The 72,089-nt window shown below is 44.1% G+C and overlaps 2 protein-coding genes across 8 annotated transcripts in view; one reads left to right on the top strand and one right to left on the bottom strand.

The window, feature by feature from the left end:
• The window catches only part of ugcg (UDP-glucose ceramide glucosyltransferase), a 24,956-nt gene extending 17,903 nt beyond the window's left edge, over positions 1 to 7,053 (top strand). The window contains exons 6-10 of one of the 2 annotated variants that reach the window (XR_014118660.1): positions 1,274 to 1,452; positions 1,996 to 2,082; positions 2,940 to 3,126; positions 3,521 to 3,831; positions 3,964 to 7,053. Coding sequence is in view for 1 of the 2 variants with exons in the window: in XM_027007723.3 (XP_026863524.1) it covers positions 1,274 to 1,452; positions 1,996 to 2,082; positions 2,940 to 3,126; positions 3,521 to 3,691 (624 nt within the window). In the remaining variant the exon portion in view is untranslated. Of the gene's footprint in view, positions 1 to 1,273; positions 1,453 to 1,995; positions 2,083 to 2,939; positions 3,127 to 3,520 lie in introns of both variants that reach the window. The other variant, XM_027007723.3, reaches the window with a different exon arrangement.
• Positions 7,054 to 15,920: 8,867 nt separating this feature from the next.
• Positions 15,921 to 67,266, bottom strand: ptbp3 (polypyrimidine tract binding protein 3). 6 transcript variants are annotated; one of them, XM_081702416.1, is made up of 15 exons: positions 67,099 to 67,235; positions 60,501 to 60,650; positions 43,718 to 43,793; positions 37,283 to 37,452; positions 36,497 to 36,643; positions 35,089 to 35,250; positions 34,523 to 34,633; positions 30,303 to 30,477; positions 27,996 to 28,073; positions 25,945 to 26,129; positions 25,612 to 25,645; positions 25,003 to 25,095; positions 24,250 to 24,466; positions 23,368 to 23,445; positions 15,921 to 22,024 (listed from the first exon to the last, which is right to left on the bottom strand). In XM_081702416.1, the coding sequence occupies exons 2-15, from the start codon at positions 60,561 to 60,563 to the stop codon at positions 21,892 to 21,894; spliced, it is 1,722 nt and encodes a 573-aa protein (XP_081558542.1). In that variant the 5' UTR covers positions 60,564 to 60,650; positions 67,099 to 67,235; the 3' UTR covers positions 15,921 to 21,891. The 6 variants fall into 6 exon arrangements, with proteins under 6 accessions (XP_081558542.1, XP_081558543.1, XP_081558548.1 ...); XM_081702417.1 differs by having other exon boundaries at positions 25,945 to 26,084; XM_081702422.1 differs by lacking the exon at positions 60,501 to 60,650 and having other exon boundaries at positions 67,099 to 67,266.
• Between the last annotated feature and the right edge of the window lie 4,823 nt (positions 67,267 to 72,089).

Here is a 72,089-nt window from a genome sequence, read left to right as displayed (position 1 = left end):
TGCACCGCTCCAAGTCTTGAAAATGGCTTTCACACTTGACCAAAAGTACCGAACTCACAGAGCAAGCAGAAAAAGGCTCTAGTGTGAAAACACCCTTAAAAACACCTGTGTCTGAGTTTCTGAACACAGACTGGAAGGTTATTCCAAGACTGTGTACATTTAATATGTAAATGATCTCCCCCTTCTGTAACTTTCTTATTTCTAGGTACTAACAGATAACCAGTACCTTGTGATCCAAGCAGGCACGATCGTTCGTAACAAAATAAGTTCACTTGGCTACTGAGGATCAAAGCCATGTAGAGCTCTGTGTCAGTAATAGACGTCTGGCATCAGTATGGGATATGACTGGCACCCAGTGCAGTGTCGACAACATAGGGGTGATGTGATCTAAACAAAGTGCGGCAGTTGGAGTATAAGAACCGTAAAGTTTGAACATTTGAGTTGGTAAGGCGTTAAAATATCCCAATCCTGAGATATCTGGGCCAGAGAAGCGTAGAGAGCATGAGGAACATGTGTTGCTCCACCAGACACATCTGTTACAAGCTGGATTTTCTAGTTGAGCAGATTCCAAGGAGCCTGGAAGTGCTGTAATGTCAACAAGAACATATGGTAGTCTTATTCTTGTCCCCACCCAGACCTGAAGATCCTCTGTGCTGGCTGGCGTTGCCCTTCACTGTGCTCACCATGCGCTCGATACGCCTTGATGAAAAACCGCATGAGAACATGCGACATGCATCCAGGCCACGCTGAGGCACCGCCCATAAGTCCGGGCTGCACCCAGCCCGGGGCATGACACTGGTACTGAGTAAACACCATGTCGAGTTTCGAGTGGAAACATTCCAGCCTGCAGGTGAAAGAAGTCTTCCTCATTGGGCTGTGGTGCTCATCTGGCAAATGAGTAATGTATTGTTTGATGAGGTGTCCCACTCCTGTTTGGTGGTGTTATTGTTTGTTACTTGGTTGGTGTGGGTGGGTGGCGTTTTGTTCCTAGACTAAACGTTTTAAAGCAAAACCTGTTCATTAAATAATAGTCCAAACAGGCCTTCTCAGGTTAACTTCTCGCTGTTGCGCATCTCTGTCATGTTTCAGACTGAAAGGTACTGGTTTAACTGCAGGAGCTGCTTTGAACTGTGGGTTAATCGTGACTTCCTCATTAAACAGCCTGTTTTAATTGGTTCGTTTCAGATACAAAAGCTTTGACCATGAATCTGTCTTTCAGGAAGTTTATGATGAGTAATCCCGCTGGTGTTGCTCTGCCCTCGTGATTCCGCAGGTGTATTTTGGAACGTCACACCCTCGCTCGTACATATCGGCCAATGTGACGGGGATCAAGTGTGTGACTGGAATGTCATGCCTGATGAGGAAGGAAGTCTTGGACCAAGCTGGAGGGCTCATCGCTTTTGCCCAGTACATAGCTGAGGATTACTTCATGGCCAAGGCTATTGCAGACAGGTGCGGCCTGACCCCCAGTGAAGCAGAATGTCTGTCCCTATTTATCCCTAAATGGAGAGAATATCACATAATACACATTTAAGATGTGAAGGCTAAACTGTACACTCTGTCCCCCCCCCCCCCCCTCAAAAAATGTCACTGACCATTAAATTTTCCATGTAATAGACACTTTGCCCTGAATTAGTCAATTTTGAATTTTATCCCTTCAGGCATTATTTTTTAAATTATACCTGTTTCCCCTTGGATTTACTGTTTGGACCATAGTGTAAAGGTTTGAGAGTGTTTTATCAAGTCCTCCTATTAACATGACTGCCCTTCAGAATGAATAATGGCTTTATTACTGCTGCCAGCTCGTCCTTCATATTTAATAACATCTTTATTACTGCTGCTGCCTCGTCCTAATTTAGCTGCCTACTGGGCGTTTTTCCTTAGGGGCAGGAGAGGAGTTTGCCTTCGTGGAGACCGCTGCTTTTACTGAGTGCGTCAGTGCAACAGTCATGTGCTCACCTGGGTGGGAATTAACCTCTTCCTTTGTCTTTACAGAGGGTGGAAATTCTCCATGGCAACGCAGGTTGCCATGCAGAACTCGGGCTCCTACTCCATTGCACAGTTCCAGTCTCGCATGATCAGGTATTGTACAGTATCATGCATGATCAGGTGTTGTACAGTATCGTGCATGATCGGGTGTCATACAGTATCGTGCATGATCGGGTGCCTTGTCAGCGCTAACAGGCCACGTGCCGCACTACCCTGATGTTCAGTCTGTCGGGCTTTCTTGGATTTGTTTATTTATTTAGATCTTTAGTGACACTTCATATTATTCGCTGCTGTTGTACCGCAACATGTTGGAGTCAGTCAATCAAGCACATCTTTGAGGCGCAAGTGACGAGACAAAATAATTTATTTTTAGAAATGTTTACTGAAGGAAAAAGAAAAACGTTTACATTAAAATGCCTAGTGCACAGTCGAAAAACTTCCAGAAACATCAAATTACATCCAATCAGAAACCAATGAAGTATTGACATCACACTTGACAGTCCAGAGAACCAAAAAGAGAAGTCTTCCTTCACTCAAGCCGGACCAACCTCTGCATTCAATGAAATATAAATGAATAATACAAATCAAATGCAATGAAATTATCATAATCAATCTCCTATTTTTTTTTTTTGACTAACACTAAACAGTTCCCTAGATCTTAATTGGCTCTTACAAGGTCTGTGTTGCCATTCCAGTCTTTGTATTATGTCATTTTAGTTAGTGTCTAAATGTTTCCAACATTTAATGAAAGTGTGTGCATTAATAGAGAATCTACTGATGGTTCTGATACAGGCTTCTGTACAATGCAAGCCCTTTTTTAACAAATTGGTTTCAGTTTTGGGAAGATTTTTTTGTTTTGTTGTGGGATTTTTTTTAATTATTTTTTTTCTTTTTAAAAAGTTTTGTTGTTTTTGTTATTTGGGTCATCCTCTCTTGTCTCCTTAAACCAGGTGGGCCAAGTTGCGCATCAACATGCTGCCAGCCACCATCATGGAGCCCATCTCTGAGTGCTTTGTGGCCAGCCTCATCATTGGCTGGGCCGCGCACCACGTCTTCCACTGGGACATCATGGTGTTCTTCATGTGCCACTGTCTGGCCTGGTTCATCTCTGACTACATCCAGCTCCGTGGAGTCCAGGTCACACCACACCTTAGCACCACTTTTTTTTCTTTTTTTTTTAAACACACAAATTGTGCACCGAATTGCCTAAATACCTGAATGTCAGTGAAAACAACAGTTTTACTTGAAATGTATTGGAATTGTTGTGCTTGATTTATACAATATGTGTTCTATAAGCTGAGGAGCGGCAGTTACTTTGGTACCTGCTACTCACTGGCAGTCCTTGCTCTCAGGGGCTCTGACACTCAGTGCTCCCAGCTGCCAAACGATTCTGGCAAATGAACCAAGTGGGTTTGTGTCTTGCCGTTCGGCTAATTCCTCGCAAGCTTCATCTGCCGTCCCCTAATCTCTTTGTGGAGCGTTCCCTCAACGCCTGACCTTTCTAACGCCCATGTTTCTCGTGTCCCTTCAGGGCGGCCCAATGTGCTTCTCCAAGCTGGACTACGCTGTAGCCTGGTTCATCAGGGAGTCCATGACCATCCAGATCTTCCTCTCAGCCCTGTGGGACCCCACCATCAGCTGGAGAACGGGTCGCTACCGGTTACGCTGTGGAGGCACGGCTGAGGAAATACTGGACGTATAAAAACTAAAACGCAAAAGGGGGCAGGGAGAAGAGAAGAGCCGTCGGCTGGCGGCTCGGGACACGCCCACAAGGAAGGAGAGACGGACGCTTGCACAACACGCAGAACGAACTGCAACAGCTTCCTTGGGTTTAGATTTTGTGTGAGTTTTAAGAAGTGACATTTTTTTAAAAAAAAATAGTTTTTTAAAAACCTGTGGCGTGCGGGAGGTCTTGTACAGTGTATTTATGTTCTTGGTGCTTTTTTCGGGACTCGCTGTGGTCTTCTGGAACAGTCCAAGACCTTGAGTTCCCAAACGAGCCAGTTGTGACGGAGCAGTGAAGGGGGGAAAAAGGCGGAGTTGCAGGGCACAGTGAAGGAAAACGAGGGCGGAGTTACATGGAACATGTCCAGGAAGGAGGAATGAACCAGGGCCACAGGGCCAAACAATGTCTGGAACCTAAGAGGTATACTTTTTTTTTTTTTTTTATGTGCTGGTAAACATGTTCTGTGTTATGAACAGCACTGCTGCATGCAGACATATACATTTTAAGAATCACTTTGAATAGTGGTTATGATTTTACTATTATGGTAATCATTTTATGCAAATGTTAGCATGCCAAACGGGTTGAACTGCCATTGTTTAGTGTTCAGCGGGGCATTTCAGCAGTGGGATTATTCACCTAAAGCATGGTCACACTCCACTGAAACCCCACTGGTTTCACTGGTACTTCTGAAGCAGATGCCCTCGTCTCTGCGACGTGGTTCCTGGCCAGCAAGCAGCCACGCAGCATTTCACCGGCCCCCCCCCAAGCTGCCACACCGTGGCCGAAACATGGTTCTCCGCACAGGGTTCCACAGTGCTGGGGTGTGCTGCGAAGCCGTAGGCCACGGTTCCACCTCTCGCCTGCAGGTGGTCCACGTCGGGCAGGTCCACACGCACTGTTCTGGACACCACGCCTGACTGTGTGCCCTGTCCACACCTGGTCAGCCTCTTCTTCCTGCTCTGCAGGCCAGCCTTGGTGCCTCCACATGCCTGCTGTCGCCCTCGATAACCTACTCCAGGCCAAGGGGCCGGCAGTCTGAACGGAGGAGGTTTCTGATTACGCCCAAAGACTTTGCTGTCTCAATGTAATAACACATTCCTGCACCAATGTGTATGAAGTGCACAGATACACTGAGGACATGGCCCTGTCCACCAAACCGCTCCCCCCACTGCACCCTGCTATCCCACCTCAAAACAGTTGTCACTGTTTACTCCTGTTTGATGTTTACTCTGAGAATGGTGGTGTGTGCACATATTTACTTGAGGGGTGATCTCCAAATTATACAATTATACTTGTATCTTCTTTAATCCTGTTGCATTTCAACATGTCCAGTAAATCTTGAGCCAGTCTACCAATGTGGACCACTGAACGGTCTTTTTTGGTTTCTGCAATAAACCCCACGGCTTTGTTAAGCGACACAATGGCTTCATTTCCCCTTGATTCATTTCAGATACCTGTCAGCTGGATTGCTTCGTGTTTAGAACGCCCTCTCCAAATGTGCGGATCAAAGCTCTCCCAGTGTCAAAAATGGCAGCGTTTTGGTTGAGTCCACGATTTCCTTTTGCACAATCTCCGTGCAACGTCCTCTTTCCACCCTTGCTTGCGCACCCAGCCTTGCTCTTACCGTATTCTGGTCATACACCCACCCCAGTCAGGGCTTTACACTGAGCTGACACCAAGTTGGACAGTATTATGTAGGAGTGTAACCCTCCGTCCCAACAGCTTTGCCTTTTGTTGTGGCTCTGTTAAAGGGACAAATGGCGGGGTCCTTGGTTTCGTTTCTGCAGTAGCTTTGACCCCGCTTTCTGTGCAGAGGTAGCAGCAGGTGCTGTTGTCCAGTGTAGTACAATGCCAACGCATCGCTTCTTCCGACCTGTCAGCTGTCCCTCATCCACACCGTTCTGCCAGTTAGGCTGATGACTTCAAGTGAACACTTCATGCTAATGATGGTGGCAGGCCGGGAAACACTGACTCTTATCTCAACCCAGGCCGGCAAAGTCTGAAAAGTTGCTCGTAGATTAGTTAGCAATAAGTTTAAGTCATCCTCTACTTAGTCTGTGAAACAAACCGATTGCACCAGTCATACAATATATCTCTATATTAAACTTTACACAGTATAATGACCATTTCAAGTAATTGTTCATTCAGAAGCAATGTAGTATAGTTGAGCAGCACAGTGAAGTACCTGAATGTATTGTTGCATGTAAATAAGTGTAAATTGTTCTTTCTGTGCAGTAAATCTGGTGTTGCCCCAGAAGGTGCAATAGTAGTTGACAGTTAGGGTACAGATTCAAACTGGACGGTTTCTGCTTTCAGCAAGTAAGCTGTTCTTGCCTTCTTTGTCTGATCAAGCAGAGCCACTTGAATTAATTCCAGCTCATTTGCAGCGGTTATTCAACACATGGTCAAATTCTTTTGCTTATAGTTCTCCTTTTGAGAATGCGTATAAATGTGCGTGCACCTGTGTACGCGTCTTAGGGTTCATATGTGTGATCTGTTGACAGTCTTTTACCATATTGCTGTTGGCAATGATTTTGTATTATTGTATGTGGGGAACTGGATTTTTTTTTTTTTCCCATCTTAGTTCACTATGTTTGAATCATTAGTGTGACTTATTGTATGTGAATCCACAATGTGTGAGTGAAAGAGAGAGCAAGAGAAGATTCCTGTGCTTTGTTGAATGCTAGTGGCATTGACCATATTGTGAACCCCAGAAGTCTCCTGTGTTGGTAATTAAACATGCTTACTGTGGTTAACTCCAAAAAGGTGACTAGTGAACCAAATCCTGATGTGCAGCTGTTCTCGGGGCACAGTAAACCCTCATGTATCCTGAGCAGAAACCTAATGTGAACTAGGCAGTCTTTCTGATTTTGAAAATGCACTTGCCCCACATGAAAGAAGCAATTCCGACTCTCAGCTGCTGCTGTCTAGACGTGAGGAAGAGCAAGGGCTAGTTTTGTAGGAGCCACGTGAGGCATTGTCAGATACTGTTTTCAACAGCTAGCATAAAACTTTGTCATGCTTATTAGCTTCTGACTATACACTGGGGCAGTTTGCTCCCATGTGCCACCAGTCACACTTGGGAAGAAAAATATCTAGTTGTGATCCACTGTATATTTTTATTTGCTGAAAGAAAAAAAAAACTTGCCTCTGTGTTGTTTTTTTTTTAAATGTGTATAGTGTATTTATGGAGTTCAGTACATGTTAATTGCTCTGCTTCAGGAGGCCTAATTTATTCTTGAGCTGGACTTTTTTTTTTGCCTTCAGATTTTGTATATCCTTTCATCTGTCTGTAGTGAAGAACTATGGCTGAAATAAACTATTGTTTTTGAAGTCCCCTTTTGTATGTAGGTTGATTTTTTTTGTTCTGTATTGTGTTCAGAAAACGAACTTTTAATTCACAGCGGCCGACGGTGACATTCCGAGTAAATGGAAGCTTTATCACACCAACGTTTGCGTTTACAGTGGAGCTGATTATGGCTTGGAAGGAGTTTCAGTAACGGTTCTTTTGTCTCGCTGCTGGCAGTACACCCAACGCAGCGACGCCTTGCAGGTGTAGACTACACCTCAGCACCACCACTCACGTAGACACCAGCCTGAGGCGTTGGCACGGTGGCTCAGGACCAGCCTTGCCACGGCTTGGCCAACTCGGAGTAAATCTGCCTGTTTATTGTTTTAGTCTGTAGGTGTGTTCTCACTGGCCAAACCTCCACTCTGTATTGCACATAGTGTTTCGCTGATGCACTACTGAATAGTACGCACTAGGATACGTCACTGGTTTCTGTTAACCTTTATGACTGTGACACAACGTGATTACCTAGAGATTAATGTTCATATAGTCATTATACTCCTGACATATGATGTGTTTGTGTAACTGGGCATCTACTGAAGCCAGGCCGAATTGCTTTTTGTGTTTCGTTAATCTTTGGTGGGTGGGAGTCAGGGATTCAATCCCTGCGCAGAATGTGTGCTGTGAATCTTTGTAGGGGGCAAAGCCCTTTCACAGTCACATGATGCTAGCCGGATACTTTCACAGTCACATGATGCTAGGCTACTTTTGCATGCCCACTGCAGACAAGCTTTGGGTTTATTCTCGCACTGTGTTTGCTCTAAGTATCCCTTACAGAAAGTCGGTGTGTCCCTTTTAATCTGAATCGTCTATCGGAAATATGATTCTTATGACAATCTTTTTACGATTAGCCCCAGTTGTCAGAAATAAATGTACTAGTATTCAAGATCATGGTATTAAATGTATTTTAAAAATGTAGATGGTGTGTTTTACACGCATATAAACATTGTATCAAGGTTTCTCTTGTCACTGCAAATTTATGTTAAGAATTCGCAGCGCAGTACATATCCGCCTTCCGACATCAGGCAGAAAATTCCGTAGACCTAATATACATATAGTTGACGTATGTTCACATTAAACGTATTACTCACTCCCTCACTGGCAATAATGGCAAGAACTGAGTTGACAGTCAAACGTTTAGACATCTGTACGTCCAACACTGTCCCAAAGTAAAATTAAGTTCCAGCATTAAGCAGGGCTGCCATAGAATTATTGGTTAGACACAGTGTAACGGGAATCTAGTGGGTTAAATCCTCACATTTTGTTGCATTTTTGTGAACACGTTTCGTTTTTCTAACGTTTTTCTTCACATATTCTTATTACCTAAACAACAACAACAAAAAAAAAAACTAAAATGTCTTCTGATCAGGAGTCAGTATCTTACACTTGTATCAGACGAGTGGAACTGAAAGGAAGTGCTACGGGCTTTTTTACACGGGTGTGGGCCTGACCACTGTTTACTCAGAAGCGCTGCCTCTTCTGCCCACATAGCTGCCGGCAGAGAAACACACTGATACAAATACTTTCAATTATGCACTTTAAGACAAGGAAGCGCAACTAAAAGGTCAAGAATTCCCACGCCAACCCGCAATAGTGGAACGTCCTTTGGGTCCCCATGCCAGGTTACGGCGCATGTGAGCGCTGTTCACAGCTTCTGCACCAGCGGCACGGAGAAGGAACGGCGCATCTCCGGCTGTCGGCACGCTGATCGGCGTGTGTTTCCCCTCACTCGTCGTGCTGATCTAAAACATTACCCCGTTCAGTAGTTCAAGTACCCCCTCGCTGCAGAACGAAACGCACAGACACAGCTCTCGGTGGGTTAAGCTACGTCCATCCGCCCGAGGCTCTCCAACAGGCGTGGGTCTCATTTCAAACGGACCATTCACGCCAGCCTGCGAAACACGCAAGTTAATTAGCTGCGGAGCATGAGTCGCACGTTAGTGTAATGTAGGTGTCCGCAGAAGCTCTCCAAATTCCGGGATGAGTCGCCTCAGAGAGATGGAATGGTTTGGGGAGTAGGTAGGTGAATAACGACAATTATTTCGTGAATATAAAAACTTACGTATACTACCTAGAGTCTTAGGTAGGCTTACACACCAACACGCAACAAAATGCTGTATTGGAGGCAGACCCGTAAATCCTGCGCTATAGGTTACACACACCGAACTATATTGTTGGTGCGTTTGTTTTCCACCTGCTGACATGCATCATTTAAAACGGCGTCCTGTTCTCTAATAGGGGCTTTAAAAGGCTTACCCAAGATGCGAGATTAAACGTTCTTGGGGATCTGTTTGGTTAGATGACAGGAGTAGGTGAATTATAAAACCGTGCGGTATGTGATGACCCAACGTGGGATGTTGAGTTTCATTGATTAGCTTTCTCATGGACATGGGAGTCAAACACGGCAGGAATTTATTACCGTCAGGACAAACAGACTTTTTCATTTACTCGGTTATTTTGTACCTTACGGGATTTGCCTTATTTTGTTCCGTCTTTATGCTAAATTTAACCATGCACTTGTATGATTTAGTATTAGACACACGAACAACAGAAAATAGATTTTGCCTTCTTTAATAATAGAAAATCATTTATTACCACTCGAGCAGCTTTTCTCTATAGAAAATAACAAAAACAAACCTAAATTTCCCTTTAGTACAATTGCACATCTAACTAGGAATAAAACTGACACCAATGCTCAGATTACATCACATAGTAGTAATGAGTTAATATTTTTTTTCAATGAGAAAATTAAGCACATTAGAGATAACATTCAGAGTACTAATGCAACATCAGGACTTAGAGATCAGAACAACCAAGCCAAAAAAAGACTCTAAATTCCTTTACTCTGAACTTACATCTCTGATCTCACACTCAAAATCTTCCACTTGCATACTAGATTCGCTGCCCACACAATTTGTTAAGGAAATTCTACCTGAAGTAATTGAAGTAAATGTTATAAACCCCTTGTACCTAAATCATTCAAATTAGCAGTAATCAGACCACATATCAAAATGTTTTACCTCAGCCCATGTCAACTGCCAAATCACAAGCCAATCTCAAATCATCCATTTATTTCCAAGATCCTAGAAAAAGCTGTAGCTAAGCAGCTAAATTCATACCTGAATCAGAACCAGATACATGAAGTCTTTCAGTCAGGGTTTAGGCCTCATCACAATACAGAGACAGTGCTGATTAAAGTAGTTAATGACCTGTTGGTGGCTTCTTGTCCAGGGTTACGTCTCTTTGCTTATATTGTGCAATCTGAGCATTTCACACCATAAATCACAACATTTTACTAGATAGACTTGAAAATGGTCAAGGCTTCATTTTGCTTCATTGTGTTCATCTTACATACCATCTCATCCCTATGCTATACTACACCAAAATACTGCACCAAAATACAGCAGCAGCATGTTGGCTCGAAAATCCAGCACAGAATATTGCATTGCAGCTACATGCAAAGCATTCTATGAATAATAAATGCATCTCAAATGCACTATTTCCATACACTATCCCCCTACCATTATCAGCCAGCCAGATCCCTCCTTCCCCATCATAGCGTCTTGATTGATAGTGAATGTGTCTCTGTCACACGGTGGATTTGCATGCTGAAGCAGATGTTTTTGATTGGTTTATCTGCTTGCATCATGGACAGGCGTGAGTCACAGCTGCAGACTGCAGGGATAGAAGCTCCTGCTGCACCCCCTAAGTCTATATCTGTGTCGGTGTGCAGGTTTCTCTCACATACAAGCATAATCGTGCAAGTACAGGAAAAGCACCACAGCAGGTACAGAGAAGATGGTGAGAGATAGCATAACTACTTCCTGTGTTCCTCTGCTGACTCAGGCCAAGCCCAGTGCCCATTTATGGCATCTGCTGTACACTTTAGCAGTACATCAGTTACTGCAGATTCAATACCAGCAGTGTGCCACAACACGTTCTTTAGCGACTGGTGTTCTGCTGAACAGGAGGGACCAGGTAAAGGACGTAGCTCTGGAGAAGCTCTGATATGCCTGCTGTTCTTCATCCTCATCCTCATCATCTCTATCTGGAAGAAGTAATGTAGGAGTAAAAGGCTACATTTCAACTGTACCGTTCTAGCAAATGTAACTTCCCAGGAACTAGACAAAACCCTTCCAATGGATCCCTCTTCTAGACAGCTACAGATATAGAGCATCTATTAGGGAGAATTATTATTATTATTATTATTATTATTATTATTATTATTATTACTTTTTTAATACAAGTTATTGTACAGATTTATTTTGTACCCTCTAGCTAGGATTATTTTGCTAAAATGTGGCTGTAAAATGGGAATAATTCATGATCTTAAAAGGAGCTAATTTGAGTGGCATTTTTGTTTAACATTTTTCTGTAGTATTTTGGTGTAGTATAGCATAGGGGTGATATGGTCTCTAAGATCCAAGCACAATGAAGCCTTGAGCTGTTGAAGAGGAAGCCATGTTGTGCTCAGTGTCACTGAAGAGGCACTGAGTGGATTTGTCCAAGTTGCCGTGAATGTGCGCTGTGTTGGACACATGAATGCAGCGTGTGAGCCGAGGCAGACCATGTCAGTCCTCTGCTCAACAGCTGCACGTGTCTGGGCAGAGCCAGCACTCGCGCTGGATCTCGCAAGGGGTCTGGGCAGAGCCAGCACTCGCGCGGGCTCTCACTGGGGGTCTGGGCAGAGCCAGCACTCGCGCTGGATCTCGCAAGGGGTCTGGGCAGAGCCAGCACTCGCGCTGGATCTCGCAAGGGGTCTGGGCAGAGCCAGCACTCGCGCGGGCTCTCACTGGGGGTCTGGCTCACTCTGGCAAGAGCTCTACTGTCCACAGCATCCTTGCAGTGGAGCAGAGAGACTGACTTTTCAATATGTCTTTAACGAAATGTTCATAGAGGTTTTCTTTAAATAGATAAGTCATGTTAGGGTGATGCATAAATGACTGAATAAGCAAACTAATATTAAAATCAATAAATATTCTCAGGCCTGCAAGTGAGTGCTGTGGTTGTTTACTTGTTCTGTGGTTCTGGCCTTCTGTCTATTTTCTCTTTTAGTCTCCGGTTCTGCAAATTCTCATATTCTGATTCTGTTCACTTTTTTTCTATTTAAAACACACACACACCCACACCCACACCCACACCCACACACCCACCCGACATTTCTCACAGAGGTCCTTCATCAGCTGTGCAGGACTTTTGTTTGAAACATCATTTCTTGGGAAACATTGTATACTTCATTATGGTTTTGAACATCAGTTACTACACAACTGGAATCTTCTATGGATTTATATAAGTGGAAAATAAATGTTATGAATATAGTCTGCAACTGTGGCTCTAGATTCATCTTCATTATTTCATAATCTCTACTGCCCTCTTGTGCTAACTTTTAGAACTGCAATGTATATTTTTGTTTTTATTTTAACTTTTAAAGCAACGCTTACTTTGCAAAACAAAAACAAAAACAAAACAAAAACATGAAAATTTAATTTTACTACTGCACGAGATAACTGACTGTAACATGTTTATTAACACTAAGGGGTTTTAACCTGCTTCTCTTTTGTTGGCTTTCATTCTACGCCTCACTGTTATGTCCAGTTGTTCTGAGCTCAGAGAATGCTTGCCTGCATACCCTCAGTCTGCCGTGCACTCAGCAGTATCACTCACTAGCGTTGCCTCTGTAAACCAGCCCCTGTTCCCTGGACATGACAGGTGGGATGAACTCCAGGAGCTTAAACTCCAATTCCAAATTATGACAGTTACTTTTATATACTTTAATATTGCTATTTCTTTTCATCACATTTACCTTCCCTCTTTATAGTTGTTATTAATGACATGGCACAGCATGACACAAATCTCCCCCTTTTTGAGAACAAAACTGTATAACTATAAACACAAAACTGTTTCAGCCAAATCAAGTCAAATTTATTTATGTAGCACTTTTTAGAACAAGCTCTCAAAAAGCAGCTTTAGATGTTTGGGTCCAGATCCCTAATGAGCAAACCAGAGATGGAATTAATGAAGAAACCTTGACAGGACCAAGACTCAAAAGGGAACCCGTTCAGCACTGGGCAGCCCAGCTAATAAACAGTTCCTGCTTTATTATGTTTAATCCAAGTAGCCACTTCAGTGTAGATGTGGGAGTCTCAGCTACTCTGGAGGGTCAAGGGCTGTGAGCTGCTTCTGCATCCATTGGAGTAGCCACTATTTAACCAATATATAAGACCAAACATGAATTTAGCTTTTTTTTAATGCACTTCTGAATGAGTCTGTGATGCATCTGAAGCTGTATGCTTCACCATGATGAGTCTGAAGCTGTACGCTTCACCATGATGAGTCGGAAGGTGTACGCTTCACAATGCATGGCTGGGCACGTGCGAATATCCTGCACCAGCGAAAAGGCCTGAAGCCCCCATTCTAATACAACAGACACGGCTCACCAAAGAACTCAAAGAGCTACGTCAGCACATGTGAACCTGTTTAGACCTGTAGTGGTTTGGCCTGAGAAAGCTTTCTGTTTGGAGGGTTGCAGGCTGTCCTCTGCTGCGCTGATGACGAAGAGGAAATAGTTATTAAAAAAAAAAAAAAAAGAGTTCACAGTTTTCTTTCTCCCATAGTTCTCTTTCATACATGTATTTCATTATCATATCTAAATAAGCTGTTATCTGGCAGCTGTTCAGTCATTTGCCAGTTGTTACCATTGTCTGCGCTGATCTGTGCAGGAGCAGGCCGGCAGCAGTCAGGAGCTGCCTTACCCTTTAACCTAAATCCTTGAAGTTTCATGTAGTTGGAGTAAGCAGCATTCCATAAACTGGTTTGATGTGCTTGTTACTTCTAAGAATTTCACACCTCAGACTTCATTAGAAAACACTGACAGCAAAGGTTTTATGTCTTTAGTTGTCTTGAATGTGTGCAACTTGTACATAATAAAAAAAGTTTCAGTGTTCAAGGCTTGATTTGGTTAATCCATAATCTGGAAAAAAGGTCTTGTGTGTACACATGCACACACACATTTCCAAATGAAACATATTTTCCTGTATGTGTGTGTATGACTATGACATGTGACTATAGCTTTAAACTAACCCATGTTCAAACAGCAGTTCAAACAGAGGTCAGTTCTGACCTTCTGTCCCTAATTCAGACCTTCTGCCTTTCAGCACAGGTGCTCCTCAACTGGACAGCTGCACCATCTTCTTTAGCACCAACCCCCTGAGAGGGCACGGGGGTGTTAGAGGGGGGCCAAGCCCCTGAGAGGGCACGGGGGTGTTAGAGGGGGGCCAAGCCCCTGAGAGGGCACGGGGGTGTTAGAGGGGGACCAAGCCCCTGAGAGGGCACGGGGGTGTTAGAGGGGGACCAAGCCCCTGAGAGGGCACGGGGGTGTTAGAGGGGGACCAAGCCCCTGAGAGGGCACGGGGGTGTTAGAGGGGGGCCACGCCCCTGAGAGGGCACGGGGGTGTTAGAGGGGGGCCAAGCCCCTGAGAGGGCACGGGGGTGTTAGAGGGGGACCAAGCCCCTGAGAGGGCACGGGGGTGTTAGAGGGGGGCCAAGGCCCTGAGAGGGCACGGGGGTGTTAGAGGGGGGCCACGCCCCTGAGAGGGCACGGGGGTGTTAGAGGGGGACCAAGCCCCTGAGAGGGCACGGGGGTGTTAGAGGGGGGCCAAGCCCCTGAGAGGGCACGGGGGTGTTAGAGGGGGGCGGCTGGAGGGAGGCACTGCGACCTAATGATCCCTTTTGCTGTTCAGCTCACACCATTTAGGCACTGCAGCACTGTAGTGAGGCTCTGCTGTTATTGATCACAACATGACTAGATCTGTTCTCCACAGTGTACTTTAAAAAGAGAGAGAGATGCAACAGGCAAAGCAACAGGTAGCAGAGCGCTTGTGCCGAGCACAGTGTAGCCAGACAGGGAGTGAGACAGGGAGGCAGAATGGGAGGGTGGAGTCAGGGAGTGAGACAGCGAGAGTGGGAGGATGAATACAGAGGCAGTGCAGGAGGCCCTCAGCACTCCACAGTTTAGTTTTATCCCTGCTCACACTCATACACATGTTTCAATTAACCAAAAACTAGTTTTGAGTCAAATGTGATAGAGCAGGAAAAACACCAGCCTGTGATCCAGGACTGCAAACACCAGCCTGTGATCCAGGACCTGCAAACACCAGCCTGTGATCCAGGACCTGCAAACACCAGCCTGTGATCCAGGACTGCAAACACCAGCCTGTGATCCAGGACCTGCAAACACCAGCCTGTGATCCAGGACTGCAAACACCAGCCTGTGATCCAGGACTGCAAACACCAGCCTGTGATCCAGGACTGCAAATAGCCACTGCTCTGAATTAAAAGATGCAGCCATTAGAGAAAAAGCAGAAGAAAGACAGTGTTATAGCCAGAGACCGGAATCCCCTCTAGTACTCCTAAACAACACACCTCTCAAAGCAGAGTGGATGGGTGAAAGGACTTGGTTCAGATCGGTTTCACCAATCCAGCCTGTTAGTGAACGGGTTCCTGAGAGGAAGCAGAACAAGAAGGATGCTGTGGAGTAAAGGGATCTGGGTCTGGGTCTACAGGAAACTAGCACGAACCCAAAGCGAAAGAGACGAAAAGACAGAGCACTGAGGAAAGTACAGATGTCATGACATTTATTCAAGGCATGCTACAATTAAAGTTGATTAGGAAAAAAGTCAGCAGATACTCTGGGTGGATAATAATAATAATATTAATAATAATAATAATAATAATAGCCGTAACTCTAATAATGATTATGTATATTATTAAGCAGTTTAGAAACAGAAAAAGAAATGCTTCCTACAAGATTATAAAACAAACAAACAAAAAACTTCCAATCAACCATGCACTGCAAAATTAGAAAATATGTTTCTTTAATAGTCATCTTCTATTTGCATTTTATTACATCAAACTGAATCTGCACGTCTCTCTCCCCGTTTCCCACAATGTCAACTGCTTTACAAATGAAAGCTGGTACTGGTATGATATCAAAATACAGAAGACAAATTGTGTTTTTCTGTTAATGTTCATAAATATAAAACCAGTTCGTATTCGTATGTTTGTATCTTGTTCCGCAAAACCTTTTTTTTTCTTTTTTCTTTTTTTGGGCCAGGATTAAAAAAAAAAAAATCCCTAAACAAAGGGAACGTATATTTACAGCATTTGTTTCCTTTTGGTAGTGGAACATTCATCCAAGCTATAAATTAGGTATTTCAAGGTGTGTCAAGCATTCTGAGGTCCATGCAGGCACTTCTGTATGTGTGCTGTGCCTGAGCTCCACCTCAATTAGCTGAGTTTAGTCCCTCCTTTTTATGCAAATTTACAAATTCAATTAGTTAAATGCAGCCCAGATCATTTCCACACAAAGAAAATATAGAAAAGACAAGATGGCTGAAATTTTAAGTTCAGAAACACCTCAACTCAAAAGAACGAGTGCAATGGACGTTTTTGCATTTGATTTGTGTGCATTTAGGGATCAAAGTGTTCAGACAGCCAATGTAATTCCCAGATCAAAGTACATTAGTTTTATGCCTAAATTCCATAAATCATGTTTTGTCTAAAATGTCAAATGCATGCATAATCTTAATTCATCATGACTGGAGGGCAAATTAAAACTATTGGGCATCTTGTCAAATCTAATTTTCTACCCCATAATCCATACTAGCTAATCTGTGATGGCTTGCACTGCCTTTGCTAAGGAACAGAGAGCCCGAGATCTCAGCCTCTGCAGCATTACAACAGCTGAGCTTAAGATCGACATCCCACCCACAAAGCCACCATTTTAGAATAAGAGCCTAGGAAATAGCCATTGCACCTGGACTTGAATTATTCATGAAATTCAACTTCTCTGCTTTATAGCAATAGAATATTCAGTTAAGAGCTAAACATTGCCCCCACCAGTCCAATTTTAGCCCGATTCCTTTGGTTTCATTTGTTAGTGAATCATTATATCTTATACATTTAAATAAAGCTTTCTTACATCAATTTGTTTAAAAATGAGATGATAAATCTAATTGGTAATGGTTCTTTTAGTTCTGAAGTAACTAACCTAACTTCAAAGCCGGGGACCAAAGTAGGCTTTCATGATAGGCTGTTCCAGCGGGCCAATCAGGGGCAAGAAAAACATTCAGTATCGTAATAGTAGCTCTCGTTAGAGGGACAAATATATGGCTTGACCTTTTGTTTTAGGGGAAGCAAATCAATACGATAAAACACATTCACTTCATTGGAAACCAGACTTGTAACAACAATGCAAAAAGAAAAACACGAAGAAAAAAGATTGTTGGTTCTGATACACATTCAGGAATAAAGATACAAATAAGATGGACGAAAGAAGATGAAAGGCACATAAACTTTGGTCCTGCGTTATTTGTGAGTATAAAACCATTAAAAAAAACCAAAAACCCAAAATGTTTCAAACCGGAGTGACAGGAAACTGTCTTTCATCATGGCGGGGACAATGGAGCCTGAGTCAAGACAGGACTGAAAATGACTGAGTGAAGCGGAGAGGAGAAGAGAGAAAAATGCGCAAGACGGCGGGAATCAGACATTACCAGAGCAACGGTTTTAGTGCCCCGTGGTTATGAAGGCTGGCTTGTTCTCCTCTTAGTGAGTGAAAAGCTGTAGAGCCGAAGCCGGCCACGGCCCGCCCAGCTGGAGGAGGGGCCGGCCACGCCCAGTCGAGCTGAGGAGCGGGAGGGCACGACGTTAACAGCATACGCCACACGCTGCTTCACACACGGCCACCAAGACTGACGTTTAGTGAGCAAAACAAAGCTGTCTCTCGCATTCTCTCTCTCACACACACACACACACACGCACGCACGCACGCACGCACACACACACACACACACACACACACACACACACACACACACACACACACACACGCGCGCACACATTCTCTCTCTTCCGCTAGTGTGCCGGTGGCTACAGCCGACTGACATTTAGAGTCATACTGACATCCACCTTTAATCAGGTTTCACATCCCTGCCAAAAAAAAAAAAAAAGAAAGAAAAAGCAAGGGGGAAAATAATCACTACAGATCACGCAACAGACCAAATCCCCTACATGAGTATAAGATACAGTAACAGAACTCAAACCACACAGACAGACACGCAGAGGGGACGTCTCTGACAGCTGTGCTCAGGAACAGGACTACTGACAGCGCTACTGAGAGCGCCTACTGACAGCAGAGCTGCAAAGCTGCAGTGAATGGTGCAGGTTTGCCCAGACCAACAGACAAGAACTGCCGTGGCGTACCGCTCCGTCTCCTCGGGTGTGGAGTGGACTGTGATTTTTTCAGGTTAATCACTTCATTTGGCTGAACAGCAGGTCTCACTCGGACTTGTGGCAGGAGCAGCACTCCCATTCCTCCCGCCAGTCCAACTCCAGGCCGAGTACTGCCAGGATTTCCACTGTTAGGAGTTTGGACTGGGGGAAGGGGATGTTACCCAGTTGCCATGGTTATATTCACTTAAGCGGTTGCCATGGTTATATTCATTTCACTGCATCCCGTCGAGTTCTCATCTGGGAGCTCCTATGGTCAGTGTTCTGAGTTCCAATGTTTGCTTTCTACCTGTTTCTAATTCTAAGTACACAGGGCAGTTCACTGACGCTGAGACACGCGCGCGCACAGAGGGTGGACACCCACAGCAGACACTGAGCTTTTGAGATTTTACCACTCACTCATATTTCTCCAATGTGCATTCAAAGCACCAAACATTAACTTATGATTTGAAGACAGACCACACAGTACTGAATCCCCACAAAAAGCACGTCTAAAAAATCTACGAGAAAATTAAAGATCAAATGAAATCAACCCTCTCACCAATCCCACAAAATAGTACTTAAGATATCTTAGGTAATATTTCTAAAACCTATTTGATTATAAACACATTATAAGGCACATAATAAGAAAATTAAGTAAATACACAGTAAATATGATTTTTTCACCATGATTTCTTGAATGATTATAGTGGTACAAAAACCCGATGAGGTTTCAAATTTGTTTTTTTTTTCTTTCCATAAAAAAGAACAAATTACCAAAAATAAGTAACTTCTTTTTTCCAAAAAATCTTGACAATCCTCAAGATATATAGACCTGAATAGTTTTGCTTTATTTAAGACTGTAAACTTCAAAAAAATTCTTTCAATTTCTTTTTGAGAAGTGTTAGCGAAGTATGGAATTGCTGTAGGTAAAACCAGGAGGAAAAAACGGTCACTGTCCCTTGCCTTGCATTTCTGGAGCCACCGTGGTGCTCGAAAGTTTGTGGACGCTGTAGAATTTTCTAGATTTCTGCATAACACATCGCTTTCTGTTTCATTTTAATTTTCACACAACTATCTATTTTTAAATCTCATTTATATTATTGGGTTCTCCGTTTTTAGGACTGTTGTTTTAGTTCATATTTATGCAGAAATATAGTAAATTCAAAGGGTCCACAAACCTTCAAGCTCCAGTGTTTTTGTTTATGCTGATTTCAACTTGTCTGATGAACCTTTTTTTTTGTTTGTTTTGTTTTTTTGTGGGACACAAACAGGCACGTGTGTGAGGAACAGGAGGAGCGCCCTCTAGAGGTCCTCAGCGGGTCTACAGTGACCCTCCTTGGAATGTTAAGGCTAGTCCTTGGCAGCTCAAGACAGCACCTTGTCTGTTTGCACGCTGGAGGTGTTCCACTAGAGAGGCGGATGCCCAACCGTGCTCCAGATGAGCCACTGCAGCCTGATTTGACACGTCTGCTGCAGTCGAGCCTTTCTGAAGTGTTTAAACGTGTAAACATTAGAAGCTGGAGTGTCAGCTCAAGCAGGTAGCAGACCAGGAGCAGGATAGACATCCCTGTCCTACAAAGTCCTGATGAGTTCCACCACTTGATTAAACAGCACTAAACATGTACACATCAAAACACAAACGCAAGCACGCACGCCTGCACACACACACACTCACACTTCAAACTTTCACCATCCCCACTGAAACTGCATAACAATGTCTTAAAATTAAGTTACAACACATTTCAACTTTTTTTCAATACTTTTGTAATACAATCTTAAAATGTGACTGTTTCAGAAGGGACAGATATTAGTGCCACATGGACACCTCTCTCTCTCTCTCTCTCTCTCTCTCTCTCTCTCTCTCTCTCTCTCTCTCTCTCTCTCTCTCTCTCTCTCTCCCTTTTTTGGTTTTGTACTTATGTGGAGGTGTTTAGTGTGGGACAGCAAGGCAAAAGAGAGTGTGTGACGAAAGTGACAGTCTCAGTGCCAACGCCGACGCTGACCTATGACAAGACCAGCGCTCGCAGCCCAGGAGGCAGAGAGAGCACAGAAACAGAACCAGTAGAACGGGAGCTCCTCGCAGGTCCATTCTACTCATTCCAATTCTATGGCAGTTACCTGACAAGACCCACTCCTAGAGAGCGGAGACCGCTTGTCAACACGTCACAAGATGAACAAGTGGCGGGGAAAACAAAACAAAACAGTTAAAAAAAAACAGCATCTGAATACAAGAACTGAATCAGGGTATAAGAGGGAAGTGAGTGGAGAATGACCCAATCCCCACCCATAACGCATTGTCAGGGGCTACATCATTCACATTCAAAAATCCATTCAAGAGGAGGTGGAGCCTCCTGACAGCTGGGATCTGCTGTCTGGAGTGTTCCGGAGTATTCCGGAAGTATGGACAGCTGGCAGTTCTTCCTGGACTAGTCGTGCATGCTCTTTGTTTGTTTTTGATTCGTTAAAGAAGTCTCTCCAGTTCAGTGGGACCAGACCCGCCTGTGACGGCAACAGACAGCATCCTGTGCAGTCGCCATGGATACGTCGAGACAGCAGTTTAGGTCAGACGGGCCCACTACAGCCTTGTCCGTTAGAAATTAAAAACAAAACAACACCCCCCCCCCCCCTTTTTTTTTTTTTCACAGGAGAACATAAAAGCATTCCATTCACCATCTATTCACAGATCCCCCACCGTCTGGTCAAACAAGAAACACACACAATGGTCAGTGTCCCCCCGCATCCACGGTCCTCAGTTAACACCGATCAGCTGCACAGGGAGTCTGAAATGTAAGTCACTCAGTGCTCCACTGCACTTTACTGCTACTCAAAACTTAGGGACAGCCCGCTGGTTAGGAATGTCGCTACAGGGTTTCCAACCCAGCAGCACCGTGTGATAACATCAGAGACATTCAGAGACCTTCCTGGGTAATGTTGCATCCACCTATCCCATGAGCCCCAGTTCTGAAGTGCAGCAGGACTAGGTGGGGCACTTGGATGAAACAGACAACAGTTATTGGGCCATAACTGTGGTGGCCCCGCCCACAGCTTGACTGTAACAAGGCTATTGGGCTACAGGAGTTTCCATCTCCAACAACGCCTCCACGTCCGTGCAACACAGAAGTCATCCTCAGCGACTGGTTGATCAGGAAACGTACTTCCTGCAGTGTCATTGAAGCTATCCAAGTGTGTGTGTGTGTCTGAACAGCCCAGAAGAAGAGAGCCAACTTCCTCGCTATGGAAGTGCCCTCATCTCCAACTTAAAAAAAACAAAACCAAAAAAAAACAAACAAACTCACCTCCAGCCTCTACCTGAAGGTCATACAGTAGTCTTTAGCTTCTTCTTTAAACTGCTTTTCCTACAAATCTCTAAAACTAAGCAATTATGATTGGTTTTTTGTGTTTTTGTCTATTGTTTTCTCTCATATGTTTGTAGTTCATCGGCCATCATTTGCAATTGACCGATCAGCGTCATCTTGGTGCGGGAAGCTGAAGTTCTGGGGGTGGGAGAGGCGTATGCGCAGGGAGAAGGTTCTAGATGGTGGATTTGGAGAAGGTTCTAGATGGTGGATTTGGAGAAGGACACTCGTAGGTGGTGGTTCTCTCCCAGGTCGTGGTTATGGAGGTCGATCAGGGCCTGGATGGCCTCCTCCACAGAGCCCAGCTGGATCAGCGCCATCTTGCGGTCCTTCCTGACAAATGAGAGAGCGCACACTGAGAGAGCTTCTTCGTGGTGAATGGCGAACACCAACATGGGCTGTTGTCAGCCAGGACCGTATGCAGGGGCACGAGAGTAATGAGCTTAGTCGGGGTCCCGTACAGGGACAGGGATCAGGGTTTACTGAGCCCAGCCCTGTGGGACCGCCACATTCAGCTAACGAGTAGTGGCATAAATGCTGCAGGTCCGTGGGAAACACTGCCCTTCTGACACAGTTCACAGGTGATGATGCCAGCTTACATCTTTATTAGAAAGACTGTAGCCTCTAATGTGGTGTTTTCCAAAACTTGGAGAATCGCCACACTGCAGAGTTCATGGTTTTCATACAGGCAACTGAGGTTCCCACAACCGCAAGTTTGTGCAGTTATTGGACAGTTTTAGTTTAACATTTAATTCAGTGGTATCTAAATTGTGTTGTGACCCATCACTTGTTAATTCTCCAAAAGATCGACTTAACCTAAACTACAAACCAGCAGTCACAAAAATTATAATAAACTCTGTTGATGTTTGCCAAAAGACATAAAAGCTTGATCCCTCAGGCAAGACCAGTGCTCTGGCTATGATTTGACTACCTGAGCACATGGGAGTCCTGGATCAAAAGCACATAAATGCATATTTTAATACCTCGCTTATTACGTGACTGTCATTCTCTAAGGCAGAAAAAAACTGAAGAAGCTATGCTTTCACACTGGAGGCTGGATGTGTAGTGTACCTCCAGGAGTCGGAGGCTACACCATTTCCCCCTGCTCAATCATCCAGTGCAACTTCACGAGCTACTTCAGGTGCAGTAGCACAGGAGAACCGTTAAAGCATGCAGTGCAGGACTCTCAGGAGCAGACCTGTTTCACCTGCCCAAATTTCAAACAAACATTGCTCTTTGGGTCTTCTCCAAGTCGAGGACATGTGAGTTGAGCCTATTACTGCCATCTAGTTGCACTGCAAGTGTACTACATCTCGACTCGCTCAAACATTTCAGGAGTGAGGAATAATTCACACTGGTGCGCTTCGTGTGATTCAGCCAGTGTCTCTCTGCCTCTTTCACATCCTTAAGCACGTTGCATACCCTCAGGTCATTTCTGGTGTGCGCGTGCCTAACCCTACCAATCTCTTTCCCTCTCAGTGACCCCCAGAGGACATGTTGAAGCAAGCAGGTAGATGTGGACTCACTAGTAACCAGACAAACAGGGACCCACAACAGATTTGTTGTGAACAAGTCTGTTCATGTGTGCCTGTACACCCAAAGAAACCTCACCATAGAACAAACACAGTGCCAAAGCAATTGCTAGGGCCAGTGGGCTAGTGCTGAAGGGAACTTACTGGAAAAATTTGAATGCTTTGACGTTGTATCCCGAACTTGAGAAAAGATTCTTCAGCATGTCGTCTGCAATAGAGGGTCTGAGCAGGAGGGCCGGGAGAAGAGAGAGAACAGTTTACTACTGAGTTACTGGGGAGGTTAAGAGATATTAATAACAAACTGTTATAGTTAAGCGATAATAATAACACAGTTATGTTTAAGTGACATTAATAATACTGTTATAGTTCCGTGATAGTAGCGTGCTGTTATAGTTAAATATTAATAACACTGTTATAATTAAATGATATTAATAACAGACTGTTATAGTTAAATGATATTAATGACACTCATAGTTCAGTGATAATAATACACTGTTATGGTTAAGTGATATTCATAACACTATTGTATAGTTAAGTGATATTAATAACACCCAAGTATTTTTTCCATCTTTGAAATGAAATGAAGTTTAGAATATTTATTTATTTAATAAATATTTTAGTAAATATTAATATAGTTATTTAATTGCATTATTTAATATTTATTGCATTTATTACATTAAATTAGTTTAAAAAGAGCTAAAATGTGTTTGGGTATTACTTTACTGAAAATTCACAATACCAAAACAATCTGTTTCTCTCCAAGTGAATACATACAGTAAGTCCATTTCACTATTTTACATTTTCACAGAGCAACAGCCACTGATCTCTAGATCAGTGAGTAAACCTAAAAAATAATGTTAAAATCTAATAGACCTCAAAACTCAAAAGAGCTTTAAACATTAATTTATTTTTACGTGCTAATCAATTAAAAAGACTGGTCTTACAACCAGATCATTTGAGACTTGCTTTTTCCCCCCCCCATTAGATAATGCTTGCACGATCGTGCAAAAATGCATCCACGCTCACGGGATGTTGGAGAGGTGCAGCGTGGCCGAGGGTGGGAAGATGTTCTGGAAGTTCTTGGAGCCGGGCTTCTTGAAGCGGTGGAGGGGGCTGCCACTGAAGTCCTTGGTCAGGCCCTGATCCTCCTGCCCCTCTCTGGGCAGCTGCACTGTCTGGTGCTTGGAGATAGCCACCCGGATCACCCTGCCGTGTAGCCGCTGTCCGTTCAGATGGCTCATAGCTTAGGACCAAACACAGCATGCAGACACAACACAATCAGGCCCTGTCAGAAAATGAAGTGATTTGACTACCCCACCTCCAACAAAACCCACTCCACAAACACCGGAAGGGAGCTCTGTTTCTTTTTGTGCTTGTATTTTTTGCGAAATGCAGAAAAATCACCAGAGCTGTGATGATAAAATGTAATATAGCTCTGTGTACTTCTACAGTCATGTATTGTCCAGGCTTAGAAAAGAATGTACTGGTGCATAAGAGCCCCAACAGAATCAGAGCAGTGCTTAATCACGCATGCACGCGCACACACACCCACACCCACACAGACACATGCACACATGCACACACACACACACACACACACACACATGCACACACACATACACACACCCACACCCACACACACACCCACATGCACACACACCCACACAGACACATGCACACACACACACACAAACACGCGCACACACACACCCACACACACATGAATAGCAGAAGCCAATCAAAATATCCAGCGGACGTGGCTGGTGAGGAGCTGCATACCCAGCTGGGCTTGAGTCGCGTCGGCCATCTGCACTAAGGCGTTTTCTTTCTTGTTGAACAAAATCTTAACCCTGTGGACATCCCCATACACCCCTGCAAAGACACCAAGAGAGGACCCGAAATGAGCAACTTCAAGTGGATATTCAAATTCTCTTTGACCCCGTCACCCACAAACACATGTGATACTTTAACACTGAATCCAAAGATACTACAAGAAAATGTTAAAAAAAAAAAAAAAGCTAACCTCAGCCACTTAAGGAGAAGTCTTATTTAGAAGTACACAATGACAGCTTCACTTATATTAAAATTACACACACACACACACACACACACACACACACACACACACACACACACACACACACACACACACACACCCACTCACACAAGCACATGTTGTTTCCAATTATTATATGCTTTGTGTGTGTGTGTGTGTGTGTGTGTGTGTGTGTGTGTGTGTGTGTGTGTGTGTGTGTAATTTTAATATAAGTGAAGCTGTCATTGTGTACTTCTAAATAATCTCCTGTGTCTGCCGGCAAACAGAGCCGTTCCTTCAAGAAAACAACCTTCCACAGAATTAATCTAGTGGAGCAAAGGAATCACGCTTACCGAATAAGATGAAGAGTCCATGTGGAGATATACTCTGTATAGGGAACAGAACAACTCTTAATATCTGCCATCCAGACCGCCGATCAGAGGAGGTGTGAAACACACCCTTATACATAAACAAATACATACACACAGTGTTTCTATATATATTGGGATAGGAGGTGTGAGGGAAAAGCAATCAGATATCTGAGTAAAGGAGTTCTCCACTGCACTCCAATGTCCGATTAAAAGAATACTCCACCCAAAGATGCCAAAGCAGTACAAGGCAGTGGGCACGAATCTGGTGTGCTTGCGTGTCTGTGCGGTGGGGTGGGGGGGTGTAGGATCACTCACATCGGGGTTGAGGTTAGAGACGAGGAGAACGGAGTGGAGGGTGCTGGGGGCCATGCCGTGGATGGCCATCCGGCCAGCAACAGCCGACGTGGGGATGGTGAGGGGTCCGAGTGCCCCCGGCATGGCCTGCATGGAGAGACCTGCAGAGGGAGCAGCCCGCCACACAGGAGGGCCGAGAGGAGCAACTGGGTCACACAGGGTCAGACAGGAAATGGTTGCATCATCAAAAAAAGGCTTGAAATTCCTTGCTGATTTAGCAACACGAGATGTTCCTCGAATGCTGACTGTGGCATTTCAAACCTGTGTAGGATTGGGGCGTGCGGGCTTTAAAGTAAACCATTAACAGCTCCGAGTGCCCCCGGCATTAACAGAGGAAGAGGAGGACGAAGAGCGCAGTGCCCTTGAGAACTGCGGTGGTGGACTCATAAATATGTCTCACAGAAGTCCAACAAAACATTTATAACTGTTGTGATTTAAACTGATGATATAAGTCACTGAGGAGAATGGCAGAGCAGAGGGGCAATATAGCAGAAGAGTGAACCTTGATGCACACAGCGTTAATGCCGGGTGAGTAATCAACAACCAATTATGTGTAATACACAGTTTATGCATGTGTTGTTGTGTCATCTGTTATAAAGTGCAGTCAGTATTGGTAAACCTCTGTTTTCATTTGTGTTGCTATATTTAACAAGCAGGCATATACAACTGCTTGTGGCGATTACATGACATCCCTGGTTATTTAGTGTAAACCAGGGGTGTGAGCACCAGGCTAAAACTTTCATTACTTGGCTTTGAGTGTGTTTGTATGCGTGTGCAAGAATGAGAGAGAGAATATAAATGTGTGAAGAAGAATCAGAGAAAGAGAATAAGTGTATGCCAATTTGAATGAGAGAAATTGTTTGTGTACATATATACACACACTATATGGACAAAAGTATTGTGACACACCCCTTATTCATTGAATACAGGAGCTTCATTCAGTCCCATTGCCACAAAATCAAACACCTAGCCATGCAGTCTGCCTTTACAAACATTTAGCCATTCTAAAGAGCTCATGTTAGGCATTCTAGTCATTTAGTCAGAATGGGTCATTCTAAAGAGTCACTAAATTCAAGAGTGGTACACCATCGAAAGAAGCCAGTTTGTGAAATTTCCTCCCTGCTAGATATTCCACGATCGGCTGTGAGTGGCAAAATTGAATAGTGGAAGTGTTTAAAAATGACAGCAACTCAGCTATAAAGCGGCAGACCACGTAAAGTTGCAGAGCGGGGTCGCCGAGTGCTGAGGCACAGTGTGGAAAAGTCACCAACGCTCTGCTGACTCAATAACTGCAGAGTTCCAAACCACCTCTGACATTAAAATCAGCACAAAAACTGTGCCAGGAGCTTCGTGGCCTGGGTTTCCATGGCAGAGGAGCTGCATGAGCACAATGCCAAGTGTCGGATGGATGGTGAAAGGCACGCTGGCACTGGACTGTGGAGCAGTGGAAACGTGTTACGTGGAGTGATGAATCGCATCTGATGGACGAGTCTGGGTTTGGCGAATGTCAGGAGAACGTGCCTAACTGCATTGTGCTAACTCTAAAGTTTGGTGGAGGAAGGATAATGCTGTGGGGTTGTTTTTCAGTGGTTGGCCTAAGCCCCTTAGTTCCAGTGAAGGGAAACCTTAACACTTCAGCATACCAAGACATTTTGGACAATTGTGTGCTTCCACCTTGATGGGAACAGTTTGAGGAAGGTCCTTGACTGTTCCAGCATGACTGGGCCCCAGTGCACAAAGCACATGGTTGGGTGAATTTGGTGTGGAAGAACTTCACTGGTTCACACAGAGCTTTGACCTCAACCCCATCGAACAGCTTTGGGATGAACTGGAATGGAGATTGCAAGCCAAGCCCTCTTGCCCAACCTCAACGTCTGCCCTCACAAAGGGCCCACAGGTGTCCCACAGGTAGGTGTCCCAATACTTTTGTCCATATGGTGTGTGTGTGTATGCATATATATGAGAGATAGAGAGAGAGAGTGAGCCTGTGTCTGTACATTCCACAATCTTACCAGCAGCCTGTGGGAAGCCAACAGCAGGAGCGAAACCCGCCGCTCCAGGATACGGTGAAGAGATGATCCCAGGAGCTCCTACACACGTACACATACACATGCGCACATGCACAAGCACAAACCGCACACACAGGGCCATCAGCAATTAGTCAACGTCATCTCCATTTTCATCATGTAATTGTTGACTTTTAAAAATTTGGGGTCACAAAACCACCAGCGCATACTTTAAATAAATAAATAATTCTCCTTTACAGAACCAGACAAAAGTTTGGACACACCTATTTTCTATTTTGTTTATTTTCAACATTTTAAAAACAGGGAAGGTACCAAACCAATGAAATAACATGTGATTATGCTGTAATAAACAAATATTGACTTCTATCTTATAGTTTAGATTCTTCAAACTAACTGTCCTGTACTTTGACGGCTTTGTGCTCTCGTAACCAGGTTCATGAGGCAGTCACCAAGGATACTTCTCCATCAGTCTTGATGGCATTCTCACACATGAATGACACATGTAGGGTGAGGAACTAAACGTCTGAAAGAACACTATTGCTGAGGGTGCATCTAAAATTGTATGTGTGTGTGTGTGTGTGTGTTTTCATATAACATATGAATTCATATATAGGCTAAAACCTTTCCCAACTTATATGTCTTAGAAACAAACTTAAGCATAATCCATCAGAAAATGTGTTTATTACTATTAAAAACATACATTTATTCAGATGTGTCCAATCTTTCGAGTGGTACTGTATAATGACTTAGTTTCCACGGTAGCCAGGGCATTATCTACACTACCATCTGTGGTCACATTAAGAGATGGAGTTGATAGAGACTATGAAGCACTTCTGAGAGTCACACTGGACAAGGGCATCTAAGAAATGCTGCAAATGTGTACACTTCTGCAGGCGAACCGACACAAATACTACTAATAAAACACTTTGCTCAATTTAAGACACTTACATAACAGTGTTTATGAATCTGACAAGATTGTCATATAGAAACAGGTGAAAGCAGCACAGCACAGGGACCTGAAAGGTCGACTGGAGGCCTAAACAACCGGAGCTCTCTCAACAGGCGTCAGCATCCAGCAAAGCAGGCATGAGCGGCACATCTCTGCAAGCCCCTGTTCCACAGCGCCACGCTGGACCCCACTGTGCTGGACAGCACTTTGCTGGACCCCAGCACACTGGGAAAAATGGTATCACTGGACCTGAGGGCTAGCAGTCCTGTATGGAACTCTGTGCGCCAAATCTGTTCTGCCTCAGAATAAAACATGCTGAGAGGAAAAGTGTTGGGAATGCATGACTGGAGTTGAGAAAAAATGGCGGTGCTGAAATAAACACGGCCATCTTAACACCTTAACACCACCATCTCAACGCCGCCATCTTAACGCCTTTTTATTGCGTTTGCTGGAGCATGAGAGTTAGGGGGAACTCTGACGCTCGCAACTACTTGCAGGAGCTATTTATCAGCACAGATTTACAGGCTAAAGCCACACACACATGCAGGCATGCATGCACACACACACCTGCACACACACAGCTTATCAGGTAGCCACAACACCTTTGCCTGTCGACAGCAGCCATGATTTACAGGGCTCTGGACAACAAGACAGATGGATGAGCTGTCTGAGGTATCCACCACCTCCACTATAAAATACTCACAAAGACTATGCTCATGCACACACACACACACACACACACACACACACACACACACACACATATACACACAATAAATCTTCTCCTTGGATGTGGTTGTACAACGAACTCGCAACTGTGTGCATGTGTGAAAGCTAAAGATCAGACTTAGTCTCTTCCCTTTGAGGTGTCTGTGTGTGTGCACGTATGTGTTTGTGTGTGTGCATGACAAAGTGACAACATTAAAATCTAAAGCATACAGATCCAAGATTTATCAGTATTAGATGGCGATGAGAAAGACCATTTATACAGCACAGCCAGAGGGAGACAGAAGCAGATCGGAATACCTCACTCTAACAACATAAAGGTTGTTGCGCTACTGCACAATCAATCTTTACATCATAATCACTTTTGCACTGATGTGAATTCTGGCTCTGAAATGATGGAAAAAAAGAATTTAATAAAGGATTTTGATGGATGGAAGCCTTTATAAGAAGTCTGTGACTGACACTGTCATGGAGATGTTCATGTGCATGGATGGCATTGCTAAGAGCAGCCTGAGCACGACATGGGTGCCAACACTCTCAGCCAGTCTCAAAATTAATATGTGTGTGTGTGCGTGTGTGTGTGTGTGCGCGTCTGTGTGTGTGCATGTGACTATTACCAAATGCAGCAGTCATGGCTGGATCCAGCGTGGGCTGTCCGTCTCCTGAGGGCAGGTCTAGCCGCGTGAAGTCTCGGCTTTTATCATTGTTGTATTTCACATTCAGGCTGGTCAGCTTGGAGAACTCAATGCGGAGCGTACAGCAGGCGTTGTAGATGTTCTGTCCGTCCAGAGTCTGCCAGAGAGACACAGGCTGTTCAACCCTGCACGTAACGCCAGGAGACTGCAGTAGACCTGCCCTGATCCAGTGGCTCAGCTCATTCCAGTCGTGTTCAGGGGATCGCTTTCCCTCCAAAGCAATGTAAACCAGTCGCCTGCTGAAACCCGTGGCAGGAATATCGCCACCCTAAACACTGCCACATGATCCGAAACCAGAGAAATAGGAGAGCACCTAACGATAGGATTAAAAGGAAATTACAAACGGAGTCGGAATGGAAGCAGGAACAAGTGAGAGGGAGCTTCGGCTTTCTGCTTTCCTCTGGCCTGCTCCCTCAGACCTTCTGCTCAGAGGGGAGTGCTGCTACACCCGCTCACGTCAGCCTCGTGCTGCTCTTTCTTCTCTGCTGATAAAGATCTCCAACTCGACAGCTGGAACACTGCCAAACATCTCCCAAATAACAGCCCTGCAGGTGTCTGCCCAGAGCTCTGTTTCACTCTGGAAAAATGTCACTTCCACTAGCCACTTCCACTAGGCCAAATAAAAGATTAATAACACTAAGCCCTGAGAAGGTCTCATTAGCGGTGTGTTCACCGATCCGTGTGACTGAAGCTGGGACTCGGGCAGGATGATCCTGCCCTACAGCTTCATAGCATCTCCCACCGCGCACAGATGACAGAGGGTCTCTCTAGAATGCCATCATGTCAGTTCTTGCAACATTAGAGGCTAAAATTAGGATAAGGTAGAATGGGACTTTATCTAAGGCACTTTCGATGACAAAGGGACATGTGCGTGCACACACACACATACACACACACACACACACACACACACACACACACACACACACACACACACATACATACACACACACACACATACACACACACATACACACACACATACACACACACACACACACACAAACACACAAATACACACACACACACACACACACACATACACAGACATACACACACACACACACACACACACACAAACACACAAATACACACACACACACACACAGACACACACACACACACATACATATACACACATACATATACACACACACACACACACATACACACACACACACACACACACACACACACACACACATATACACAATAAATCTTCTCCTTGAATGTGGTTATACAACGAACTCGCAACTGTGTGCATGTGTGAAAGCTAAAGATCAGACTTAGTCTCTTCCCTTTGAGGTGTCTGTGTGTGTGCACGTATGTGTTTGTGTGCGTGCATGACAAAGTGACAACATTAAAATCTAAAGCATACAGACCCAAGATTTATCAGTATTAGATGGCGATGAGAAAGACCATTTATACAGCACAGCCAGAGGGAGACAGAAGCAGATCGGAATACACACACACACACACACACACACACACACACACATACGCACGCACACACATACATACACACACACACACACACACACACACACACACACACACACACACACACACGCACACGGCTTCACATCTAGCTGTGACAAAAGCAGACACGGAAGTCATTATTCTATAAACTTTTTTTCCTCTCACAGGGATTCTCCCACTATTCACCTCACCACTTCACAGCCCCAGTGAGAAATGCTTCCCCCAGTCTGACAACTTATCTGGACAGGTTACGGGGTAGGACAGGTTACGGGGTAGGAGAGGTTACAGAGTAGGACAGGTTACGGGGTAGGACAGGTTACGGGGTAGGAGAGGTTACAGAGTAGGACAGGTTATAGGGTAGGAGAGGTTACGGAGTAGGAGAGGTTACGGGGTAGGAGAGGTTACGGAGTAGGACAGGTTATAGGGTAGGAGAGGTTACGGAGTAGGAGAGGTTACGGGGTAGGAGAGGTTACGGAGTAGGACAGGTTATAGGGTAGGAGAGGTTACGGAGTAGGAGAGGTTACGGGGTAGGAGAGGTTACGGAGTAGGACAGGTTATGGGGTAGGACAGGATACAGGGTAGGAGAGGTTACGGAGTAGGACAGGTTACGGGGTAGGAGAGGTTACGGAGTAGGACAGGTTATGGGGTAGGACAGGTTACAGGGTAGGAGAGGTTACGGAGTAGGACAGGTTACGGGGTAGGAGAGGTTATGGAGTAGGACAGGATACAGGGTAGGAGAGGTTACGGAGCAGGACAGGTTATGGGGTAGGAGAGGTTACGGAGTAGGACAGGTTATGGGGTAGGACAGGTTACAGGGTAGGAGAGGTTACGGAGTAGGACAGGTTACGGGGTAGGAGAGGTTACGGAGTAGGACAGGTTACAGGGTAGGAGAGGTTACGGAGTAGGACAGGTTACGGGGTAGGAGAGGTTACGGAGTAGGACAGGTTATGGGGTAGGACAGGTTACAGGGTAGGAGAGGTTACGGAGCAGGAGAGGTTACGGGGTAGGAGAGGTTACGGGGTAGGAGAGGTTACAGGGTAGGAGAGGTTACGGGGTAGGACAGGTTACAGGGTAGGACAGGTTACAGAGTAGGAGAGGTTACGGGGTAGGAGAGGTTACAGGGTAGGAGAGGTTACAGAGTAGGAGAGGTTACGGGGTAGGAGAGGTTACGGGGTAGGAGAGGTTACAGGGTAGGACAGGTTACAGAGTAGGAGAGGTTACGGGGTAGGAGAGGTTACGGAGTAGGACAGGTTATAGGGTAGGAGAGGTTACAGAGTAGGAGAGGTTACGGGGTAGGAGAGGTTATGGGGTAGGACAGGTTACAAGGTAGGACAGGTTACAGAGTAGGAGAGGTTACGGGGTAGGAGAGGTTACAAGGTAGGACAGGTTATGGAGTAGGGCACATTGCAGAATAAGACAGGTTACAGAGTAGGACAGGTTACGGGGTAGGACAGGTTACAGAGTAGGAAAGGTTATGGGGTAGGACAGGTTATGGGGTAGGACAGGTTACAGAGTAGGAGAGGTTATGGGGTAGGAGAGGTTACAAGTTAGGACAGGTTAGAAGGTAGGACAGGTTATGGAGTAGGGCACATTGCAGAGTAAGACAGGTTACAGAGTAGGACAGGTTACGGGGTAGGACAGGTTACAGGGATGAGTGGGCCAGACTAGTAGCCCCGGGGTGGGAAAGGGGATGGAACTTCCCTCATGATGCCTGTTCATTAGAATAAACCCTGATCACACGCTTGAGTCAAACTTCCTCCCAGCAGCAGATTCCACACAGCTGGAGCTTCACAGGAGAAAAACAGAGAAGGGCAATCCACGAATCAGGTGACAGATGGAAGGGCAATCCATGAATCAGGTGACAGATCGAAGGGCAATCCATGAATCATGTGACAGACAGAAGGCCAATCCACGAATCGGGTGCCTTTACTTCTGTTATTTATGTAGTTTAGGAAAAATGGAAGGAAAAGCCTTTTTCATTTTTGCTTTTCCTCACCGACACCAAACAGCAAGAGGTGTGTCTTGGGCCATTTTTTCACCTTTCTCCCAAGTGATTTACAGAAGGAGCATTTCAGAGCGGAGCATTCTGCCCCTCCTCCTGTAACACCAACAAACGCCTCCTTTGTGCAGGGAGGCAACGCAACATGGCAGCAGCACAATAGATAACACGCGCAGGCCAGAGGCGTAATTACCCACACAGCTCCTTCTCCCTCGCTGCTTCAGTGGTGTTCATTAGATATCCTCTGCACTGACAAATTAATCACAGAAGTGCGAGGTACGGCAAGAGCCGGCTTTCAGCCAGGAAAGCAGGAGGGGAAAAAACACTTTCAAAATTTCCACCCAACTTTCCACTCAAAGAAGAGAAGGGGGCACAGTCACAGTCATCAGTCGAGGACAACAGGGGGCACTGAGGAGCAGGTGCACCATGGGTACACCGAGGCTGAGGGCGGGTCAGGAGAAGGGTAGGGCTGAGTGACCGACCACACATACTAGGACGCAGCACACTGCCCGCGGCAAACGCTCACACATGCTTAGCGCAGGGAAGCTGGCTGTGCTAGCGTTTTAAACAGAGCGTGTGGAGTCTGTCGGCTCGGTGGAACCCGTGGCGAGAAGGAAGCAAAAAGCCGCATTCTGAGATGGCGGGTGGTGCCTTTGGGACTGACCACTTTAGCATGGTGAGCGTTCAGGGAGTCAGCATACTGGAGCAAGGCCTGGAACTGGTTGTTCTTGGTGAATGTGATGATCTTCAGGACTGTTCCAAACTTAGAGAAAATCTAGGGGTGGGTGAAAAAGAAGATTATAAAAAGGACACTCAAAAATTCTAAAACTTTAGAGTAAAGATAAAATGCTTTCTTAAAAATGCAGCTACATCTGCATTTCAAAGTTATTTTAGAATAAGAAAGCTAATCGAGAACCTGTTTTTGTGACTAAAACTTGGCCATACCAATACACCTTCAACAACCATACATTTTCCAATGTTTATATTTGGCTTTAGAATATTCAGAAAAATAACTGATATGCCAGCAGAGCCAATGAGATTGAGAAAGATAATTCCTACTCATCACACATAGGTAAGTTGTTTTATGGACATTTGCTAGTAGGTGTACCCTAGAGTTATTAGTAGAGCAGACATTTCTAGTCCTTTTTACAAATTCATACCCGAATTCACATCAATGGTGGTTATTAAAAAGGCATTTTAGTGTAGAAATTCTGGGAAATGTAGGCCTACCTGGTGAAGAACCTCCAGAGAAACAGGGTAGAAGAGATTTTCCACAATGATACGCAGCACAGGATTCTGTCCAGGCATCATGCTGCTGTCACTGGCTGATGCAGAATGTGTCATATTCCCAGAATGCACTGCGTTGACAGCCTGTAGAGCTGCCTGTGTTCTCTGTGGGACATTTCACTATGTTGTAATTTTAGCAGATTTTTCTAAAGCTTCTCTCTCTCTCTCTGTCTCTCGCTCTCTCTCTGTCTCTCGCTCTCTCTCTGTCTCTCGCTCTTACACTTACACACAAACGCACCTCACACCTCACACCAACTGTTTGCCTGGAGGCCCAACTGTTGCTGATTGCAGTAGCAGTTTACCAGTGCTCCCCAGAAACATAAAGGACAAGAATTGGTGACATGATGGGGATGAAGCAAAAAGACCATGTTCTCTGTTAACCCCTTATGTAGATCTACACTGCCTAATCCTGTGAATCCCTTATATAGACCACCTACACTGTCTAATCCTATGAATCCCTTACGCAGACTTCCTACACAACTACGGGTGGACCCAGTCTCCCAACGCTGCCCAGAAATGCTTCCACCACTGTGTGGCTTTAACATTCCCAGAAGAACGCAGTGACATATCCATGGTGACAGACTGGAAGGTCGATGACTTCAACCCCACCATCCCCTGCTGACAAACGGGTCAATATGTCTCTTATATCATCCAAATCAAATAACCTAAGTGTGCCTGCCACAACAGAATCAAAACCAGCAGTTCAATGTCAGCATAACTACTCGGGTCACACTTTACATGAAGGATGTCTACATAAGACATTTGTTTATTACATAAGTATTTTAAATCAATATTAAATTATTAAATATTCATGTTTTACATAAGAGCAATCTGAAGTAAGATGAAGTTTCAGTTATCTGAGGAGGTTTTTCAAAAAGAAAATCTTCATATAGTGTATAATTTTCAATCCTAATCTCCATGTTTGAATAATAACGAATTGTTTTGCCATATTGCCTTAGGAGTAAAAGTGATGAAAATACAAAAGGGTGAAAAACCTGACTAAAATGCTATTTTAAAATGGTATCAGATGAAATGCAAACTATCATCTATGTAGTTATAATGTAGATATTATAATGCTATGCAACTTTGAAAATAGTATAAAATACAGTATATAATATGTAGACTTTTATTTTAAAATCTGCTGATTTAGAACTTTGTATTACTGTCATGTAAACTATGAAAACTTCCTCAAAGATGATTTGAAAACTCAGACTGATGTGAGTGTTTTATGAATCAGTTATTTAGACACCCCTCAGGTAATGTGTTCCAGTCCTTAATTAAATACCTCATTACTTCACAGGCCATCTGCAGAGGTTAAAGGTGGAGGTGCTGTATAGATTAATGTTCTCACCCCATGGTTTGGTAGGTTGTCGGTCTTCAGTTCACGGTGGTTGGAATACTGGATGTAGACAGGTTGGTTGCGGACGTGGGGTGTCGCAGTGGTGTAGTAGTTGACCATGGTGATGGCTGCTTCTTCAGAAGCCATTTCTATAAAAGCCTTATGTGAAGAGGCAGACACAAGAAATAGATAGATAGACAGACAGGCAGACAGACAAGTCTGAAACTCTCAGATAAATAAGAAAAATCAAATCACTGTCCAAAAAATAAATAAATAACGGGCACAATTTCATCCAGTACCTCAGTACCTCTGCATCTCAAATTATTCCAAGTAGTTCGACTAAGGTTCAGGAGAGTGGTGGATTCAGAGGCTGATTTAATAAACAGGGCTCTTTTGAATCCAACCATGGAGCATGACCAAATTTATGCCTCAGCAGTATAAATGCATCACAAGAGGGAGACCCTGTCCATTTCCCCAGGTCTAAATAACGCCCGTCCCATTTGAATATGAAGGGGCACTGCTGTTTCTGCCAGGCTTCTTATCAAAGTCCCTTATTAAACCGCCTCGATGTGCTGCACAGAACGTATGCTGCCCTTTCTCTTGTAGCACACCGCTAATGAGGGCAGCAGAAGATTAAGAACGCGTACCCACCCACTCCATGAAGTGTCTTTATTTTACAAATACACATACACACATTCACACACACACACAAACGGTACCCAATAGGACAACATATATATTATATATATACACAGTCTGTGGGTAGAGGTAATGGAGGATAATAGAGTAAGCAGTCACCTGGTTTTTCCCTTTAAGCATTAACAGGTTGGTGACTTTGCCAAAGGGGAGTCCTAATGAGATGACTTCGGCCTCTGAGACCTCGAGGGGAACCTTGCGAACGTGGATGACACGAGAGGTACCGCTGGGAGATGCGTCTCCTTTGTACTTTTTGCTCTCGTTGCCATTAGCTGGAAATAGAATAAAGTGGGGGGGGGGGGGAAGAGGTGGGTTAAAGGCGCTCGCAGGGATTCCAGATAAAACCCCACCGCCAGCCTCAGGGCTGAAACCTGAATGAGCGGAGAGCGGAGGCCGACATCAGTCCTGTCAGTCATGCAGGTCTGAACAAAGGAGATTCTATTCCTATCCATCCATTCTTCAGCAACGAATGTCATCTTCACACATCAGTGGTTATATACCACACACTTCCTGTCTGCATCCCTGATTGTGGCTTTGTGGCGTGGAACACTCAAAAAATGTTCAAAAAATAAGACTTGCAAACAGTTCTTACAACTCCATTTAGCAACACCAAATGCCACTGATTTTGTTGAAATTACATCAACATTGAACAGCATTGTTTAAAGAAATAAGGTCTTATATGAAGAGTCAGAGGGTAAAATACCAAAAGTGCCAGGCTTGCAAACACCACGCCTAGTGCACAGCAACTCTGTGCCCACCACAACAATAAGAGAAGCTTCCTGCAGGATTATTGGGTTTATGTAGTCTGGCGGACTCCAAACGCTGCCTACTGAGGTCAGTTTGGCACGGACCTGTGTCCAGGGCCACATCACAGCCCTCTCTCACACATGCACGCACATATACAGGCGCAGTGTGTTTTCCATGTCTACATTTAACAAGCATGGCTGCATCCCATCACTCCCCTGGTTCTGGAGGAGTTCAGCTTTGCAGTTTTCACCCTTCGCTGGATCAAAGCATAGACGATGTCCAGAGAGTGCGCACAGAGGCCTCCCGCTGCCCCAAGATCGCTTTCACGTCTTGTTTTTGACATCGCTTGCGTTTTTCTTTCTCTTTTTGTTTCTTGTGCTATCCAGGTGTTTTACAGCCTTAGGAGTTAAACAATAACTGTAACGTTCTGGAATAATTAGATCGAAACAGTGGGGAAAAAAACAGAAGTTTTCCATCTTTCCACAAAGCCCTTGATTGTTTGTAGTCTATAGATTGTTTATTATATTTTATTACAACAGCACAAATATGTATTCTCAGAAACCAAGACCTGCCCTGAAAGATTACAGTGACTGCAGAATGTCTTTCACAGACAGTACATTACCCAACATCCCACTGTAGACATGCGGCAGGTGGAGTGTGGGCACATACTGGGAAGGGCAATGTGCACCACACACACACACACACACACACACACACACACACACACACACACACACACACACCACAGTTAATTCCATCAACCTGAGTAGAGAAGACCAAGAGGAACGTTGATGCTAAAAAGAAAATGTGTTCAGCTGGCTGCGTCACCACAGCTGCATGGCTGGAGAAGATGCCCACCACAGCACATGGCAAGCTAACCCTCCTCCAAAACTCCCCTCCTCCTCCATCAATTCTCCATCACTCCACTCCTCCTCCTTTACCCACTGGAATAACTGAGGCTCCTCCTTTACCCACCAGAGCAACTGAGGCCCACCAGAATAACTGAGGCTCCAGCCTAGACCTACTGGTGTAACTGAGGCTCCAGCCTAGACCCACCAGAATAACTGAGGCTCCAGCCTAGACCTACTGGTGTAACTGAGGCTCCAGCCTAGACCCACCAGAATAACTGAGGCTCCAGCCTAGACCTACTGGTGTAACTGAGGCTCCAGCCTAGACCCACCAGAATAACTGAGGCTCCAGCCTAGACCTACTGGTGTAACTGAGGCTCCAGCCTAGACCCACCAGAATAACTGAGGCTCCAGCCTAGACCTACTGGTGTAACTGAGGCTCCAGCCTAGACCCACCAGAATAACTGAGGCTCCAGCCTAGACCTACTGGTGTAACTGAGGCTACAGCCTAGACCCACCAGAATAACTGAGGCTCCAGCCTAGACCTACTGGTGTAACTGAGGCTCCAGCCTAGACCCACCAGAATAACTGAGGCTCCAGCCTAGACCTACTGGTGTAACTGAGGCTACAGCCTAGACCCACCAGAATAACTGAGGCTCCAGCCTAGACCTACTGGTGTAACTGAGGCTCCAGCCTAGACCCACCAGAATAACTGAGGCTCCAGCCTAGACCTACTGGTGTAACTGCCTACTGATGTAACTGAGGTTCCACATCTACACTGAAGTGGTGACTAAAAACGTTATAATAAAGTGTGGAATGGTTACTAGCTGGGCCGCACAAAGGATTTTAAAGGAGTTGCCTCTGGCTTGTTTATTAAGAATCTGGACCCATACATTTATAAAGCTGCCTTGTTACAACATGTGTTATAAAAAGAATTATATAAATACTGTACATTTGACTTGATTGAATGACATTTCAATGACAGTCACATGACACAGAACAGGAAGTACACTGGCCCTGCAACAGGAATGGGCTTCAGAGAGCTGTGTGCAACCGGGCACCATGTGTGGTTCTGTACCTTTTTGGAAAGTAGCAAACCTGAATTAATGAATAGTTTTTGTGGAATGCACAGGAATATTAAAGGAAGAGACGTGCTAACCGACAGGGGCACCAGCTGCAACCTTCCTGACTCTTTCCATTACATCAAAACAGGAGGGCGGGAGCGATGCCACATGAGGGAGGTGTTTTAAAAACACAGAATGAAGGCTGCAGTGTTTTACATGAAACCCCATCTCTCCTTATCACTCTCCAAACCGACCCACAATCTTCAAGCATGGAAAATCCAAACTGTGCAGAGACTTTTTCTCAGGGAGGAAGAAAATTCCCCATCCTGGCTGTGTGTGCAGGAAAGTGAAAAAATAATCCCCACATTTCATTCAAGACTACCACTGCCCTCTACCAGTGGTCTGTCTTTATTCTTCTCAGTTCCTTCTCCCTTCAGGCCCAGTCAAAGTAACAAACCCGTTTTAAAGGCGCATAGCGACCCATTCAGATGCCTTCTACCTCCAGCACAAGAGAGAGATGAACATTAAAGTGGCGGACGTTCTGGAAGGATACTGTAGAACGTTCTGGAAGGACAGTATAGGACATTCTGGAAGGACAGTGTAGACCATTCCGGAAGGAACTCTGCTTACCATAGCTTACCACATGCAGAGAGAACAGGCAGAGGAAAGGAACTACACTGCACCATGAGCGGAAAACCACAGGGGCACTCTCAGAGAGAGAATGAGAATGTTGTTTAGGAGGGAAGCTGGATTTTAAGTGCAAAATTTGGGGAATACACAGCTCATGACTGCTTTTGATCGAAAATTGATCTCCTCATTTGCAGGCAGACCCAAAGAAAACAGAAAAATGACTGGCCTTAAATCCAATCTTCATTAAGACGCAGCCCTAAACAAACACACAGCACGCAGGGAGAACATGTGCATGCATCTTTTGTTTCCTGCCCGGTGCAGCCCTTGCTGTGGCTGACACTGGTCCTGACATGCAGCCAGAGAACTGCCAATGATCTGCTTCCTGTCGACCCTTCATCCCCACACACATCACACTGTGCATTTGAGGCCATTACAGCATCCATCTTCTGAACCAAATGTGACACGGGGTTTGAAAGAGGACATCGTGTGAAAACCAAATATTTATCATTTTGAACTAAATGGTAAAATATCAGTTCAAAATGTGTGATGTGTATGATGTGCACAATAAACAATCCTAGCTCAGCGCCCGTTTCCCAAGAGCATAACAGCATTAAGATTGTCTTAAATACGCAAGTTAACGTTTAGCAAGCAACACTGGCAGCATGTTAAGAGGAGGCCGTAGGAGCTCCTCTTTGCCTGTATAGTCCCTAAAACAACTACAACTATTACAACTACAACTACTACTTCTTTGTTTTTGGAGCAGCTTTGTTCTCATAGGAGCATTCAGTGATGCTTCGGCCAGAGTCTTGCTAATGTAAGACTGTTGCTAGGACACCTCGGAATCCAAGGAATGCAGTCCACAGTGCAAGGGTTTATTACCAGTCATCAGCGACTTCTATATCAGCCATTCTACAAATTCCGGCCCTTCCTGAGAGAATTCCCATCCCGGCCACTTTCATCCCGTGCCCCACACACGCACACGCCCCCAAAGTTGATGAGGTTTTTGCTTCTTCCCCCAGTCATCCTCACTTGAGAAAGTCAAAAAGAATAAAAGCCGAAAAAAGGAGCAGAAAATGCTTCTTGTATGGCTCTGGAAGAGTGGTCCCTACGGACAGTGTGTGTGTGTGTGTGTGTGTGTGTGTGTGTGTGTGTGTGTGTGTGTGTGTGTGTGTGTGTGTGTGTGTGTGTGTGTGTGTGTGCGCTTTCAAATTCTGAGGAATGATGTAGAAGAGGTAGTTTGGGGTGTCCGCACACTGCTGCAGCTGAGACACCTGCTTGTGACGTACTGACACCAGCGCGATGGGTTAGAGGAGACACCACCCCCCGCTCTCGCAAAAGAACCTTAAGCACTGCTTTGAAGACCAGATGATTACTACATGCAGCAACTGCTAAAGAAAAAGAGCTGAAATGATGCTACAGTTGCTGTTGAATTCATCCCGTGTTTACAACCAGAGAACCTGACAAACATACACCCCCATAATTAGCACTTTCAGTACCCTATTACCGCATCTTAGCACAGAGGTGCCTAGCTTTGGTTCTGGAAGCACAGGCTATCCGATTCCCTTGATCCAACATCAGGTTTAGGTGTATAAGAGCAAGCAGACAACAAGAACAACCAGACCCTAAGATACACCAAATGGGTTAGGGTTAACCCTAACCAGACCCTAAGATACTCCATATGGGTTGGGATAACCCTAACCAGACCCTAAGATACTCCATATGGGTTGGGATAACCCTAACCAGACCCTAAGATACTCCATATGGGTTAGAGATAACGCTAACCAGACCCTAAGATACTCCATATGGGTTTGGGTTAACCCTAACCAGACCCTAAGATACTCCATATGGGTTGGGTATAACCCTAACCAGACCCTAAGATACTCCATATGGGTTTGGGATAACCCTAACCAGACCCTAAGATACTCCATATGGGTTGGGGATAACCCTAACCAGACCCTAAGATACTCCATATGGGTTGGGTATAACCCTAACCAGACCCTAAGATACTCCATATGGGTTTGGGATAACCCTAACCAGACCCTAAGATACTCCATATGGGTTGGGGATAACCCTAACCAGACCCTAAGATACACAACATGAATCTTCTCTCCAGGTTCTGCAGGCTGTTTGTGTGTAGACTGGTTGGGTAAATGAACAAAGGGCGGCTATCAAAATGATCACCACTACTTTCACTTGTCAACGTGAGTCACCAGTGACCTTGCATTCTTGAGGCTGGTGACCAGTTTTGTCTCTACAGCATCTCAAGGCCAGCAGGAAGCATTGGGGAATTGTTTTAGAGTAACACCCAGTGTCAGCCATATCATCCTGTGAACACATTTAAGTCTTTACACAGAGGAGAAGACTGTATTATTACATCAGTGAATGATAAACTAGATCATGGGTGAGAGGAGGGTGTCTGAGGTCACATTTAAAGGTGGTGGTTGTGCAAATAGAAATAACAGTCCCTACTGACACCTTAGTCTGTGGTTCCGTGCACCTGTAAAGTACTGATTCAGTATTCTAATCAAGTGTCCACTAATGCACTGCCTATAGTTTACCCAAGACTGAGTAAACTGATATGCACAGGAAAGAGAGAGACACACAGAAAGGGTGAGAGAGGAGTGAGAGACACAGACAAAGAGAGACACAAACAGAGAGAGCAAGAGAGCTACTATGACCATAGTAATATATTAAAAATTACAAATCTGATGTAAACTTTATTTTCACCGAACTATCCTTTTAAATGGCACCCAAATCTGCGTTGTGATTCAATCGGACAAATATGGATCATATGGACAGGTAGTGGGAGTTCATTCAACCACTTCAGTGCTAATCTTAAGGCACGTGTTGCCTCAGAGCTCCCAGTTTGGATCTCTAACAGCACATTCAACGCTTCAACTAATGCAGCGCAGCACCTCATTCACCTTCCCACAAAAACATATACTAAAAAAGCCAAACAAACTCGCTCGAAGTCCTCCGCTTCAACCGAACACTGATGTACGTTTAAGTGACACAGGTCTGAAGAACCACACCATGGAAGAACATAACGCACCTCAACTGATCACGTGACGTCGGCGCTTGTCACACTGGAGATTTAAAGGGTGCAGACAATCGCGAGGCATTTCGGGACACCCCTCTTAAGGTTTAAAATAAACATTTCTAATCACAGACATCTTTGTCATAAGTGTGTGGCCTCTGAGTCACCGGTGTGTATGAACTGATGTGGAGACACAGGGCATGGGCTCTACCTGTGGATGGAGTGGAACTGCTCATGGTAGTTCGGCCGCACAGGAACGCAGACGCGGGAGGCTCTTCAGATGCCCACTGAAAGCCACAACAAACAGAGGAACCATGATTATGGCACGCTTACAAACCACCGTTTATACAACGTATATTTTCACAGCTCTTGCATGAAAGCTGCACCCCTGCTTTGGCTGAACCTACAAAACCACGATAACGGAAGCTAGTGGACTGACAGGAAGGGGATGTAAAACGGTAACTATCAGCAGTAGAAAGTGCTGTTATGTTTTCATATTTCATATGGCTTGTGTAAACCTTTCATCTTATGAAACAGCAATTTCTAGAATATAGGCTCTAAAACTGAGCACTGAGAGTACTTTTAACAATGCTAGTTGTTTTCCAAAGCCACTCTTTCATGACCAGTGATATAACCATTATTTTTATCTTAAAATAAGTATACATTATAAACCTTTAAACCAAGCAAACAAACACTATGTCATGAGATACTGAAAACAACCCACTGACTGTAGCTTTAATTTGCAGGTATAGACAGGTTGAGCATAAGCAACTCTGAGGTTTATATGCTAATAAAATGTAAAAGTACATTTTCATAAATTACAATGGTGACGCCATCTGTACCATTAGGCAAAATGCATATAAAACAGTACTATTTCAAGTATAGCATTAATGCATGTGTTAAATTTAGGAGGAGTATTTCATCAGAACAGTCAATTCTCAAGAAGAGCAGCTAACACACACACACACACACACACACACACACACACACACAGCCATTAGCAGCTTAGTGTTCAGAAGGTGCCCAGATCAGAACATGGTGTACTCTGCTACAAGATGGCTGATGCACAATGGCTGGGTGAAGCAGGCAGTAGAGGACGTTTGCTCATCCACATTTCCTCCTAAACAGGAGCGAATACCAGCGGACTTCCTGCACAGCTACTAACTTCACTGTTTTTTCATTCAGAGCTAGAAAAAGAGTGGACAGAGGATGAGCCCCCCCCCCCCCCCCCCCGAGTCTTGGTTCCTCTCAAGGTTTCTTCCTCGTGCTCTTAGGGAGATTTTCCTTGCCACTGTCGCCTCTGGCTTGCTCACTGGGGGCTTGGCCCAGGACGTCTGTAAAGCTGCTTTGTGACCATGGCTGTTGTAAAAAGCACGAAAGAAATAAATTTGACTTTGAGTGACCATCCAGGAAACATTCACTGTATTCAGACAACGAACAAGCTGAGAGGCTCTTCAACTCAGTCGTTGAAGAGAAAGATGCAGGATGAGACCAGTCTTGAAGGGTAAGGCCATGTACAAGCAACGTGGCAACATGCAGCTTTCTAGACACATTCAGACAAATGCTTAAAGTGTTATTGTAGCTATTATCTCTGAGGTGCTTTTTAGAAAACTGTATAGCATAAACAATATATTCCTCTCTGTGGTAATAACATGAGCATGCAGCCTTTTCCAAGTGTCTATAAAAAAAACAACCCAGAATCAATAGGTGGGGGGCAAACGGATCGACAAGGCCACAATCCAGTAAAGCAAAACAAACATAAGGGAATCTGCCCCAGTAGTCCAGTGTCAGGTCACAGTCTGCCATATCCTAAAGCTCAGAGAGGAGCACAGGGAGCACTTCTGAATCACAAAACAAGACAGCTGGTGTTCCTTATTAATGTCAAGCCTGACCCAGCATTATTATTAGTATGCATGGTGGAGCTTACCGGCAGTGGACAGGGGTGGGTGGGTGGGGGGTTGCCTTTCACCAAACACCCACGGACACAGCTCTACCAGGTGAAGCACAAAGGGAGGGAGTTTGTGTTGCCGCAGAGACGGTTAATGTCATGCTGTGCCGCCCCACCCCCAACCTTATTCACTTCTTTACCAGGCAGGGGCTGAGGGCTTATCTTTTGCTTTTTTTTTTAAGAGCATATTCAAATGAGCTTCAGTATATGAATATGCAAAAGGAGAGCGAGAGGAAAAAACCACGCCCAACCCAGATCGGATCTCTTTACCCTTTACAGCTAAGCTCTTTTCTGGTGCTGCTGACATTTCGTGTGGCGAGCGAGAAACAAATGGACCGCAGGGATCCTGCTCTGACCCGTGCTGCTCCGAGGCTAATGAAATCACGCAAGTGCCTCGCACGCTCGCGCGCTCGCACACACTCTCTGCATGGTAACCGCCATATCTCCAAGCACCCTCCTGGAGGATTAGCTCAGGTGGCACTGGTGATTACACCAGCAGAGCTGACCACACCAGGCAGGACATTCAGCCTGTTCTACACCATCATCATTAAGTGCTTTTAATTAGTGTGAGAGAGCAAAAGGGAGAGACTGAGGCAGAGCATGAATGTGAGGGGGGGCAGGGGAAGATTAAACATGGCAGAGTAAAAGAGAGGGAGAGATAAGTGGGGAGGAACCCCTCACGCTCCCAGCCTGGGCTTCTGTAAGTGGGGAGGAACCCCTCACACTCCCAGCCTGGGCTTCTGTAAGTGGGGAGGAACCCCTCACGCTCCCAGCCTGGGCTTCTGTAAGTGGGAAGGAACCCCTCACGCTCCCAGCCTGGGCTTCTGTAAGTGGGGAGGAACCCCTCACGCTCCCAGCCTGGGCTTCTGTAAGTGGGGAGGAACCCCTCACGCTCCCAGCCTGGGCTTCTGTAAGTGGGGAGGAACAGTGCCCATTTCAGAAACAGTCTTCTCTCCTGCACTGCCAGGACTGATGCCCAACCTGCAGCTACTGGTTAAGGTCTGTAGCCCAGAATGACATCATACATCTGCTCAACACAACACAACACTCATTATGCACAAGCGTAGACAGGTTCCGAAGGAACACAAGCATGCTGCTTTTCTTGAAATATGCGAAGGCAAGAGGGAAGAAAACTAATTGGCTCTCCTGTCATTGGCAGAGAGAGAAGGCAATGAGGGTGTCACCCTGTAGCCAAGCAACGCATCAACCAATCGGATGACTGGTCGCACAGTAGAGAGATGGGAGCACTCCTCCCTTAATGTTGATGCATTGAACCGTAGTGCATGGCCAGTAGTTGGAGAAGATGAGGTGGTGACCTTCTCCCAAGGACTGGCTAAACACCAATGTACCATAACAAAACCTTCTCATGACTATATTTCAAGAAATACTTGAAAGAACAATACACAAAATTTGCTTAGATGTTTAAGAGAAGTCTCAGTAAACATAATGTAATATGACCCAAGAGGAATCTGTTTTATATTTCCATCCTCTGTAGAGTGATCGAGTACATGAGTACACCTCTTTTTGAATAGATGTTCTAATGGGTATTTATGAAAATGCAAAATAAGTACACAAAAGAGACGGAGAAAGATTTTAAGAGAGGAAACCTAAGTCAAAGGCAAACTTAGATATACAGTGCTTTTTACAACAGCTGTTGTCACAAAACATCTTTACAGATGTCCAAGTGTAAATTAGAGCAGAATATAATGTTTTTGTCAATATGATATAATGTCCAAGGAACCAAGTAGAGAATGTTGTGCTGTAGCCCTTGGGTGAAAATTTGCCCTCATCTCTGATAGATATGTAAGCTTGCTTCTTAGAAGCTTACATTACACAGTGGAGCTCAGAAGAAAAAAAAATCATTTAACTAAAAAAAAAAACACCAAACCAGAAAAAAATTAATCAGATTGTCAGAGATGCCAAAGCTAATAACACCAATCTACAATTTTCACTGTTCATTGAACTCGAGGCCAGCCTGATGCAGGCTCTACGACAGCTTTTTAAGGTGGGAAAAGCAAAACATCTGCAAAACAGCGCGCGTCACATGCTACAACACAGCTGAAGCAAAACAAACCACAGCAGGATGGGTTAAAGGTGTCGGGGAATGCAACACAGCCACTGTGCCAAATCACCGTTTCAGGCTTCTGCCCATCATCCACGACAACATGCGAGGACTCAATCCTCCAGGCACAGTGCGATACTGAATTGCTGATTTAATAACCAAAAGGGAATATTCATGGCAACAGCTCACACTGAGGTTAGTGTGGTTTCCAAATGGATGTGCCAGCCAGAGTCTAGTGCCATCTTACTCTGTGACAGTAACATGAAAAATCTGATTAAAAGACATTCACCAACTAGTACAGCTGTTTATATTTCAGCCAAAGCCAAAAAATACACAGCATTTAAATAAAGCCATTATGTTCCCAGATGGATATTGGACCCTATTCTCATAGGGGTCTTTTGAAATTCTAAATGCCACTTTTCCTGGTTTTAAATGTGGATGAATCTGTAAAATGTTAATGAAACCTACAAAAGAAAGATCAGTTTGTAATTCTGCGCTTCCTAAGTCTACCCTTAACCACGCACAGATAACAAACATTCGTCTACCTTATGCACTGCTCTGTCCGAAGACGACCTTATCCTTATGGATTAGTCTTTCAGAAGCATGCGTCACCAGTCAGGTACAGAATCACCCAAAGCTTATTAGTGATTCGAAAAATAAAAACTGAGCTGACAGCCAAGAAATCAATACCGGCAGCCTGGAGACACTAGGCTGTGTGGTTACTGTTACTACTGCGTGTTGCTGGGTCAAACTGCCCGTTTACTGTGGTGATGTCAGAACATAACATTTTCCATCAGCTGAATTGGTAAGTGAACTGATGAGTGGATCCGTGTAGCAGTGAGCACTCTTTGCTGGTGCGCAGAACAAACGGTATGAATGCGCACCAGCAACTGGCTTTTGGTCTTGTCAGACTTCTCTCACATCTCCTCACACGAGAGAACCAAAATAAGCCGGGAGGATAAACCATCGCCTCGTCTCTCGAGGGTCAGAGCGGGTGACCGGAGACGCACGGGGTGGTGAAACCAACTCTCCCTCTCCCGCAGATGTTACGCAACGTGAAAACAACACCTAGGCGGTTTGATGTTTTCTGATGCCTTGTGTTTATTCACTCCCGTGGCTCATAGCAGAGTTATTGGATTCACATATCAGTCAGGCAGGGCATCGTGGCGTGTTCACGACACTGAAGCCAGATGTCTGAATGAAGAGGAAACAATGGTGTTTGCAGTATGATTACTTATATATAAATAACTCCAAACAAATGAATAAGTCTTGTAATGAAGGCAGACTTGGGTTGGCCGGCACTTGGGTGGGTGGTCACACTGTTCATTTTCTATAAAGTATGTGAAACTATAGAAATATTGATGCTGAAATGCTGAAAGGCCAAACGCTCTCCCTCTCTCTTCATGCAAAAGATCCGATCTAAGGTCTGATCTGATGTCTGTCTGTCTGGTTTTCACACAAGACGGTATATGGCATCAATTGGTTTTTACCATCAATGAGACAGAAATTAAATTTCCTTCAAATCAACTTTTCGAATAGAACATATGGAAAGGCGTATATGAACAATTTGCTCAAATGTTAAGGTCATTAACCTGCCCTTTAGCCCGGTTATTTTTGTGAGAATCATTCATTTTAATGTGTATTCAGGTGTTCTGAATTTATGGCATAAATATAAATCGGCCTAAACAGTTTGATGTGTAACTGTATTTCTGTTTTTTGATACTGCTGTGTTTAACTGTATTTGTTTTTTTTTTTTAAAGAATCAGATTAAGTAAATTAAACTGACAAACAAGATCTTAGTTTCAATTCAATGAAATGTTTGATTACTTTTGCCCGTTTGCTGCTGTTTTCTGGTAAAATCTGCCGTTTTATTTAGTAAAGTTTTATTATGGGTATATCATAAGTTATAATCAATTGTGACAAACAATCTTTGTCATTTCTGAACCACGAGTGTGCACACACACACACACACACACACACACACGCACACACAGAGAATGAGAAGGTAGGAGGTAGTATTGGGTCTCATACGTGTATTCTAAATCCTCTTGTATTCTTATCCTAAAGGAGATGCACTTCTGTAATGGAAATCAGTTTCTGCCATACCAGACTCAGCCCAAGAAAGAAATGTCGTAAGAATTACAGGTCTAAAACAGGAAGAGGTCAAGGAGCAAATATATGAGAAAACGTGCGTCCCAACAGGTAACGAGGTCACACTGTCAATGCAGTTTATTGTTAGTAATTGTGACATAAACTAAAATAGTCACTAAGCAAATTCTGAAGGAAAAAAAGCTTTTCATTGTGCACGTGAATTACTCTTCAGCTCATTCACATTACCCATACACTCTGCCAAATTAACTATTTGCCTCATCTGTCATTTATCTCCGATGCACTCCCATGTTCGCACCAAATGTCCGAGTGCACTTGCATGAAGGCGCGCACACACACGTAAAGGGTCTGAGTGTGTGTTTAGCCTGTCATAAACCTTTTCGGGCCTTTTTTGGCTTCTCCAGACTGCAGATGTTGGTATTAAGATTAATAAAATAGTTCAAAACAAATAAGAGTTCAATCGATTTCATTGTTTTGTTTGGACTAGGTCATGCGAAGATTCTTCACTAATCCCATAAATAACAGGCTGTGCAGTCACCCGTGTGAACAGATCGGGTTGGAGCGACGCCGTCTTCCTGTGCTCGGTGCTGCGTTGCTGTCGTGTGGCGAGCACATTCACAGAGACACTGGGCCGTCACATATTCAGGCCAGACGTAGGAGAAACGGAGCACAAACTCTGCTTCCATTAACAGGTGGAGCGGGCAGGGAAGCATGCAAATGACTCGCCATCTAAACACCACCCGCAACATACAAACATACCAAACATACCCATGTAGATTAGTTATTAACAAGCATGAATTCCAGATTATTTTTGACCTAATGTAAGAGGAACTGCCAACAATATCAAGAGGACCATAATCAGTACATAGAGACATTTCCCTCTCTAAAAGCTATAATTTCTGGTAAAACACCACATCCCCCAAAACAGAAAGAAGAGGAAATTAAAAACATCAGTGGTAAACTTGCAACCTTCAATACTGGTGTATTGAAGGTGTTTATCAGTGAGATCTGTACAACACAATGGCAGCAGATGTCCTGATAACAGCTGTTACACTTGTTACATGTCACAATCTACTGGATAAGTCTGTGCAAACAAACGAAATAAACAACAGCAAAAGACAAGGCTGTTCAAAATTGCACACGAGGTTACAGTACCTGCACGTTATTGACAGCATGCCAAGTTAGTCCTCTGGGTAGACAAGTGACAGAACAGACAGAGGAGAGAGACAGGTCAGACAGAGTTGAGGTAGAGGCAGGAGGAGTGTTAGAGAGAGAGAGAGAGAGAGAGAGAGAGAGAGAGAGAGAGAGAGAGAGAGAGAGAGAGAGAGAGGGATGTGAGAGAATTGCATTCAGGACCAAGAGTGGAGTAAGTAAGAGAGAGGCTTACACTGTTGAGAGAGGGAGGGATGGAGAGAGAGAGAGACACCAGCGTACGGAAAGGGAGATCAGGGCGGGTGTGTGTGTGCGCGTGTACGAGAGGGAGAAAGCGCATGAGTGTGTGCATATAGATACACTCGCATCACTGTGCTTGTAAAACTGAAGGCAGAAGGGGAGAGGAGGGGTTCGTCCAGGCACAAAATGAACTCAGTCCAAGCCCGGAGAACAGTAAGGCCATGCTCCTGGTAACAGGTGACCCAGTACGACAGGGCCATCAGACACACAGAGACAAAGGGAGAGGCGGAATGCGGGAGGCAACAGGTTAGTAAGCAATCTCGAGAGGCAGTGTAGTCCACAACAGCTGTTCAGCAAGCATGCACACTGGCTGGGAGGGTGACTGTGTGTGTGTGTGCGTGTGTGTGCGTGTGTGTGTGTGTGTGTGTGTGGGCGGGCTCGCATGTGCCGGCTCTATTGTCTGGGATATCTATTATTGAGGCTGGCCCCCTTCATCAGTAACCGGATACAACTGGACCAACACAGCCAGAAGCACAATCCAATTAAAGCAGCACTGCTGACAAGAGCACCAGCAAGCAGACCAGAGGACCATGCAAACAGAGTACAGAGAGAAGAGAAAGGAGCGTAGGAGAGAGTGGAGGAGAGAGAGGAGGGGAGAGCAGAGGAGAGAGAGGAGGGGAGAGGGGAGGGGAGAGCAGAGGAGAGAGAGGAGGGGAGAGCAGAGGGGAGAGCAGAGGAGAGAGCAGAAGGGAGAGCGGAGGGGAGAGCGGAGGAGAGAGCCGAGGGGAGAGCGGAGGGGAGAGCGGAGAAGAGAGCAGAGGAGAATACAGCAGAAAGCAGAGAAAGGAAAGGAGAACAGAGCAGATAGGAAGCAATGAAAAGAATTTCAGCTGTCACAGGAGACAAACTGTAGCCTTACCCGGAACAAACCACACCAAAGAAGGACACCAGTCCTTGAGTACAGCTTGTAAGCCTGACTGCATTTTCATGTAAAAAGAAAAAAACAAAACAACCCCCCCCCCAAAAAAACAAAACAAAATCACACAATACAAGGCAAAATGGCACCTTTCAGTGCGTCAGTCTGAAAGAACACATGGGCACACTGATTCCAGGCACAGGAGCAGCCTAAAGTCCACTGTGATCGCACTCTCTACAAAGGCCTCACCATCAGGCCTCTTCTCCTGGTCTACAGTTTCTCTGATTCTTTCCATTCTCTTCCACTCCCTCTGCTTCTATTTCTGTCCTCCATCATTCCCTCGCTCCCATCCTCCTCTCCCATCCCTCTATCCCCTTTCTCTCTTCCTTCATTTTCTCTGTATGATTTTTTATTTTTTTTTGTTAATTCTCTCTCTGTGTAACGCAGCAACCCTGCCTGCGTCTCCGTCGCTTCACCACGCCCCACAAGAAGGCGAAATCATGCTTCCACGGGCACAGCCGCAGTCTCTCTGACGGCTGATCTACACCCGTCTCCAGTCATGCTCGGGTCATGCTGTCTCTCCAGGGTGGCCAGAACCAAAATGCCCACGTGGAGAGTGGGAATGGGAGGAGGAGGAGAGGAGATAACCAGGAATTCTCATTTGCCAAAAACCGTCTCTTACACACACACTTTCCCACATCCACACCCAACAACTGGGGAAAAGAAGTACAGCTTTTCTCCTGAAGAGCAGAGAGTTTATGGACAATTATCTGCTCTGCATCACAACTCAGATGCTGACAGAACACCACGATCCACAAGTGTGAAAGCAGAGCTTCCGATCATACAAGAACAGAGAGAACTCTGTCGAGCTTAACCCTCTTCCATCTCAGCGAACGTCACTGAAAACGAAAGGATGCAAAACCTGCTGAAACCAACCCGTTCTGCGCGGTGCGCGTGTGCCGCAGGTGCGTGCTCGTCTCCGGCCTCCACAGCGATGCCTACGCGTAAATATTAATGATGGACACGGGGTGGGCCGCCACCCTGCTGACCTGCTGGAGGCCCGAGTCAGGACCAGTCTGACAGAGGAGAAATAGGAACTGCAAACTCATGTTACTGGGCAGAAACGCAAAGAAGGGCCATGGCGCGGTGTCCGCTTCCTTTTCAATATTGCACGAGCATAATTAAGACCGGGGACCTGGAACCCAGCTGCCAGGCCAGGACAGGCAGAAGAGGTCACCTGATCTGCTGGGGCAGGCAAGCCTTTTTACCCATGCCGCATTGTGCCACACGAGGGGGAGAAAACGGAGAAGGCCAAGCAGCCGTGAAAGACGCTAGCATCGAGGTGCTGAGCGTCAGTTGTCCCCCTCCACCCTACTCCCTACTGCATCAAACCCAGAGCCCTAAACGCCACCAAATGAAAACCCAGAGCTCTAAACGCCACCAAATGAAAACGCAGAGCCCTAAACGCCACCTAAATGAAAACCCAGAGCCCTAAACGCCACCTAAATGAAGCCTGGGCATCAAAGGCCCTACAGGAGCAGCTTCTGGAACTCTCTGTGACATTGCTATGGCACCGGTATAGGCTAGCTGCCTGAGTGTCCTTTTTAAAGCATACTGCAGGTATTTCCGGTACTTTTACAAAACACTGACCAGCTGCATGTTTCATAGACTGAATGTGTTATAGAGAACCAATAATCAGCAAACAGTATTGTCACACTGTTAAATTAAAACCGCTTAGGAATACAGCTGAATGGACACAAACACATCCCATATGTTTTATGGGCTTATTATTATCGATTTACCAATTGTTTGATTATTAAATAGTTATTTTTTATGTGCCACTACTGCACTACTCTTCTGTTGGTATTATGTGTCCAATTTAATAACAAACATCAGAAAACCCAATCATTATGTTCCAAATCAAGCATCTATATATTTTACTCCTAACCTGAAGTTTCAGTCAAATGTCTGTGTGAAAGGTGCCGAATTGCTACAGGGATCTTCCGATTTGTCGTGTGTGTATGAAGAAGTGAGAGTTTCACTTCCTGGTACGGCTTAAAGGAGTGACAAGCACCATCATCGTGTTTCACCTGTCAGTGGCACCACTGCTGCTTATGAGCAGGAGTCACCCAGGGCTCACGCAGACTCAGAGCAGGAGTCACCCATGGCTCACGCAGACTCAGAGCAGGAGTCACCCAGGGCTCACGCAGACTCAGAGCAGGAGTCACCCAGGGCTCACGCAGACTCAGAGCAGGAGTCACCCAGAGCTCACGCAGACTCAGAGCAGGAGTCACCCTTGGTTCACGCAGACTCAGAGCAGGAGTCACCCAGAGCTCACGCAGACTCAGAGCAGGAGTCACCCTTGGTTCACGCAGACTCAGAGCAGGAGTCACCCAGGGCTCACGCAGACTCAGAGCAGGAGTCACCCTTGGTTCACGCAGACTCAGAGCAGGAGTCACCCAGGGCTCACGCAGACTCAGAGCAGGAGTCACCCATGGCTCACGCAGACTCAGAGCAGGAGTCACCCATGGCTCACGCAGACTCAGAGCAGGAGTCACCCAGGGCTCACGCAGACTCAGAGCAGGAGTCACCCAGGGCTCACGCAGACTCAGAGCAGGAGTCACCCAGGGCTCACGCAGACTCAGAGCAGGAGTCACCCATGGCTCACGCAGACTCAGAGCAGGAGTCACCCAGGGCTCAGACTCAAAGCAGGAGTCACCCAGGGCTCACGCAGACTCAGAGCAGGAGTCACCCAGGGCTCAGACTCAAAGCAGGAGTCACCCAGGGCTCACGCAGACTCAGAGCAGGAGTCACCCAGGGCTCAGACTCAGAGCAGGAGTCACCCAGGGCTCACGCAGACTCAGAGCAGGAGTCATCCAGGGCCCACGCAGACTTTGCCTGTGTTACCTATACTGTGCACAGGACCTTGTTAGGTCAGCGTTCTGAGAGAAACAGCAAGCCTTTGTCTGGCTCCCTGTTCACATGGCTGCCCCCAGGGCTCCACAACAGGAAGTTTAAATATTTGAGCCGAACACTGTGACAGAGAAACACATTCTCTCAGTCACAGATCACCCTGATCCCTTACATCCCAGATCCATGTGACAGACACACCTACCTTCATGTAAGGACCTTTAAATGGAAATATTAAGCCTTATCATTTAGGCAGTGGCGTCATGGGTTCTTCAAAGAACACAGGCTACTGCCCTGGGAAAAGGCACCTACTTGAGTTGTCTTTGATTGTCATTATATACATATTGAAGCATAATGTGTGACAAAAAGCTTTTTGCCAGGACAGGTTTAAGAAACACTTCAGCCATTTCTCTGCTCCAATATAATTGTTTTAACCTTTGATTGTCTGTGGAGAGCACATTGCTGTGTTTCCCTGGTACAGGAGAGCCCAGAACTGACAAATACCTTATCAAAGTCTTCAACTCACTCTTCATAATGTCCAAAGGAAAGACATCAACCAATGGACATGAGATCTTACATGTTGGTCTCCACCCACACAAGGGCAGGTGGAGCATTTGAGTGATGGAGTACACCTTAAGGCAAATGGCCTAATTATACTGCTATGCAAACTGAGCTCTTCTGAGTAGAAGGCAAATCTGCAAATCTAATGCTGAAACTCACTGAAGGAAATAAAGTAATAAGGAATTTTTTAATGAACCTAATTAATTAATTAACAATAATCAGAAAGTAAACCATCTCAGAACCACCATTTAATGTGTAGTACAATTCAAGCTCCCCCTCAGACTAGTACAAAAGCTATGCTCACGGCAGCATATTCCCACTATATGAAACTCAAAACCCAGATTTTGTCCACTGGACTAGAAGCTCAGTCCAGGTGGGGGTGGGTGTTTGAGAGAACCAGGAACGCTACTATTCTTGCTCCTCACAGATGACAAGCCAGAGATGGGCAAAGAGCTGCTCTGGTGGCAGACTACAAGAATGACCCTCACAGCCAAGCTCCAATTCCTGCTAGCCAAAACAAGGCCAGCCACCAAAACACCAAATGGCAGAAAACAGCTAATGGCAGTCAAAACACTGGCAAAGGACTGGAAGGGCCTGTGGGGCCCTGAGCAACATGGCGTCAGGAACACCGGAATGAAAATAAAGGCATACTCAGGCCCAGAGGCTCTTCGGGTTGGCCTTGGGTCTACAAGGTCAGGGGAACATGAAGCCTAGGCTTTGTTGTGACTTCTTCAACTAGAATCTAAAGCACATTAAGGTCAATGCATACTTAGCTACATTAAAAGAAGAGGTACAGGGTTGGAATGAAGGGTTGAGACTGCCCATATAAGCAAGGAGACCTCGCAACGAAAGGAAACACTGAGAACATTGCAGCTAATTGGGTCAGCACAATGGGGGAAAAATTAAACACATCAATCATTCAGGAAACTACTAACAGATACTGAGGTCACAAATTAGCTGGCTGTGTCATTACTACATTTGTAGTTGAGGCCAAAGGGGAAAAAACTGGTAACTTGGCAAGGACAGCACATAAGGTGTAAAGGACAGCACATAAGGTGTAAAAGGACAGCACATAAGGTGTAAAGGACAGCACATAAGGGGTAAAGGACAGCACATAAGGTGTAAAGGACAGCACATAAGGTGTAAAAGGACAGCACATAAGGTGTAAAGGACAGCACATAAGGGGTAAAGGACAGCACATAAGGTGTAAAAGGACAGCACATAAGGTGTAAAGGACAGCACATAAGGGGTAAAGGACAGCACATAAGGTGTAAAGGACAGCACATAAGGGGTAAAGGACAGCACATAAGGTGTAAAAGGACAGCACATAAGGTGTAAAAGGACAGCACATAAGGTGTAAAGGACAGCACATAAGGTGTAAAAGGACAGCACATAAGGTGTAAAGGACAGCACATAAGGTGTAAAGGACAGCACATAAGGGGTAAAGGACAGCACATAAGGGATAAAGGACAGCACATAAGGGGTAAAGGACAGCACATAAGGTGTAAAAGGACAGCAAATAAGGGGTAAAGGACAGCACATAAGGGGTAAAGGACAGCACATAAGGTGTAAAGGACAGCACATAAGGGGTAAAGGACAGCACATAAGGGGTAAAGGACAGCACATAAGGTGTAAAAGGACAGCACATAAGGGGTAAAGGACAGCACATAAGGTGTAAAAGGACAGCAAATAAGGGGTAAAGGACAGCACATAAGGGGTAAAGGACAGCACATAAGGTGTAAAAGGACAGCAAATAAGGGGTAAAGGACAGCACATAAGGTGTAAAAGGACAGCACATAAGGGGTAAAAGGACAGCAAATAAGGGGTAAAGGACAGCACATAAGGTGTAAAAGGACAGCAAATAAGGGGTAAAAGGACAGCACATAAGGGGTAAAGGACAGCACATAAGGGGTAAAGGACAGCACATAAGGTGTAAAGGACAGCAAATAAGGGGTAAAGGACAGCACATAAGGGGTAAAAGGACAGCACATAAGGGGTAAAGGACAGCACATAAGGTGTAAAAGGACAGCACATAAGGTGTAAAAGGACAGCACATAAGGTGTAAAAGGACAGCAAATAAGGGGTAAAGGACAGCACATAAGGGGTAAAAGGACAGCACATAAGGGGTAAAGGACAGCACATAAGGGGTAAAGGACAGCACATAAGGTGTAAAAGGACAGCACATAAGGTGTAAAAGGACAGCACATAAGGGGTAAAGGACAGCACATAAGGGGTAAAAGGACAGCACATAAGGGGTAAAGGACAGCACATAAGGGGTAAAAGGACAGCACATAAGGGGTAAAGGACAGCACATAAGGTGTAAAAGGACAGCACATAAGGTGTAAAAGGACAGCAAATAAGGGGTAAAGGACAGCACATAAGGGGTAAAGGACAGCACATAAGGGGTAAAGGACAGCACATAAGGGGTAAAAGGACAGCACATAAGGGGTAAAGGACAGCACATAAGGGGTAAAAGGACAGCACATAAGGGGTAAAAGGACAGCACATAGGTGGTAAAGGCAAACAGGATTTTGTAGTCATATAATAGTGCCATTTTTCAAAGAATTAACCCAGCATAAAAGTAAACAGTCATAAGAAAGAGAGCTATGGGGAGAAAAAAGAGAGAGAGCTATGGAGAGAAGAACATCTTAGCCTGAAATCCAGAAGAAAGAAGGATGTGTCTCTCTCGCTGTGGCCTGTCTCGCTGTGGCCTGTCTCGCTGTGGCCTGTCTCTCTCTTGCTGTGGCCTGTCTCTCTCGCTGTGTGAAAGGTGCTCTTCTGCTTATTTGAGACACACCTTGCTGACATGGCAGTCTGCTGTTCATGTGGTCAGAGGCAATCTGCCGGGGTCGTCGCAGCCTCAACAGGTCTAAAGGGCTCCATACTGACAGCACTGACTGTCATGCTTATGGCTGACAAAACCTCAAAACCACTACTATAAAAAAACAAACAAACTTGGTGTAGTCCTTCCCATCTTACAAAACAGAAAAACATTATGTAAAGAAGTGTGTCAGGCACACTGCCAAACGAACTATTCAAAAGCTGCAGTGATTTTGCAGGGCTTTTTTCATGGGCATTCAGTGATGTGCACTGAGGAAAACCCAGTCCCCAAACCCAGTCCAACATGAATATGATTTTCAAAGGCCCATCAGCCCTGACGAAGTCATCTAGTCCAAGACTAAAGCTTACATTCATTCAGGAAAAAACTGCACTGTCCACTCAGAGGGTCTAGGGGCATGTGGCATCATTTTTTAATTCCACGAGTTGAAAGGCGCATTGAGAGCCAGGAGTAATGGGTGAATCCATTTAAGAGAGTGCACATGATGCACCCAGCAACAAAGTCGCATCTGAACTAGCAAGCCAGAAGAATGGTGTGGGACTCCACTAAAGGCAGGGTGGAGCAGGGTGGAGCAGCGTGGGTGGGTGTGCTCAGCGTGGTCTCAAAAGCAGTCCCCCTGTAATTTCCAGCAAGGCCCTGTTCACCACACACACGAGCTTGGCGTCTAGGCCGATGGGCCAGTCAGGCAGGCCCAGTCTCTCAGGAACAGTCTCTCCCCTCCCACCAACCAAAATGCCACAGGCATGGTGGTGATCTTGATCGCATTTCTCAACATTGCGGGGAGAGGGGGGGACACCACACCAGGCTATTCACTGCGTAACGTGGAACAGATGGAAGTGTCAGCAGCTGTTTTTTTCCAGGGTTGGCTCAGAAGTGGGCTTTAATGCCACAACTGTCCCAGGAAACACACTTCCAAGGAAGGTCTGCCAACTTAGTTATATACTGCTTACTTGCTGAGTCTTCAGACTGTGGCCTTCTCTGGCTCTTGTGAAATTGGGTTTCTCATAGCTGAGAAGAAAAGGTTTCTCATGGCTGACTGGTAGCAAAACCAGTGGTATCTTGGTTCACACCAAAAAGATTTATTACTTAGACTGACTGGGCTATCGCAGACTGACTGGGCTATCGCAGACTGACTGGGCTATCGATGATCAGTTCGCATGTGGTGGTTCCCTTAATTGTCAAAATAGTTCCACTGTTGAAATGCAGGAACTTAGTTAAACAAGAGGTTCTGAACCTGACCCAGTGTGAGTTCTGATCTGGACCTGACCCAGTAGGAGTTCTGAACTGAACCTGACCCATTATGAGTTTTGAACTGCATCTGACCCAATAGAAGTGTAGCTAGAATGTCCCGAGAAGTCAATCTACAAGCAACTAACAGTGCTAACATTTAAAAAGTACAAAAAACAGAAAAATGCAATAAGTCCTTATTTACAAACACCCATAAAATATTTAAACAGAGACAGGAAGGGAAAAGATAATGGATTACAGGTATTCCACCCAATCAGGAACTTGTTATGGATGCACCAAAACATTGCCCCAAACATGTGAAAAGTGAAAGTAAAAACCAAGAGAAAACACTGAAATGTTTGCTGAAAGAGGTTACACTGCATGTCAATCTAATGAGGTATCAAAATATAACCATTCACTAATAATCGCTAGCAATCTCCTGCACTGGACATCATGGATGCATTTAGACAGTGACAGTGCTTCACTGTAAGCAGAAGATGCTGTTACTTGGTTCTGTAAAAGCAAAACGCAGGTCAGCAGTCTTAAAAGCAGTCTCTTTTTTATCACCTTGTTTTCAATATTCATTCAGAGTATAGACAAATAGCAAAATATTATGCAGTGGTACCAAAATGTAAATTCTCTTTAAATTCTTAAAACTATCTTTAAATTATCTCTTGGTTTTTGGTTTTCAGTTTCAGATTTTGGCCAATGTAAGATGAACTTTGGTTTCTCAAATAGAGCATTCTGGGAAATTGACTGTTTTCCTCTCTACAAACAGAGCTGTAATAAAACAGGCAACATTATAAAGCACAGTACAATATTAAAGCCTGTGTGTGTTTGTTTGTGTGTGTGTGTGTGTGTATTCGTGTGTGTGTGTGTTTTGTGTATGTGAATTCACCAGTAACAATGATGAATTCCAGAAAGAGGGATTCAGCCAGACATCCACATCATTGATGATGCTCGGGCTAAAAGGTCCGAAGGTTTTTTACAAAATGGCTGCAAGTTATGCCCGGTAGACTGAGCACCTCACCTGTCTGGACACAGCACACAAGCCAGGACAACCAGAGTGACACTGTGATGTACAACTGTTCATCTACAGTGGGCACAAGAAAGTCTGACCCGAACTCCTACATGGTCAGTCCAGCCTAGGAGTTGCCTCTACAGCACAAAGCAGATCATCCTGAGAAAGAGGAGAAGATGGTTCTTACGAAAGACAAGACATGGTAAACACAGTGCCTGTGCCAAATTTAATTTCCCTGTGTAAGCACATCAAAAGGGTGACAAACCAGTTCAGCTCTAGTCCTCGGTTGCAAACTGAAACAAAAGTGTGTCAACTTTACAAAACAAGGAAATGGTTATAGCCTCTCCGTTGGCCTTTCAAGTTTATTTCCAACATTTTGCTGGTGCCATGCTAATAATGCTTAAAACTGCACCTTTTTCAATTCCATGCCTTTGGATTTAAGGAGAATGACGATGAATTGTCCTGAGTGAATTAGGAGACAATTGACGGCGACTTGGAAAAGTGGAAAGAATGACTCATTTACTCCGAGAGACACATTCCAGATTCTTTCTCCCCTGCACTCACCAGGAAGTGAAGTGGCCAAAAAAACAAGGAAATGGTCAACACATCTTTCTCTGCAAGGGGCAGCCAGGCTGGGTGACTGATGTTCATCACTGTCAAAGGTATGAGAATCCACAGTGTCATTCCCGAAACTCCAGAAAACACGTTAGTGCTGTTCTTTTGCCCTAACTTTGTGCTCTTCCCTAACGTTCCATTTCATTTGGAGGGTACACAACAGCCCTCATGGTAGCAAAGCTATGGATTACTTCCAGCATGCATGGAGGATATTCCTCTCCTTTACAAAACATCATTACATCACTATCTTTGGCCACACAAGGCTCCAGTTGCAATGACATGAAATAAATTTTAAAGCCTTCTTAGAAATTCAAACAGGCCTGCCACAAAGGCATGTGATCCAGTGCTGACAATTATCGGAACGGCAGGGGCGAAACACCAGAGCTAAACACCAGGGCGAAACACCAGAGCGAAACACCAGAGCGAAACACCAGAGTGTTCAGACAGCAGTGCAAGCTTTATATGTGCCCTGGCAAATCACATGTTTAGGTGCCAAATGCAATGTTGTTGTTTTAATGGCATGAGTGACTGTGTGGTCACCATATGAGTATGCCCAAAATGAAAGCGGTTTTCTCAATATAGGTCATAAATCCTCATCAGCAGGGTACTCACATTTCAGCTTTTGTAGAAAATCACTGCACTGCTTTCTTTGTTATCTACAATTCCACTAATGAAATCATCACTTTACCTACATTTATGGCATTTGGTGGACATTATTCAGAGCAACTTATTGGGTTTTTATCTTCTTGAAAATCATCTAAACTCCAGCATTTGAGAAACAGATCAACCGCCCTTAGCCTTCCAATATAAATGTGTTTCAATTCAACAGGTTTTTCCATTATTTTAAGTACAGGGAAACACTAAATTATCTATGGTAATCAACCATATGCTACAAATGTGGATCTATATTAGGTTGTAAAAATATATCTGTTCGTTATTTATGGTGGTACATATAACCTTATATTTAACATGTTCTCAAGGCTTTTGCTTACAATATTGAAAATTGCAGTCACAGACAAAATTCTAAAAATTTGTTTGATTTAGTCTTAGCATGAGAGGAAAATAAACATAAAACACAAATGATCCAACCAATAAAACTGCAGGAAAGATGGAACAACTGGTGGACAGAGCTTCAAAGGAGCAGGCAATAGCTGGGGTGCAGTGGTCGCCATGGAGTGCAAAATCCCCTCTAGCAAACAAAGCCATTACCGAACATGTGCACACACAGTCAGCAAACAAATGCAAATAAAACATCCACTATCCAAATCAAAACTACACAAGCAAAATATCCACTATACAAATCAAAACTATACAAGAACAAAATCCACTATCCAAATCAAAACTAGACAAGTAAAATATCCACTATCCAAATGAAAACAAGTACAAGTACACTCAACAAGTACAATATCCCACATCCAAATCAAAACTACACAAGTAAAATATCCACTATCCAGATCAAAACTACATAAGAAAAAATCCGTTATCTGGCTTGAATTCAACTGAACTCTTTTCATTTCACATAAGCCTACACACCAGTGTGCAGTAGGTGGGCTATAACACGATGTGAATCCCACTAGTCTAACTAATGCAACTAAATATAAACATTCATTCCCTGTTGTTCAGATGGAGTGTGATGCAATAGCCATTTTAAGTGCATTCTAAACCGTCAGCCACGCAGAGGTGCGGTACCGCTCAGCCCGTTTCCCCACGGTGGAGTGCTGAGCTTGCACAGAGAAACACGTCTGCTGCATGACGCACTCACCAGGCTGGGCTTCAGTTTCTCACCGTTGCCTCTGTAGTGCGTAGGCTACTGTAGGAACAGGCCAGCATCTGAGAGGAGTGCACGTGTGCACTCAAAAATGGCTTTGTTCACTTTTTTAATCATAGTGAAAAACTGATACATGGTAAACAAAGCAAAACGAAAGACAGCATCTTGAAATGTTTACATATTTGAAGAAAATGTAAATCAATAACTTTTGTCCAAGTTTTTTAGATTAAGCCCTTTGGGATCACACTTAACATTTGCAGAAGCTGGAGTCCCCAGTACGTTGTTAAAACTAAGTTCCCAGTGTACCACCAGGCTGGGTGACAGATGTTCACCACTATCAAATACATGAACAAACAACATATCCTGCAAAGGGTTCTTCATGAACCTTGTGCAAGTGTGGTGAAACCACATTTGAGCCCAAACGCTGCATCCTTATCTAACATTCCATTCTGTCTGGGAGGGGAGACAACTGACCTCATAGGAGCAAAAGAACGCAGCTTTGCACAGGAGGTCTGAAGGTCTTAATGAACCATCTCCCCTGTACGTCACTATTTTCGGTCACAGGATTCTTGAAAGGAATTTTACTACAGTATTTTATCAGATAATATTTAACATAAAGGACTTATTACTGTTAAAATACCACTAAGGCATATTCTGATATTTCAATATTTAATGTTCCTGACCATAACTATTCTTATGAGATACAACACAACAGATGTGCTACTCTGCTGTCACACCCTGCAACAAATCCCCCAGATTTACTCCAGAGGAGTCTGTGACACCCGAGGCTAACTCCACCCAACACGTGCCAACACATTCACCAACAAAAACTGCTGCTGTTGCCAACTCATACTAACCAGCATTTAAACATGAATTCTGTAATTATTAGGTCTGAGCCATTTCCTTTTCACAGTGCTCAAAAAGCTCCCGTTTCATCTTAGGAACACAATACATACTGCCAGCATGTGGCAAGATCAATAAGCAGAATGGACATTGTTCGAAAATGACTTATCTGCCATTTTATAGTACCTCATCTGTTCTGGCATCTTTCAACAGAGGCGTATAAAGAAAAACAGACAGAATTTAGACTTTAGCCAGTGAGAGAAGCACAGTATAAGATGATGCACCAAGACTAACAGAAGAATAGGCAGATACATGCTTGAAGGTAAAAGCTTTCACTGTGAACCTTTATTACTAAGCCATTTCCAACACACATATATTTGTGGCAACACTTGAGAGCATTTCAACTTGCTCTCACCTCAAAATGGGATTCTGAACCAAACTATGTTCAGAAAAAACATATCTTTGTATAACAGCAGCTTTGTATCTTGTGCAGAATGCTAAAGATGCAAAAGTGTTTCAGCTTTTTGGTAAAACGCTGTTTCAGGAAATGGGCCTGTATGACTCGATGATGTCATACACTGAGTAAGCTGAACAGCCGCTTACCCAAAGAAAGTTCACGTCTACACTCTGATCTGAATAGAGACAACTGTGCTCGAGATAAGGGCACTTCCCCCATTCCACCCTAGCCGCACCCCTAGTTTTATAATACTCACTACACTGTTTGCTTTGTGTAACCAAAAATAGACCATACATAGATTGCAGTATACCCCTTGTCTCCAACAAAGACAACCCAAAGGACTGATTAAAAACAGGCTTCTTGAAGCAGCACAAGAAGAGCATGTGAAGTGTTCACTCTGCTATCATCGTTATTGGGCTAAAGCACTAGTGTTGTGGGTGGGCAGTCATTGCTAATTCATGCAATTGAGCCAGGCAAGGCTTGAATACCACTGGAAAATCTTTCAGAAGATCCTTAAAGCAGAGCTGGTACATGTGGGCATAACAACTTTCTAAGTCACGGTGTATTACACTGCAAAGTCACCTTGTTTGTAAGCTAAGAGTACAGGATGTGTGGAGGGCAGGTTTGACCAGTTTGCAGATGATTGCATGTAACTGTTCCCAGCAACCAAACCTGGTGAGTGAGTAACTCAGGTGCTTTTAACATCTATTAAATGTTATTTTATTTAAGATTTTTTTTGAGCATTCGTCACATCAATCACTGTATATGTTATCATATTTAAGCATTTAAGATACAGCAAACTTGTATATATAAGATGCAGATAAGAAGCAAGCTATATACACATATGTGTGCGTGTGTGTGTGTGTGTGTGTGTGTGTATATATATATATATATATATATATATACATACATACATATATATATATATATACATACATACATATATATGGTATATAGGTTACCAACTGAAGTGTACTGAAGTGTATTGAAGTCAAAATCGTAGTGAAGTACACAAGGTTTCAAACAGGATGATTCGGACATCGGATTTTCATCAGCTGTGCAAGCAAAGTGTTCTAAGATATTGAATCCATATATGATTACCATATTTTCAGTCAGTACATAATGCTCTATTGTTGTTATTGTTGTTATTATTATTAATATTAATAATAATAATGTTTGTGGAAATATGCTATGAAAACCTTTAATTGAAAGCGCTAAGAGAACTTGTATAGCCATTATTTGCAACAATGGACGACACATAATTATGAGATGAAACGCTGTGACAAAGCGGAAAAATGATCAAGACCATTATGATATTCTCAATTATTTTCGTCTACGAAGGAGTTTGTAACTATGTGATTTAATTTGCGTAAATTTATAAAGTAGTAACGAAGCAGAAAGGACAACCTCAGGTGGCATGTTCTACATGACTTTTTAACCAACCTACATAACTGTTTATTCCTAGCGCTTAAAAGGGAATCATTACGCGCATCCTTCCATCGCGTAATGCTTGCTAATAGTGTTAATAGGAGACTTAGATCAGGGTCCGAGGGCCATGAAAATCCCCAGACACCGAGTGCAAGGCACTAAGATCTAATGCTTTCAGTTCTGCGATTGTGGTATTATTTAGCATGCAGGCCTAACAAATATGCGCTGTTAAGCCACCGAATATCCCGCGAACCGGACAGTCACGAGAAGTCTTTCTCGTGGTCCGTATTAAAGCCTGGGAGCCTACAGAAGACGTTATCTGTTTACAGTCGAAAACTGTCGCTGTCCTTTGTTCTGTGAAAGCAACGTGACTAATACAGTTACAAGTTGTTTTTTTATGGGATTTGAAAAATGTCCATTAAGATCCACATGTCTCTAACAATTAACGTTTATACAAAAGAAAAAAAACCCGCTATTTTGCATGCCGTATAAAATCACCTAATTCAGATGATAGGGTAGTTCGTTATTAGACGCGATACGATTAAAATAATTTGATCGTCTTCATTTCGACTACAAGAATGTAAATACGTCTAAATAAAAAGTCAACTTATTCTAGATTATAGACAGTTTCGTAAAAAACGGTTAACATTAAACTAATCGAGAAATCCCTAAAAACATCACGGCTGCGCCACCCAACCGCCCCCCGCCCACATCACCGTTCTTCCCACGCACGCGACTTGTAAACAATGATCCACTTGCCTTGTCTCTAAAAATATGTGAGCACAAATGTGGTGCGAGGTATTATTCTACAAAAGAAATCGCTATTGAATATATTCTTATATTTAACAACAAATGTTAAGGGACTGCTTTATCCAAGTAAAATATATTTTGCTGATCGTTTTCATAGAAACGCCCCTTAATGGTTTTAAAATGGCAGCGCATGAAGACCTTATTACCTTAGTCTTATCACTTCGAAAATCTTGCTTAGTAGCGTATATTCAGTAAATAATGTAAACATTTTTAAAAATATCAAACATCTAAACATTGGCTTTAAAATCTGAAACGTTGGTTTAGTCACAATAATTCAATACCATTTTAATGGGGATCATATAAATATAAGCAGGCTACTTCCTTAAACCCAACTTTGATGTTGATAAGATATACGCCCATATCAGACGTCGATTTTAAACACCAGCAGACAATTTAACACGTAGGCTAAAATCTAGGTCTTCCGTTTTCGTTCTCATGTTGATCTGGCCTCCCAAGTTGGAAAAGAAACAATCTTGTAGTCTACCACCCACCCACAATTATACCTGAGAATGAAGTCATTCGCAACAAAACCAGACAGTTTACATATTACCTCTTTCATTCTTTGAACACATGTCCCAATATTGCACTTACATACAGTAGTAGTGCAAACTGCAACGTCTTAAAATAGAATCACTTGGTTCAAGTCGCATGCATATAAAAGTCAAAATGCAAATAGAAACACATACCCATCCATTGCACAGAAGAGACAGTGGCGAGGTGAAACGATAGTGTAAGCATAAGGGGGAAATGCAGAAATGGGTTTGGGTGCTGTTAGTACAGCTCAGCTCGACTCCCCAACACAAATTCACTCCGCTAAGCACAAAGGCACACTTCCTGCTACTGACGTGAGCACAGAAAATACACAGGCATGTACAGACGCCTCTTTACAAAATGGCCTCCCTTTCAAACAGACACACCTTTTAAGAATTACAAAACGCATGTAATAGGGCGATGGAGTAGTTTTTGGTGAGCCGAAATGTTGTCCACAATATACTGAAAGTAAAATGAAGGCAAAATAGAAGCACCAGCTACCACTTCTGTGATTCGGTCATCAAAACGGGGTTTGGGTTAACGTGATGAATAGCACGAGCAAGTGGGTATATGGAACTAGAGGATAACGTTGTTACGAGCATGTATTAATGTATTACCTAATGAACCCGCTGAAAATTATTCAAAAGTATGACACAAAGCAACGTTTGAAGATATGTGTCAATTTTTGTGTCAGACTTTCTTGTAAACTAATTATAACAATGTTATGTGACGGTGACGGGTGACAAACGTAAAAGATAATGGTCCATATTTTCATTATTTTAACGATTGTGTATTTTCAGGTGATATTTGAGTAATTTACAGTATTCTTGCATTTGTAGAGGATATGACAAATGCTTAGGTTCTGAAACATGTGGAAACTTGTTGCACCAGTTAGACTAGATTTACAGCAGTCTTGTAAGCACAAGCAGTGTGCGTATATCCACAAAAATGTGTACATGCCACCTCCAATAGTACAATTTGAACGAGTTTTATTGTAAAATTCTGCACAGAAGTAGAACAAAACAGTACGACCATAGAATCATTTCATAATAGCAGATAGTTATAAATAGTTAATAGTTCTAAAACCCTTCAAGAATGCTTTTATCTGAAAATATTCGATTTTGAAATCCCAGTTAAAGAAACTCTTCTAAAGGTTTCATCGAGCAGTTTCCCATAAGGTACTGATATATTGCACTGAAATAACATAATATGGCCCAGCCCAGCAGAGGGCACAGGAGAAACTAAAATATGGCTGCACCTTGCTAATCAATTTTATGCTGTGTTTAAACCAGTAATTGTCTTTATCAGTGAATGTTATCACGGATATTATAATATTCATTTGCATATAATAATCTTGTATTCAGAGCTTGTTCCTGTGGTGCAATGATTAGTGCCTCCATGCTGTCTTTCAAGCCAGCCTTTTCCAGCCATTGGTAGGATTTTTCCCTATCAGCCACTTCCACTGTTTGCCAGTGGAACATAATGTGCAGATGTTTATCCTCCCATGCTGCTTCTAATTCCTATCCTCCTCAGGTTTCTGCTGTCTGAATATATATATATAAACAACATGATTTTCTCTTAAAATACATTTTAAACCGCCAAAGAAGTAGTGTGCTTTTACATTTTCAGCATTTAGCAGATGCTCTTATATAAAGCGACTTACAGAAGTGCTTTGCCATCTACTCATAGAATGTATACGAGCCAGTACAGTAGATCAGAGTTTAAGATACTGCTGAACTAGAATGCTGCTGAAATGCAGGAATCAATGCTGATACCTAGAAGAAGTGCAAAATAAGCATAAGCTCTGTAATAGACAACAATAAAAAAAACAATGGTTTATTCCACCAACAATGGTTGCAATAACAAATGATGGTTCATTCCACCATCTGGGAGACAGGACACGGTGCTTGTCCAGCAAGTATGGAAGACCAGCAAGTAGTGAGTTGCAGTTGTCTATCTTCTCTGTGAGAAAGGGCCGAATCCTTTATATGTTACAAAGGAGAAATCTGAGAAGGACAACTGGTTGTTCAAAGTTATGTGCAGACTGTGAGCAGCTTCAGACTGCAATACCAGTGAGTTCTTAAAAGAAACTATGAGGTCAGGGGAAAGATTGACAGTTCCTGGGATGTACAAAAGCTCAGTTTTGCTAGGGTTGAGTTTCAAGTGGTGGGCTGTCATCTGTGATGCAATATCAGTCAAGTAAGTTGAGATATGCCTGGAAACCTGAGTGTCAGAAGGTGAGAAGGAAAGAATGAATTGATTATCATCAGCAGAGCAGTGGTAGGGGAAGCCATGAGTAGATATTATATAATCAAGAGAGCAAGTATACAAAAAGAATAGAAGACAGCTTAGTACTGAGCCCTGGGGGACACCGATGGACAGTCTACATGGATTGAATGTGGATCCCCTCCATGGTACCTGATAGGTCCTCCAGATAGGACTGGAACCATTTCCATGAGAATCCAGTCACACCGAGGCTGGAGAGAACAAAGAGCATGGTGTTGGGGTTTACTCTGTCAAAGGCTTCCAAAAGGTCCAGAAGAATCAAGACAGATGACAGTTTGGCAGCTTTGGCAACATGAAGTTTCTCTGTCTCTGCTATGAGGGCGGTTTCTGTTAAATGTGGCAGTTTATAGCCATACTGATTGGGATTGCAGAGCTGGTTCTGGGTGAGGAAAAGACATAACTTGTAAATTGTAGACTGTTCAAGGACTTTTGAGAGGAAAGAGTGAAGTGATAGTGGTCTGTAATTGCTTATGTTGGAGCTGTTGAGTGAGGCCTTCTTTAGGATTGGTACCACCCTGGCGGTCTTGGATGCAGTAGGTGCATGAGTTTTTGATGACAGAAGAGATGAACGGAAGCAGATCTCTCTAAATTGTCTTGAACAGAGTGGAATGAATGAGATCCAACAGACATGTAGTTGGATTGCTGGAAGTCAGAAGTTTTGGATTTTGTCTGAGGAGAGCTGGATATAGGTGTATGAACACTGATGGGTAGAGTGGGAACCTAGAAAAAAGACTGAAAACTTGGAAAGAAGAGACTGGTATGAACTGAGGTCTGCGTTTTTCTCCACCACCTCTCTGACATTCTTTGATCTCTCATGTGGCAATGCAGTGGTTCTGTTAGCCAGGGGGCAGGTGGGGGAGATCTTGCTGGTCTGGAGGAGAGAGCGCACCGAAGATTCATCGATGTGGAGAGTGTAGAAAGGAAATTAATAATAACTGTATCCTGAAAGAGAGAAAAAAGAGTGTCAGGGTGAGGAAGGGTGGACAATATAGTAGAAGCAAGGGAGGAGGGAGTGATGGAGCACAGATTACGATGAAAGGAGGAAGAACACGTGAGGGAGGTGTGGACAGAAAGAGTAGGGAGGGAGAAAGAGAAGGATAGAAAGTAATGGTCTGCGAAGTAGAGGGTGGTGACTGCAATGTCCAGTGTCCGGGTGAAAATTAGGTCCAGGATATTGCCTGATTTGGCCTTATTGCTTGAGGGTGAGGTCAAATGATGACAACAGTAAAAGGATGCAGGAGGAATGCAGTTTGTCTGATAGAAGGTTGACGTCACAGAGGAGAATAAGTGGGTTTCCTTCAATGCAGAATTGTCTCAGGAGGGTGCAAAGCTCATCAATGAAGTTATCTAGGGAACCTGGAGGGAGATAGAGGACAATGATTTGAAGTTTAGTGGGGAAGGACACTGTAATAGCGTGAAATTTGAAAGAAGAGATTGAAAGAGAAGGAAAGTAGTGTGAAATGCCACTTTTGAGACAACAGTAAACCTGTGACACCATGGAGAATGGGTGAAGGAAAAACCAGAGGACAGGGTAGCCAGAGTCGCTGAGTTCTCAGAACTGATCCAAGTCTCTGTCATCTTTTAATCGATTACAGGCAAATCCTGAGTAGGGTAAACAAACCCAGAATTAAACTGCTCCTAATTTAAAGTCAATTCACATCATGACACTGAAGTCACTTATTCACAACTTCTTCTTCAGTGGCTGAAATTGGTTCCTCACTCATAAAGGGAGTGTTCACGTCACATATTTGCTGCACACTTTGTAGATGAACTAAATTTGTCAAGGATTGATTCTTTTTCTCATCCTGATATTTTTTTTCAAATCTAATTTAAAATATTTATTTTATGTAATTTTGTTTTCAGTCCCTTAGAAGTGTATAATGTCATTTCAATGTGCAAGTTGTTTTAGGCAAAACCTATTTTTAGTCTGGTTCTTAGTGATTTTATACATCAAAAGTGCCTGAAAACTGGACACAAATTATTTGGAAGACACAAATTAATTGGAAGAGAGAAACACCAGCTAAGGTTTGACAGTTTAAATAACCACAGGCCAGTCACAGGATATATTGTCTCTTTGTGTGAGAATCTGATTTTAGTCTGGTCCATGGTGATCTACATCACAACTGGCAACATGACACATTCTGCACTCAGGTAAAGGAATACAAAGGGAAAATTTCAGATACATAGTGAAAGCCTAATTCCTTGTAATGAAGGCCTTGTAAATTGTAAGAAAAACCTGGTTTTAGCCTGGACCATGATCATTTTACACCTCAAAATGAAGTGCCAACATGGTACATCTAGTAATAGTGTAATTAAAAATGGTATTAAAGAAATTTCAAATACATACTCAAGGTCTTATTCATGTAGAACCAGACAAATGAGAAGTCTGAGGTAATAAAATGTTTTTAAGCAAACGAGAGATGATGTCTCACAAGCATCTGAGGACACCTTGTAGAGAACTTCAAGGCCACTAAGGAGGAGCAAAGTGGATTATTCTGGTTTATTCTAGCATCAGGTATGAAGTAGTACAAGAAACAATGTTATCAGACGTAGATGGACAAAATTCGATTTTTTTTTTAAAGAAAACCTTTCTTTGGAATATAGTGGTATAAAACAAAATTTGCATAATGTTGAATAATGAATATTTTGGACATAATGGTAGTAACTTCAAAGACTAAAATGTAAAAAAGGAGGAGCAATTACTTCATAGCACCTGAAAAACTACAAAAATGTGAGTTCTTTGTGTGATTGTTAGACGCGCGCTGGAGTGCCTCAAATGCACGTTATGTTTAACTTCCAATAAAGAATGTGACCAGCTAGACCAGAGTCTGCATCTTTATTTTTTACTTGGATTTACAAT

The sequence above is a fragment of the Electrophorus electricus genome, chromosome 19 (assembly GCF_041902795.1).
Source record: "Electrophorus electricus isolate QZ-2024a chromosome 19, ASM4190279v1, whole genome shotgun sequence".
NCBI classification, from domain to species: Eukaryota; Metazoa; Chordata; class Actinopteri; order Gymnotiformes; family Gymnotidae; genus Electrophorus; species Electrophorus electricus.
Note: the sequence above shows the minus strand (reverse complement) of the source record. Positions and strands in the feature narration are given on the sequence as shown.

Bases quoted from the DNA above. Each gene is read 5' to 3' on its own strand.
- ptbp3 (XM_081702416.1), bottom strand. From the start codon at position 60,563: ATGAACAGTTGTACATCACAGTGTCACTCTGGTTGTCCTGGCTTGTGT. The intron at 43,794-60,500 runs GTGAGGTGCTCA...TGTGGCTTTCAG, and splicing joins TGTGTGCTGTGTCCAGACAG to TGGGCATCTGAAGAGCCTCC. The intron at 30,478-34,522 runs GTCAGTCCCAAA...TCTCTCTGGCAG, and splicing joins ACGCTCACCATGCTAAAGTG to ACTCTGGACGGACAGAACAT.